At 42.2% G+C, this 72,089-nt stretch overlaps 1 long non-coding RNA gene across 2 annotated transcripts; it reads right to left on the reverse strand.

Annotated features, from left to right (window-relative positions):
- Positions 1-28,725: 28,725 nt before the first annotated feature.
- Positions 28,726-48,775, reverse strand: LOC131186282 (uncharacterized). Of its 2 annotated transcripts, XR_009152331.1 has the most exons (6): positions 48,632-48,775; positions 44,730-44,794; positions 41,647-41,806; positions 38,559-38,724; positions 34,165-34,452; positions 28,726-29,040 (listed from the first exon to the last, which is right to left on the reverse strand). It is a non-coding gene; the product is annotated as an uncharacterized LOC131186282 (long non-coding RNA). The 2 variants fall into 2 exon arrangements; XR_009152332.1 differs by lacking the exons at positions 28,726-29,040; positions 34,165-34,452 and adding an exon at positions 34,528-35,589.
- Between the last annotated feature and the right edge of the window lie 23,314 nt (positions 48,776-72,089).

A 72,089-nucleotide genomic window follows, 5' to 3' on the forward strand; every position in this document is an offset into this window, starting at 1 on the left:
AAGATAGAGAAAGGAAGAAAGGAAGAAAAGAAAAGAAAGGTACTGTGAGAGAAAGAAAGCTAGAGAAAGGAAGATAGCAAAGAGAAGAAAGAAAAGAAAAGAAAGCAGAAAGATGAAGGAAGAGAGACTAAGAAAGAGAAAGAGAGAGAAGATAGTGAGAGAGAAGGAAAAAGGAAGGAAGGTAAGAAAGAAAGAAGGAGAGAAAACACAGAGAGAATGAAAGTGTGAGAGAAAGAAAGCTAGAGAAAGGAAGATAACCAGTGAGAAAAAGAAATGAAGAAAAAGGAAGAAGGAAGGAAGAAAGAAAAGAAAAGAAAAGAAAGAAGAGAGAAAGAAAAGAAAGAAGAAAGAAGAAAGAAAGAAAAGAGAAAGAAAGAGAGCAACAAAGGAAGTGAGCAAGAGAGAAGAAAGAGAAGGGGGGAAGGATCCACTCTAGTTGGACCTTCAGATGTTGTTACATGAATGTCTCCTTCACTTTCCATCCTTAATTAGTGCTGATGGAAACTGGACTTCAGTAACCTCTGGAGGACCATGGGCTGGTCTGTATGGGCTGGTGGTATCCTCTAAAATTTCCAAATGCCCAAGATTCAATCTTGGGCATTCTGAATACAAAGCAAACCTCCACTCCTTGAGAAGGTCCATCCTTCTCTAAACTATCTGAGATACTTCTGGGCCAATTGTACAGATAAATTTTGGGGGCAACCACTGTATTTTGGATGATAAAAAAAGCAGGGAGAAGATCAATACAAGAACTTCTCATTCTTTCCTACCAGAAAGTTAAGAGTTCTCCAACTCTCTTCTAATTTTTTTTTAAATAATTTTTCAAAGGTTATCTCCCCAAATTAATCGCACTCTTCAGAAAGCCCTTTTTTTTCTCAAGCAAGGGAGAAAACGGAATCCGCAGTTCATAAATCAGAATATAATATAATATAATATAATATAATATAATATAATATAATATAATATAATATAATATAATACAATACAATACAATACAATACAATACAATACAATACAATACAATACAATACAATATAATATAACAACAGAGTTGGAAGGGACCTTGGAGGTCTTCTAGTCCAACCCCCTGCCAAGCAGGAAACCCTACACCACTTCAGACAAATGTTTATCAAACATCTTAAAAACTTCCAGTGTTGGAGCATTCACAACTTCTGGAGGCAAGTCATTCCACTTATTAATTGTTCTAACTGTCAGGAAATGTCTCCTTAGTTCTAAATTGCTTCTCTCCTTGATTAGTTTCCACCCATTGCTTCTTGTTCTACTCTCAGATGCTTTGGAGAACAGCCCGACTCCCTCTTCTTTGTGGCAACCCCTGAGATATTGGAACACTGCTATCATGTCTCCCCTAGTCCTTCTTTTCATTAAACTAGACATACGCAGTTCCTGCAACCGTTCTTCATATGTTTTAGCCTTCAGTCTCCTAATCATCTTTGTTGCTCTTCTCTGCACTCTTTCTAGAGTCTCAGTATCTTTTTTACATTGCGGCGACCAAAACTGAATGCAATATTGCAAGTGTGGCCTTACCAAGGCATTATAAAGTGGCACTAACACTTCACGTGATCTTGATTCTATCCCTCTGTTTATGCAGCCCAGAACTGTATAAACAGAGGGATAGAATCAAGAAATACAACTCTGGTTGGTTGGTTGATTTTTTTCAGCATTTCTTTTCCTAATTTGTAAAAAAGCAGAAAATAGCAAAAAAAAAAAAAGAGTCTTCTTTTGCGCAATTTCGTTTGGATGGAAACCAAGAGTGCTTCTGCCCGTAGAAAAGTTCAGAATGGTGACAGATCCATAATTCACAAGAAAGGCTACCAAGAATTCAAGAACTGGCAGCTTTCACTTGTCGGTCCTGATTGACACGGGCGTGGCTGGAAATGTTTGAAAAGAAGGATTTGTGGACACTTCGATTTGCTGACAATTTAAAGAGGGATTGGGAATCACTTCTAATACCTAGCGTACAATTTAAACGCTGAATACGTTCTGGTGCGCAGGACTAGAAACAATTCTGTGTACTGGAGAAAATAGTCTTCTTCTCCTTCTTCTCTTCTCCTCCTCCTCCTTTCTTCTTCTTCTTCTTCTCCTCCTCCTCCTCCTCCTTTCTTCTTCTTCTTCTTCTTCTTCTTCTTCTTCTTCTTCTTCTTCTTCTTCTTCTTCTTCTTCTTCTTCTTCTTCTTCTTCTTCTTCTTCTTCTTCTTCTCCTCCTCCTCCTCCTCCTCCTTTCTTCTTCTTCTTCTTCTTCTTCTTCTTCTTCTTCTTCTTCTTCTTCTTCTTCTTCTTCTTCTTCTTCTTCTTCTTCTTATTCTTCTTCTTCTTCTTCTTCTTCTTCTCCTTCTCCTTCTTCTCCTCCTCCTCTCCTCCTCCTCCTTCTTCTCCTCCTTCTCCTCCTCCTCCCTCTTCCTTCTCTTCTTCTCCTTTTCTCCCTCCTTCTTCCTCCTCCTTCTTCTCCTTATTTCCTCCTCCTGCTCCCTCCTTCTCCTTCTCCTTCTCCCTCCTCTTCCTCTTCCTCTTCCTCTTCCTCCTGCTCCTCCTCCTCCTTCCTCCTCCTCCTCCTCCTCCTCCTTCTTCTTCTCCCTCCCTCTTCCTCCTGCTGTTCCTCCTCTCATTCTCCTCCCTCCTCCTCCTCCTCCTTCCTCCTCCTCCTTCCTCTTCTTCCTCCTCCTCCTCCTCCTGCTCCCCCCCCAAACACAATATTGGAATGGATCTTTAGTTATGCTCTGGTTCTATCTTACCTTGTGGCTATTTTTAATCCTTCCATGTTTGTCTGTTGCGCCTTTGACTCTTTCATGGTAGCATTTGCTGTGCTATATTGTTGACCCTGGACTCTTCCATCCTTATTCTTTTGCTGATTGTTTTGTTGATTATTTTTGTACTGCTGTCCTGCTAATTCCTGACTTTTTCACTGCCTGGGGCGTTAATTAATTGGGTCAGTCTACACATATTGAAAAATGAACCATTGCATGTTATACATCGCTAGTAATGCTGTGCAGTTCTAATGCACATGGAATTGTCACCCATTCTTATCCATTTGTGTTGAATATTTTTATACAGGTAGCCCTACATGTATGACCACAACGGAGCCCAAAATTTACGTTGCTAAATGAAACATGTGACGTTTTGATTACTTGTAGTGTGTGGGTTGAAAACAGGTGTGTAGAAGAGAAGACTAAATCCATACGCCTTCTCATTCCAGTCTTGGGAGAACGTTTAAGGGGAAACGGTCTTGTGTTGTCATTCTCCTTTTGTGAACTCAGCCGCTGTTTTGGTATTCCATCCTCTGAAACCGAAGACGACGTAGACCTAAAATTAAACTGGCCAGAAGCAATTCTAGGAATTGTGAAGCCAAGCAAGGTCTTTTTAACAAAATTTTAAAGAAAGTTTTCTTCCAGCCAAAGTTGCCTTACACAATGTAAGCCGCCCTGAGTCTTCGGAGAAGGGCGGGATATAAATTAAAATAAAAAAAAAAAAGTTCCATTTTTCAGGTGCATTTTAAACCGGCTTTCTTTTGAGCAGAAATAATGAAGGTGTTGCTATTACAGAGGCCCATCCTGCTTTTTTCTTTCCTTCCTTCCTTCCTTCCTTCCTTCCTTCCTTCCTTCCTTCCTTCCTTCCTTCCTTCCTTCCTCTGAGCTTGTCTGCTTGCTTGCAGATATTTATATTTAATCAACTAGATAGTATCATCAGTGATCCTTCCTTCCTTCCTTCCTTCCTTCCTTCCTTCCTTCCTTCCTTCCTTCCCATTCCTATCCTTTCCTCATTCCTATCCCTCCCTCTCTCCCTCCCTTCTCATTCCTATCCCTTCCTTCCTTCCCATTCCTATCTCTTTCTTTCTTCCTTCCTTCCTTCCTTCTCATTCCTATCCCTCCCTTCCCCTTCCTTCCTTCCTTCCTTCCTTCCTTCCTTCCTTCCTTCCTTCCTTCCTTCCTTCCTTCCTTCCCATTCCTATCCCTTCCTCATTCCTATCCCTCCCTCTCTCCCTCCCTTCTCATTCCTATCCCTTCCTTCCCATTCCTATCCCTCCCTCCCTCCCTTCCCATTCCTATCCCTTCCTTTCTTCCCATTCCTATCCCTCCCTCCCTCCCTTCCCATTCCTATCCCTTCCTTTCTTCCCATTCCTATCCCTCCCTCCCTTCCCATTCCTATCCCGTCCTTCCTTACTCCCTCCCTCCCTGCCTCCAAAGATATTTCTTTTTTCCATGTTCATATAGTGAAGACCTGCACGCTACATTGTTGATTATTGCTTTTAGCTTCTTCATGCCCTTCAGAGGAGGCAGCTATGCAACTGATTAATGATTTCCAGATTATAGCCTCGGTTTGAGTTACTTGGACTTGTAGGCTCACTCTGGATCATCATTTTGAAAAAAGGACCATTATCTATGGTGGATTGAACAGACCCGATTATTATTTTTTTAATCTGTGCGATACGTTTAACTTGTCTGAAGGTTGCACCTCCTTTATAATTCTCTTATTCCGGCAGCTGTTTTCTGTGGGAGACTGCGGTTTCATGAGTCACTAGAAAACAAGGAATTCCGTTCACATCCCAAAGGGTTATTCTAGTCATCTGAATCAGGTTTCCCAGCATAGTGTTAGTGTGTGGTTTTGTGTGTGTGTGTGTGTGTGTGTGTGTTTTACAGGGTTCTCTTGCTATGACATAATTTGGAATCCTCTTGATTGTTGAAGTAGAACCTTTTGGATTATGGCCCTTTATGTGTCTTGCTTCTTCAGAAAGTGAACAAAATAAAATTGCAAAATAAAACCGGCACAGAAATGGATCGGAGTGTTGGCATTTGGAGGGCGGGGGGAGGGGGGAACAGAACAATGGAATAATAGAGTTGGAAGGGACCTTGGAGGTCTTCTAGTCTAGCCCCTTGCTCAAACAGGAGACCCTATACCGTTTCAGACAAATGGGTTGCCCACTCTCTTCTTAAAAACCTCCAGTGTTAGAGCATTCAGAATCTCTGAAGACAAGCCATTCCACTGGTGAATTGTCCTCACTGTTAGGAAGTTTCTCCTTAATTCCAGGTTGCTTCTCTCCTGGATTAGTTTCCATCTGTTACCTCTTGTCCTGCCTTCAGGTCAGGGGTGGGCTCCTGGGGGTTCGGCAGAGTTCAGGCGATCCTCTAGCCAAGGTTCGCCAGGGTTCGGCAAATCCCCAAACGCCACTCCTGGCTGGCCACGCCTACCTCGCTCTGCCCCTCCAAGGAGTCTCCCCATGGCCCATTCATCATTCTGGGTAAGTGCAGGGGCCGTGCGGAGGGTCAAAAAACAGGCCTACCGGACCGGAGGTTCTAGAAGTCTGGAAATGGGCCTGTTTTTGGCCTCTGGACCCTGGGGGAAGCAGTTTTTGCCCTCCCGGAGGCTCTAAGGAAGCCTCCAGAGCCTGGAGAAGGTGAAAAACGTCCACCACCACCCCGCCATGATGCAGGCAGTCAACCAGGCCACGCCCACCCAGCAACGGGGCAGCGAACCCATTGCTAAAAGATCTGAAGCCCACTCCTGCTTCAGGTGTTTAGGAGCAGCGGTCACCAACTGGTGGTCCATGGATTACCAGTGGTCCATAAGAAAATTTTGGTGGTCCACAGAAAAATTATTTGCATGTTTTATATTGCACTAAATCAGGGGTCCACAAACTAGGGCCCCCTGGGCTGGATATCTGCAATGAACATTTGTGTTACTGCAGAGAGTCTCTCCCTTCGGGGTCTTTATGTTTGGGTCGGGGGGGGAGAAATTCTGACTTGGGGTCTGCTTCAGCCTCCTGGTGAGGGGCTTTGGGCGAAGGCTGGAGGGAAGGGCTGCTGGTGGCGAAGATCTGGAGGGCCTTGTTCCAGTGGGATTGCATCATGGCCTGGAACTGGCTGACCATCTCAGTCCGCTGAGCCTCCAGGTGCTGGTACCTGGCCTTGCACTCCTGCAGGTCTTCCCTCTGCTTGGAAAGCCTATGCTCCTAGTCCTCAGTGAGGTGCTTCTGCTGAGCCTCCTTCTCGGTCAGATCCAATTTGAACTGAGCTGTTTTTCTAACTCTTTTTCATGTGGCTGCTTAGCTCCAACAACTGCTTCCTGTCGGGGCCCTAAGGAGCCCAGGTGGGGAGGCGAGTAGAGGCTGGTGAGGCGCCCCTTGACATGAGTGACACCGAGTTGGCCACTCCCACTCAGTCACATGACCACCTAGCCACACCCACCCGGTCATTAGGCAGATCATATTAGCGGTCCGCGGGATTTAAAATTATGAATTTAGTGGTCCCTGAGATCCAAAAGGTTGTTGACCCCTGCTTTGGAGAATAGGTTGACCACCCTGTCTTCTTTGCTGCAGTCCCTGAGATATTGGAAGACTGCTATCATGTCTCCCCTGGTCCTTCTTTTCATTAAACTAGACATGCCCACTTCCTGCAACCGTGCTTCATATGTTTTAGGACTTGCCAAAGTGAAATTCATCCCAAAGGGTTCATCCATCCCTCCCTGAAACCAGAGCGGTCTTGTTCAAACCCCAAAACCACTTCAGCGTTTAACTGGGGTTTGTGCTCCTCCCTCCTTAATCACAGGTTAACAACTAGAAGTTAGAAGGACTTGGCTTCCTTTTTTACAGGAGTCAACAGATTCTGAAGGATGACTGACGCAACTTCGGCAAAAGAGACATTTGCGCGCTGGCGTTGGCCACAGGCTAGAAATGAAACTTGAAATATCTATCGGTTTATTGGTGGACATGTCAAAAAGCGGAAAAATTATCGGACAAAAATACATTTAAGAGTTTAAAGAGTTTAAAGTTTAAGGCTTTAAGAGTTGTAAACCTAATCTTACGTAGCTTCTTCTCCAGAAACACTACACTACTTACTAGAGCTTATAAAACATTTGCTAGACCAATTCTTGTCTATCTGGAACCCATACCACATTTCAGACATCAATACAATTGAACGTGTCCAGAAATATTTTACAAGAAGAGTTCTCCACTCCTCTGAATACAACAAAATACCTTATGCCACCAGACTTGAAATTTTGGGTTTAGAAAACTTAGAACTCTGCTGCCTTCGACAAGACCTGTGTTTAACTCATAGAATCATCTATTGCAATGTCCTTCCTGTTAAAGACTACTTCAGCTTCAATCACAACAATACAAGAGCAAACAATAGATTTAAACTTAATGTTAACCGCTTCAATCTTCATTGCAGAAAATATGACTTCTGTAACAGAGTTGTTAATGCTTGGAACACACTACCTGACTCTGTGGTCTCTTCTCAAAATCCCCAAAGCTTTAACCAAAAACTGTCTACTATTGACCTCACCCCATTCCTAAGAGGTCTGTAAGGGGCGTGCATAAGAGCACCAACGTGCCTACCGTTCCTGTCCTATTGTTTTCTTTCATTATATCCAATCAATATAGTTATTACATACTCATGCTTATATATATATGCTTATATATTATATAGTTACTTTTATGCTTATGCTTATATATACTGTTGTGACAAAATAAATAAATAAATAAATAAATAAATAAATAAATAAATAAATAAATAATAAATAAATAAATAAATAAATAAACATACATGGCTGGGGAAAAAATGGTAAAACAGCATATTGATTTGAAACCAGGCACATTTTTGTTGGGCATTTTACCAGATATATACAATAAAGAGAATGTCTCTTTGATTTTGCATGTACTGACTGTAGCTAGGATAGTATTTACACAACAGTGGAAAAGTGAAGAGATCCCCACAGATGAAAATGTGATCAAGAAAAAATATGAATGTGCAGAAATGGATAAGCTAACCCTTGCAATTAAGAAAAAGAAAGAAACTGAATATTTTTTGACTTGGGACTTATTTTATCAATGGTTAGCTGACAAAAACAGAAGTCAGAAACAGGGAAATATATAGAAGGATCAGTGATAGAAGGAAGGTATGTTAAATTGGTTAAACAAATATTATGGTTATTATGATTATTTACTTTAGTCAATAAACATGAAAGTCAACTGAATATTCAAAAATGCATCACAAATACCCTTGACTGATTACAAAGCTAGACACGACCGAGTTGCTAAATTCGAGCTGCTAACCGACAGTTTAGCTCCATCACGCATGCCTCCCGCCGGCCAGCTGGTCATTGGATCTCTCTTGTGCAGGGGGCATGCGCATACAAGGTGTGTGCGCATGCAGGAGCTTGTGCATGTGGGGGGGGTGCGCTTGTGCAGGGGCCGCGCGCGCATTGCATTTTGGGGATTCGGGCGTGCGCTTTGGGCACTCAGTCCGTAAAAGGTTAGCCATCGCTGGGTTAGGACCTTACGTGGAGTCGCTGCACAGAAGATCGATTCAAACCTAGACAGGAGAACCAGCTCGCCGTCCATACTAAATTAGCACGAGATAAGGATCAACGGATTCAAGAGGGCTTGGAGTTGGAAGATTTGTGCCAATGTAAGGATTCTAAAGGGATGACCTATTTGACTCCACCCCTTTAGTCCCCCCCACTAGTTCTGCCTGCTCTTCTCCTCCTACAGCTACGTCCTCCTCGGAACAGTTCGGCCACATCAATTCAACAGCACATTTCCAAACCTGAAGCAAGGATGCTTCCACGCCCTCTTTCCTCTTCATCCCCGGCCAGAAAAGATGTTCCTGGTCAAATATATATATATATATATATTTCTTCTTAATTCTTACGTTGGAGCCCTGGGAATACACAAAATTTCTTGGGGTTTAACATTTCCTCATTCAGAAGCCCTCTTTTTTGGACCTCACGGAGATCTGACTGACTCCTCTCCTTTAGAAAGAAAAGGTCATGCAGACCATTAACCAAAATCTAAGGAAAACTTCCCGGCTGCCAAAGAACAGCCAGAATGCAAAAAGGCCAACAAGGAACTTTGCGATGCCTCTAGCTGTTTTTTTTTTTGGTTTGGTCTTGAGAAAGATTTCTCCGGGGGTGGCAAAGAAAGAAGAATTTGCAAAGGTTGCAGATTTCTCCCGTTAAAACAATCCTGGGAAATGACCTCGTAGGCTGCGGATTTTAATGGGATTCCGGGTCTTTTGCAAGGGTTCGGGAGAGGGGTGGGGGAAGGCAAAGGAGGGTTTCCCCGCTTCTTCGACATCTGAAAAGCATTTTTTAAAAAAATAAAATAAAATGCCAGGTTTTGTTTTGGTTTTTTTGCCGTTTCAACATCTTTTTCTCCAAAGGTTCTTTTGGCATCCGAACAGGAAATGAAACCCAACCGCATAATGATCTCCTTTTGCTGCATTGTGGCTTGTCCGTTTTTGAAAACTTAGACTCTGGGTATTTTAATATATACATATATATATAAAAGTTGCTTGCGGTTAAGAAACAGCATGCAGCCTTCTTGCTAGGACAAAGGACTCCACAATCGGTGAAAAGAGAGGCGTATCAAGCTGGGGCCGAGGCAGGAAAGGGAATGCAAGCTGCCTTGGAAATTACAATCTGGAGAAGCCGGACTGTTGATGGGAATATAGCTGTGGAGATGATGTCATGTTTTAGCACTTGGCATAAATCTGGGGTGAACCTAGGAGCTGGAGAACCAAAGACGCTGAGCTAGGGTTAAGGGGTGAAGCAATGTGCTCAATCAACAAGCCATTCACGCCCTCCCTCCTCATGCCATCACTCTGCTAAACACCTAAATTCCCACAGCACTGTCTTATGCCTAAGGATATTTACCCGTGTAGGAGGCTGTATCACTATTATCCTTCTAATCTTTCTCACTTTCTCGTCTTTCTCACCGTCTCTCTTTCCTACTACCTGCTCTTATTATGATGATTTATGATCTACGATCTATTACTTGCTGTTTATATGCATACTGTGAGTTTAGGCATGGGAGACAAATTCCTTGTGTAGATCCAATCATACTTGGCCCATAAAGATTTCTATTCTATTCTATTCTATTCTATTCTATTCTATTCTATTCTATTCTATTCTATTCTATTCTATTCTATTCCATTCCACTCCAGTCCAGTCCAGTCCAGTCCAGTCCAGTCCAGTCCAGTCCAGTCCACTCCACTCCTTTCCTTTCCTTTCCTTTCCTATCCTTTCCTTTCCTTTCCTTTCCTTTCCTTTCCTTTCCTTCCTTCCCTAACCTTCCTTTCCTTTCCTTTCCTTTCCTTTCCTTTCCTTTCCTTTCCTTTCCTTTCCTTTCCTTTCCTTTCCTTTCCATTCCACTCCACTCCACTCCACTCCACTCCACTCCTTTCCATTCCATTCCATTCCACTCCACTCCACTTTTCTTTTTCCTTTTCCTTTTCCTTCATTGGGGTATGAATCTGATTTCTTTGGGGTAATAGGATTGCTTTCTCACATTTACTCATGTTTTAAAGTCCATTAGTAGTTGATGGGGCAACTTTTGGGAGAGATTTAGGGAAGAAGATCTAATTTTACCTGTAAAGGAGAACAATAGCAATAGCACTTAGGCTTATATACCGCTTCACATTGGTTTGCAGCCCTCTCTAAGCCGTTTACAGAGTCAGCCTCTTGCCCCCAACAATCTGGGTCCTCCTTTGACCCACCTCGGAAGGATGGAAGGCTGAGTCAACCTTGAGCCAGTCGGGATTGAACTCATGGCAGTCGGCAGAGTTATTCTGCAATACTGCATTCTAATCACTGCGCCACCATGGCTGATAGATGATTGATTGATTGATAGATAGATAGATAGATAGATAGATAGATAGATAGATAGATAGATAGATAGATAGATAGATAGATGGATGATAAGTAGATAGATAGTAGCACTTAGATTTATATACCACTTCAAAGTGCTTTACAGCCTTCTCTAAGCAGTCAGCCTATTGTACCCCAAAAAATTTGGGTCCTCATTTTACCCACCTTGGAAGGACGGAAGGCTGAGTCAACCTTGAGCCTGGTGAGATTCGAACTGCCGAATTGCAGTCAGCGGGCAGTCAGCAGAAGTCGCCTATAGTACTGTACTCTAACCACTGTGCCACCACATCTCATGGTTCAGGGTTGAAAGAGAGCTCCTTGGTGCTATCTGAGCTCGGTAGTTTCCTTGCAGATGATTCGTGACCCGACTAGCTACATTACCCGATTTCGTTACCCATCGGTTTTACACTGATGATGTTGCCTAGTTTGGTCATGAAACGTCTGCCAGGACACCACCAAGCTCGAGAGAACATCAAAGATCTCACAGATATAATGTTCCCGGAGGTCACTTCCGGGGCTCTGAAGTACAGAACATTTCAGCTCTTGTACTTCTTTTATAAAAGCTACCTTAGGTGTTGTTATCCTACCTTCAAGCTGAAAAGGCAGCATATAAATAAATTATCTTGGAAGCATCCCAAGGGGAAATTAAAGGTCTGAGTGTCTTCAAGGAAGAATGGAAGTCAAAGCAAAAAGAAAGGAGGTGGGAAAAAGACCACCCAGCTGTTGATACGGCAAGCTATAATCAGGGACCCATTGTTAACACTCCCCATTTGTTCTTCGGGAATATCGCAATCTTGATGAAATTGCAGGCCCGGTGCCTAAAAATACATTCTTCCCATAGTAGTATGTCTGATATTGAATAAGCAATTGGAGCCGACTCTTTGGAGTCGCTGAGAAAGTGCCAAAGCATATTGTTCCAATAATACCTTCCATAATTAGATCATTTCCAGGCTATTATAGGCACCCTATCACAGTGTGTGTAGGCTAGCCGATATTTAACTCATCAGATGCAATTGTGTTTGAGCTGTATCACTTTGACGGCTCGCATAACGTCATCTGGTTGGGAAATTTCTCAACTCTTGTGTCAAAAGACTTGAAATCCTCACTATCGGTCCAGTTTCTTCCGGTAGGAAGCAAACTCAATTAACTCCGGAATCCTTTGTTGTTACAACAGACCAACTTAATGCAATTCCCATTGATATACCCATCTGCAATGTCTTCCTTGCTGGTGAGAACCAAAATCTTTAGTTCGCTCTGAGTTCTTTTAGGCCTGTAGACAGGGCTTCAAACATTTTAGCAAGGGGTTCTCTGCCTGGTTGGTGGGTGGGCGTGGCCATGGTGGGTGTGGCCTAGTCAGCCTCCTGAACCACGACAAGAATGGTGGTATGTTTTTGCCTTCCCCAGGCTCCAGAGGCTTTCTTTGAGGGCAAAAACGGCCTCCACAGGCTCTGGAGGCCCTTTGGAGGCTGGAAACAGGCCTGTTTCTAACCCTCCCTGAGCCTCTGTGCGCGCCCCGCACTTACCTGCATCCAAAACGGGCCACGTGAAGACTCCTGGGAGGGGCGGGGTAGGGTGGACAGGGCCAGCCAGGAGTGGGATTTGGGGGTTCTCTGAACTGCACAGAATCTTAGCTAGAGGTTCTCCTGAACCCCTGTGAACCCCCAGCAGCCCTTGCCTATAGGAGAAGAGCAGACAGAGCTGGAGGGCAGAGCTAAGCATATCATCAGCTTAGAATCGTTACGTTGCCACAAGCGGTCCAAGTCTGAGCTCTCTTGAATTCTGTTGACTCTCATAGGGCACCAACTTAGGGTTGAACTGACATGGCTATATTCTTGTGTATAGGCTTGAATGAGTCTGCTGTGCTACAGTCTAACAAGTGGTCCTGATTCTGCAGGAGTCAAAAAGAGTGAAAATATTTACAGACCCCTCACATCCTGGACATAAACTGTTTCAACTCCTACCCTCAAAACGACGCTATAGAGCACTGTACACCAGAACAACTAGATACAAGAGCAGTTTTTTCCCACATGCCACCACTCTGCTAAACAAGTAATTCCCTCAACACTATCAAACTATTCACTAAATCTGCATTACTATTACTATTAATCTTCTCATCGTTTCTATCACCCATCTCAACGGAACTACATCCACATGGAGGGAGGTATGTGCAGTGGAGTACCCCAAGGCTCTGTTTTAGGCCCAGTACTCTTCAACATCTTCATCAATGACTTGGACGAGGGGATAGATGGGGAACTCATCAAATTTGCAGATGACACCAAGCTGGCAGGAATAGCCAACACTCCAGAAGATAGGCTCAAGTTACAGAAAGATCTTGACAGACTTGATCATTGGGCGCTATCTAACAAAATGAAATTCAACAGTGAAAAAAGTAAGGTTCTACATTTAGGCAAAAAAACCCAAAATGCACCGGTACCGTATATGTGGTACCTTGCTCAATAGTAGTATCTGTGAGAGGGATCTTGGAGTCCTAGTGGATAACCATTTAGATATGGCTGCTAAAAGAGCCAACACAGTTCTGGGCTGCATAAACAGAGGGGTAGAATCAAGATCACATGAAGTGTTAGTGCCACTTTATAATGCCTTGGTAAGGCCACACTTGGAATATTGCATTCAGTTTTGGTCGCCACGATGTAAAAAAGATGTTGAGACTCTAGAAAGAGTGCAGAGAAGAGCAACAAAGATGATTAGGGGACTGGAGGCTAAAACATATGAAGAACGGTTGCAGGAACTGGGTATGTCTAGTTTAATAAAAAGAAGGACTAGGGGAGACATGATAGTCAACTGAATATTCAAAAATGCATCACAAATACCCTTGACTGATTACAAAGCTAGACACGACCGAGTTGCTAAATTCGAGCTGCTAACCGACAGTTTAGCTCCATCACGCATGCCTCCCGCCGGCCAGCTGGTCATTGGATCTCTCTTGTGCAGGGGGCATGCGCATACAAGGTGTGTGCGCATGCAGGAGCTTGTGCATGTGGGGGGTGTGCGCTTGTGCAGGGGCTGCGCGCGCATTGCATTTTGGGGATTCGGGCGTGCGCTTTGGGCACTCAGTCCGTAAAAGGTTAGCCATCGCTGGGTTAGGACCTTACGTGGAGTCGCTGCACAGAAGATCGATTCAAACCTAGACAGGAGAACCAGCTCGCCGTCCGTACTAAATTAGCACGAGATAAGGATCAACGGATTCAAGAGGGCTTGGAGTTGGAAGATTTGTGCCAATGTAAGGATTCTAAAGGGATGACCTATTTGACTCCACCCCTTTAGTCCCCCCCACTAGTTCTGCCTGCTCTTCTCCTCCTACAGCTACGTCCTCCTCGGAACAGTTCGGCCACATCAATTCAACGGCACATTTCCAAACCTGAAGCAAGGATGCTTCCACGCCCTCTTTCCTCTTCATCCCCGGCCAGAAAAGATGTTCCTGGTCAAATATATATATATATATATATATATATATATATATATATATATATATATATATATATATATATATATATATATATATATATATATTTCTTCTTAGTTCTTACGTTGGAGCCCTGGGAATACACAAAATTTCTTGGGGTTTAACATTTCCTCATTCAGAAGCCCTCTTTTTTGGACCTCACGGAGATCTGACTGACTCCTCTCCTTTAGAAAGAAAAGGTCATGCAGACCATTAACCAAAATCTAAGGAAAACTTCCCGGCTGCCAAAGAACAGCCAAAATGCAAAAAGGCCAAGAAGGAACTTTGCGATGCCTCTAGCTGGTGGTTTTTTTTTGGGGTTTGGTCTTGAGAAAGATTTCTCCGGGGGTGGCAAAGAAAGAAGAATTTGCAAAGGTTGCAGATTTCTCCCGTTAAAACAATCCTGGGAAATGACCTCGTAGGCTGCGGATTTTAATGGGATTCCGGGTCTTTTGCAAGGGTTCGGGAGAGGGGTGGGAGAAGGCAAAGGAGGGTTTCCCCGCTTCTTCGACATCTGAAAAGCATTTTTAAAAAAAAAAAAAAATGCCAGGTTTTGTTTTAGTTTTTTTGCCGTTTCAACATCTTTTTCTCCAAAGGTTCTTTTGGCATCCGAACAGGAAATGAAACCCAACCGCATAATGATCTCCTTTTGCTGCATTGTGGCTTGTCCGTTTTTGAAAACTTAGACTCTGGGTATTTTAATATATACATATATATATATATAAAAGTTGCTTGCGGTTAAGAAACAGCATGCAGCCTTCTTGCTAGGACAAAGGACTCCACAATCGGTGAAAAGGGAGGCGTATCAAACTGGGGCCGAGGCAGGAAAGGGAATACAAGCTGCCGTGGAAATTACAATCTGGAGAAGCTGGACTGTTGATGGGAATATAGCTGTGAGATGATGTCATGTTTTAGCACTTGGCATAAATCTGGGGTGAACTTAGGAGCTGGAGAACCAAAGACGCTGAGCAAGGGTTAAGGGGTGAAGCAACATGCTCAATCAGCAAGCCATTCACGCCCTCCCTCCTCATGCCATCACTCTGCTAAACACCTAAATTCCCATAAGCACTGTCTTATGCCTAAGGATATTTACCCGTGAAGGAGGCTGTATCACTATTATCCTTCTAATCTTTCTCACTTTCTCGTCTTTCTCACCGTCTCTCTTTCCTACTACCTGCTCTTATTATGATGATTTATGATCTACGATCTATTACTTGCTGTTTATATGCATACTGTGAGTTTAGGCACGAGAGACAAATTCCTTGTGTAGGTCCAATCATACTTGGCCCATAAAGATTTCTATTCTATTCTATTCTATTCTATTCTATTCTATTCTATTCTATTCTATTCTATTCTATTCCATTCCATTCCATTCCATTCCACTCCACTCCAGTCCACTCCACTCCTTTCCTTTCCTTTCCTTTCCTTTCCTTTCCTTTCCTTTCCTTTCCTTTCCTTTCCTTTCCTTTCCTTTCCTTTCCTTACCATTCCACTCCACTCCACTCCTTTCCATTCCATTCCATTCCATTCCACTCCACTCCACTTTTCCTTTTCCTTCATTGGGGTATGAATCTGATTTCTTTGGGGTAATAGGATTGCTTTCTCACATTTACTCATGTTTTAAAGTCCATTAGTAGTTGATGGGGCAACTTTTGGGAGAGATTTAGGGAAGAAGATCTAATTTTACCTGTAAAGGAGAACAATAGCAATAGCACTTAGGCTTATATACCGCTTCACATTGGTTTGCAGCCCTCTCTAAGCCGTTTACAGAGTCAGCCTCTTGCCCCCAACAATCTGGGTCCTCCTTTGACCCACCTCGGAAGGATGGAAGGCTGAGTCAACCTTGAGCCGGTCGGGATTGAACTCATGGCAGTCGGCAGAGTTATTCTGCAATACTGCATTCTAATCACTGCGCCACCATGGCTGATAGATGATTGATTGATAGATAGATAGATAGATAGATAGATAGATAGATAGATAGATAGATAGATAGATAGATGGATGATAAGTAGATAGATAGTAGCACTTAGATTTATATACCACTTCAAAGTGCTTTACAGCCTTCTCTAAGCAGTCAGCCTATTGTCCTCCCAAAAATTTGGGTCCTCATTTTACCCACCTCGGAAGGACGGAAGGCTGAGTCAACCTTGAGCCTGGTGAGATTCGAACTGCCGAATTGCAGTCAGCGGGCAGTCAGCAGAAGTCGCCTGTAGTACTGCACTCTAACCACTGCGCCACCACATCTCATGGTTCAGGGTTGAAAGAGAGCTCCTTGGTGCTATCTGAGCTCGGTAGTTTCCTTGCAGATGATTCGTGACCCGACTAGCTACATTACCCGATTTCGTTACCCATCGGTTTTACACTGATGATGTTGCCTAGTTTGGTCATGAAACGTCTGCCAGGACACCACCAAGCTCGAGAGAACATCAAAGATCTCACAGATATAATGTTCCCGGAGGTCACTTCCGGGGCTCTGACGTACAGAACATTTCAGCTCTTGTACTTCTTTTATAAAAGCTACCTTAGGTGTTGTTATCCTACCTTCAAGATGAAAAGGCAGCATATAAATAAATTATCTTGGAAGCATCCCAAGGCGAAATTAAAGGTCTGAGTGTCTTCAAGGAAGAATGGAAGTCAAAGCAAAAAGAAAGGCGGTGGGAAAAAGACCACCCAGCTGTTGATACGGCAAGCTATAATCAGGGACCCATTGTTAACACTCCCCATTTGTTCTTCGGGAATATCGCAATCTTGATGAAATTGCAGGCCCGGTGCCTAAAAATACATTCTTCCCATAGTAGTATGTCTGATATTGAATAAGCAATTGGAGCCGACTCTTTGGAGTCGCTGAGAAAGTGCCAAAGCATATTGTTCCAATAATACCTTCCATAATTAGATCATTTCCAGGCTATTATAGGCACCCTATCACAGTGTGTGTAGGCTAGCCGATATTTAACTCATCAGATGCAATTGTGTTTGAGCTGTATCACTTTGACGGCTCGCATAACGTCATCTGGTTGGGAAATTTCTCAACTCTTGTGTCAAAAGACTTGAAATCCTCGCTGTCGGTCCAGTTTCTTCCGGTAGGAAGCAAACTCAATTAACTCCGGAATCCTTTGTTGTTACAACAGACCAACTTAATGCAATTCCCATTGATATACCCATCTGCAATGTCTTCCTTGCTGGTGAGAACCAAAATCTTTAGTTCGCTCTGAGTTCTTTTAGGCCTGTAGACAGGGCTTCAAACATTTTAGCAAGGGGTTCTCTGCCTGGTTGGTGGGTGGGCGTGGCCATGGTGGGTGTGGCCTAGTCAGCCTCCTGAACCACGACAAGAATGGTGGTATGTTTTTGCCTTCCCCAGGCTCCAGAGGCTTTCTTTGAGGGCAAAAACGGCCTCCACAGGCTCTGGAGGCCCTTTGGAGGCTGGAAACAGGCCTGTTTCTAACCCTCCCTGAGCCTCTGTGCGCGCCCCGCACTTACCTGCATCCAAAACGGGCCACGTGAAGACTCCTGGGAGGGGCGGGGTAGGATGGACAGGGCCAGCCAGGAGTGGGATTTGGGGGTTCTCTGAACTGCACAGAATCTTAGCTAGAGGTTCTCCTGAACCCTGTGAACCCCCAGCAGCCCTTGCCTATACGAGAAGAGCAGACAGAGCTGGAGGGCAGAGCTAAGCATGTCATCAGCTTAGAATCGTTACGTTGCCACAAGCGGTCCAAGTCTGAGCTCTCTTGAATTCTGTTGACTCTCATAGGGCACCAACTTAGGGTTGAACTGACGTGGCTATATTCTTGTGTATAGGCTTGAATGAGTCTTCTGTGCTACAGTCTAACAAGTGGTCCTGATTCTGCAGGAGTCAAAAAGAGGGCTGTGAAAATATTTACAGATCCCTCACATCCTGGACATAAACTGTTTCAACTCCTACCCTCAAAATGATGCTATAGAGCACTGCACACCAGAACAACTAGATACAAGAACAGTTTTTCCCCACATGCCACCACTCTGCTAAACAAGTAATTCCCTCAACACTATCAAACTATTCACTAAATCTGCATTACTATTACTATTAATCTTCTCATCGTTCCTATCACCCATCTCAACGGAACTACATCCACATGGAGGGAGGTATGTGCAGTGGAGTACCCCAAGGCTCTGTTTTAGGCCCAGTACTCTTCAACATCTTCATCAATCACTTGGACGAGGGGATAGATGGAGAACTCATCAAATTTGCAGATGACACCAAGCTGGCAGGAATAGCCAACATTCCAGAAGATAGGCTCAAGTTACAGAAAGATCTTGACAGACCTGAACATTGGGCGCTATCTAACAAAATGAAATTCAACAGTGAAAAAAGTAAGGTTCTACATTTAGGCAAAAAAACCCAAAATGCACAGGTACCGTATATATGGTACCTTGCTCAATAGTAGTACCTGTGAGAGGGATCTTGGAGTCCTAGTGGATAACCATTTAGATATGAGCCAGCAGCTGCTAAAAAAGCCAACACAGTTCTGGGCTGCATAAATAGAGGGATAGAATCAAGATCACGTGAAGTGTTAGTGCCACTTTATGATGCCTTGGTAAGGCCACACTTGGAATATTGCATCCAGTTTTGGTCGCCACGATGTAAAAAAGATGCTGAGATTCTAGAAAGAGTGCAGAGAAGAGCAACAAAGATGATTAGGGGACTGGAGGCTAAAACATATGAAGAATGGTTGCAGGAACTCGGTATGTCTAGTTTAATAAAAAGAAGGACTAGGGGAGACATGATAGCAGTGTTCCAATATCTCAGGGGCTGCCACAAAGAAGAGGGAGTCGTGCTGTTCTCCAAAGCACCTGAGGGTAGAACAAGAAGCAATGGGTGGAAACTGATCAAGGAAAGAAACAACTTAGAACTAAGGAGAAATTTCCTGACAGTGAGAACAATTAACCAGTGGAACAACTTGCCTGCAGAAGTTGTGAATGCTCCAACGCTGGAAACTTTTAAGAAAATGTTGGATAACCATCTGACTGAGATGGTGTAGGGTTTCCTGCCTGGGCAGGGGGTTGGACTAGAAGGCCTCCAAGGTCCCTTCCAACTCTGTTGTTATATTATATTATATTATATCTCCTCCCACTTATAACTGTATGACTGTAACCTTGTTGCTGGTATCCTTAAGGTTTATATTGACTGTTTCCTAATAAGATTTGATTACTTATTTGTACCCTATGAATATCATGAAGTATTGTACCTTACGATTCTTGATGAATATATCTTTTCTTTTATGCACCAAAGACAAATTCCTTGTGTGTCCATCACACTTGGCCAATAAAGAATTCTATTCTATTCTTTTTTTATTCTGTTCTGTTCTGTTCTTTGTGCCTCCTCAAGGAACAAACTCTTCAGTTAGGCTCTTAAAAGTTGGGTGGGGAGTCTTCTAAGTGAGAGAGGAGTAGGTGGAATGGAGAAAGTCTCTTGGATCCAGATGGATAAAATGATCTTTTGCCTACAGTCAAGGTCTTGGCAGAAGAGGGGAAAAATAGAAGCTCTTTTGAGGAAAACATTATCTCCTGTTAACAGAATTGGAAGGGACCTTGGAGGTCTTCTAGTTGTATGATTTGCTCGTGTATTGTTGAAGCTGAAGTAGTCATTGACAGGTAGGACATTGTGGCAAATGATTTTATGTACTATGCTTACGTCAGACTGAAGTCGGCGTAGTTCTCAGTTGTCTAAGCCCAAAATTTGCAGTCTGATGGCATAAGGGATTCTATTGCGGATAGAGGAATGGAGGACTCTTCGCGTGAAATATCTCTGGACTCTCTTGATTGTATTTATGCAGTGCTGGTTCCAGACAGATGAGCTGTATTCAAGAATTGGTCTAGCAAATGTTTTTTTTTTTTTTTTTTTTTTTTTTTTATTGAAAGAGTTTTAAAAAAAACAAAAACATTTTCCCCCTTTTTTCCCCCTCCCTCCCAAAAAAAAAAAAAAAACAAAACATCCCCTCCTCCCCACCCGGCTTCCCGGTCAATCACAAGGTAAAGTCCAATCCAAATAACCACATCCAAAGCTTTTCGTCTCCCAACCCCTCCCATTACATAAAATAACTTTCTAATTATTCAAAGGCAATCTGATATTTCTTAATCTGATATCTGTTTTGTAGATAATCAATCCATTTTTCCATTCAATTAAATATCTTTCCTGCGTATTGTCTTTTAAAACGCTGAGATTTTAGCCATCTCAGCCAAATTAATAACTTTCAATATCCATTCTTCTATTGTAGGTATCTCTTCTTTCTTCCAGTATTGTCCAATCAACAGTCTTGCTGCTGTTATTAAGTTCAAAATCAATTTAGTCTCAATCCCTGTACAATCCATTATAATTCCCAAAAGGAAAAATTGTGGCAGGAACTTTATCTTCTTCTTCAGTACATTTTGAATAATCCACCAAATTCTTATCCAAAAGACCTTAATTTTCTTGCAAGTCCACCAAATATGAAAATATGTAGCATCATCACAATCACACCTCCAACATTTCGCTTGGATATTAGGATACATACATGATAATTTTTTGGGATCTAAATGCCATCTATAAAACATCTTATAAAAATTTTCCTTAAATTCTGTGCTTGTGTAAACTTAACATTTCTAACCCAAATTTTCTCCCATGTTTCCAACATTATTGGTTCCTGAATATTCTGTGCCCATTTTATCATACAATCCTTTACCAAATCCTTTTCCGAATCTATTTCAAGCAACACATTATACAATCTCTTTATATGCTCCTGGGACTGATTTCTAATTTGCTTTATTAAATTTTCCTCCTTTGCATTATACCAATTTTTGATCTTCTTTCCATCTAGCACTTATTTGCCCATATTGAAACCAAGTATAATTCCTCCTTCTTCATTTAATACCTGTAATGATTTTAATTGCAATCTACCTCCTTCAGCATACAAAAGTTCTTTATATGTAATCCTTTCCTGTTTCTGTTCTATATTTATATTCTCTATTGCATGTCTAGGGCTCGCCCATATAGGAATCTTATAATCTAATTTATAGGAATATTTATTCCAGACCAAAAGAGCACTTCTCAACACATGATTCTTAAAAGCCCTATCCACTTTTTTCCATAAAATAAGTACGCATGCCATCCATATAACAAGTCATAACCTTCTATATTCAAAATTCTTTCCTCTGTTAAGTTAAACCAGTCACTTATTACTGAAAGGGTTACTGCTTCATAATATAGTTTAAAATTAGGCATTCTTAAACCACCTCTTTCCCGTGAATCCTGTATTATTTTCATTTTAACCTCGCCTTTTTACCCTGCCATATAAATTTATTAATCCCACTCTGCCAATCTTCCAAATTTTTATCCTTTTTAATTATAGGTATCATCTGGAACAGAAACAAAATCTAGGTAACACATTCATTTTAATAGCCGCAATCCTTCCCAATAGGGATAACTGCAATTTCTTCCAGCCATTCATATCATTCTGAACTTTTGCCATAGCAAGTCATAATTATTCTTATAAAGTTTCTTGTTCGATGAGCTAATATAGACCCTAAATATTTAACCTTTTTACTACCTCAAATCCTGTCATTTCCTCTAGTTTTTGTTTCTGTTGTATAGACATATTTTTAATTATCACTTTTGTTTTATTCTGATTTATTTTAAATCCTGATACCTTTCCATATTTATCAATTACTTCCAACAAAATCTACTTGAATTTATAGGATTCATTAACGTAACCACTACATCATCTGCAAAAGCTCTAACTTTGTACTCATATTGTCTAATCTTAATTCCTCTATTTTCATTAATTCTCGTATTTTATCTAATAATGGTTCCAGAGTCAAAACAAACAATAATGGTGATAAGGGACATCCCTGTCTTGTTCCTTTCGCAATCTTAATAACTTCTGTCAAACTACCATTTACTATAATCTGTGCTGTTTGCTCTCCATAAATCGCTTTAATTATTCTAATAAAACAGTCTCCAAATTGCATTTTCTCTATTAATTTAAATAAAAAATCCCAATGCAATCGATCAAAGGCTTTCTCTGCATCCAAAAAATAAGTGCTGAAGTATTCTTCTTTTCCAAATATTCCAATATATTAATAATCTGTCTAACATTATTCCTCATCTGCCTCCCTTTTATAAAACCAGATTGATCAGTATGAATTCTTTGTTGTAAAACTAACATTAATCTATTTGCTATTATTTTTACAAAAATCTTATAATCATTATTTAAAAGTGAAATCGGCCTATAGTTACCAGGTTTAGAGCAGTCTTGCTCCTCTTTGGTATCAGTGAAATAAAAGATGTTTTCCATGACGGGGTATTCCCACCCTAATTGTATCTGATTAAATAATTCTTTAAGTGGGCCTAATATTTCATCCTGTGTTTTTATAATAAGTTGCTGTAAGACCATCTGTACCAGGGTTTTCCCATTTTAATTGTTTAATTGCCTCCACTATTTCTCCAGTAGCTATCGGCGGTTCAGCTCCTCCTCTGTTCTAATGTTAGAATATTCACCTTATAATCTTTCAAATAATCATAAATGTCCCTATCAATATTTTGTCTTTTGCATATAGTGCAGTATAAAATTCTGAGAATGCCTTTTAATTTTATCCTGTTGATATATCTCTTTACCTTTATATTCTATTTTTGTATGACACGTGCTTTCTGTTTCTTCCTTAAATTATATGCCAACCATCTCCCAGGTTTATTTGCATTACAAAAGGTATTATGTTTAGCATATTGTATATTCGTTGCCACCTGGTCTGCCATTAACATATTAAATTGACTCTGTAATATTTTTATAGCCTCTTTAAGTTTATGATCTTGTGGGTTTTGAATTAATAACTGTTGCTTCCTTTGAATTTCTTCTTCCAAATATCTACGCTGCTTTTGTTTATTATTCCTTTGCATGTTGTCCAAATAAAATCAATATCCTCTAATAAACGCTTTGCTCGCTTCCCACACAGTTCCTATAGGTGTCCCTTTGTACATATTAAAATCAAAAAATTCTTTTAACTGTTTCTTACAATAAGTTACATTATCCTCATATCTAAACAGATTTTCATTCAACCTCCATGTTCTACCACCTTTTTTCCCTTGTAATAATTCCATCCATACTGGGCTATGGTCAGTTAAACACCTCGAGAATATCTTCGTTTTCTTCACCCTAGAAAGCAAGTCATTAGAAATTAAAATAAAATCAATGCGTGAAAAGATTGATGCCTATCAGAAAAAAGTAAAATCTCTCTCATCTGGATTCCGTAACCTCCATATATCTCTAAACTCAAAGTCTTCCATCATTTCAAAAAAAGATTTTGGTAATTTTGCATGTATAGGTATCTTCTTGGAGGAAGTTCTCTTATCCCTTCTTGTATCAATTACTCCATTCCAGTCTCCTAATAAAATAAACGAACTATAATCCCAGAGGGTCAACCTCTCATGTAACATTTTGTAAAACTTTTCTTGTTGCTGATTAGGTGCGTAAATACCTATCAACAAAGTCTTTTTTGCATCTATCACCAGTTCAATAGCAATAAATCTTCCTTGAATATCTGCCTCAATTAGCTTAGCTGGTATATCCTTCCTGATATATACAACAATTCCATGCTTCTTTTCCAAAGCTGATGCAACAAAATGGTTACCCAATTTTGAATTGGTCTAGCAAATGTTTTGTATGCTCTAGTTAGCAGTACAATATTACCAGAGAAGAAGCTATGCGAAATTAGGTTAACAACTCTTAATGCCTTTTTGGCAATGCTGTTACAGTGAGCTCTGGCACTTAGAACTTTAGAAATGAGTACAAAACTCATTTTTTGTGACCAGATCACAAAGAAACCTTTAAAAAAAAGAGAACACGTGGCTCAAGCGAAGGATTTTTATTTTAGGCCATAAAAATTTAGGGACTTGGCAAGAATAGAGACCATTTGGGATGAAAAGAAAAGTTTGAGCTAAGAACATCCCAAAATTAGTCCACGAGGTACGATAGCAACGATGTCTTTATTCGATGAACAATAGCGGGCCTCTTTCCGTGGAAGAGAGACGGTCCCTTTCTTGTGTGTTACTGGAAGCCACAAGATTTTTGTACAGGAAATTTGGTGATCCAAAACATTTGGCAGCTGACGGGATGCGATTTATGCATGCCAAAGATCAGACCATGTTTCCTGATCACATTCTCGCACTTCTGTTAACGTCAACGTTGCACAAAAAGATTTCAGTCAAGCAGGATGATATATATATATATCTTTAAAAAATGCTTTTTCTTTGGAGCAAGCCAAGCGGAGGTGCCAATAATTTTTCGCAATAATCCAAAGAAGAGAAAGGAAGTTTGACAAAGGCCTCTTTTTGAGTCAAGTGATATCCAGATGTGTTGGGTTATCCCCAGGATGATTCAGGATGATGGAAGTTGTAGTCCGAGACTCTGGAGTACTCAACATTGGGAAATGTCATTGTCCTTTGAAGTTCATCTCCGTAATGATCAACTACGTTTGAATAGAGTCTTCTGCGAAACGACGGGTTGGATCTGAGGCGTGGCGCCTCTTATTGCCAACAGCTATAAGTGGAATTTCAGTTGGGAAGATTATGCTCCAATTATCACTTTGTGGTAAGAAAGGATAATAGGTCTGGAACGAATAGAATTCTTTATTGGCCAAGTGTGATTGGACACACAAGGAATGAATGAATGATGGAGGAATGAGTTGGCCAGCTATAAACTGACTTAATTGCAAAACCAGTGGCATTATGTTGTTTTAAGAATTTTTAAAAAAGCAAACAAACAAACCAAACAGAACTTCAGGGATATATCTCAGTTCTGAATGGCATTATACCAGGATTTGATGGGCTGATATGGAGCAGGGGGTTGGACTAAAAGACCTCCAAGCGCCCTCCTAACTATGTTATTCTGTAATCCTCCATCACTGGTCATTTGTTGGCAATTTGAAGCTGTCTTGGGATGGTGGACATCTGAGGCCACAGCCTGAAGAATGAGTCTTAGATGTATTCTTATTGGAACCGAATACCCCTTTAATTTTAAACAAAGAATGTTCTTTCTGCGCCAACTCAGAAAGCTCAAACTACCCAAGGAGCTGCTGATCCAGTTCTACAGGGGAATTATTGAGTCTGTCATTTGCACCTCTATAACTGTCTGGTTTGGTTCTGCAACCCAACAAGACAGACACAGACTTCAGAGGATAGTTAGAACTGCAGAAAAAAACAATGGCTACCAACCTGCCTTCCATTGAGGACCTGTATGCTGCACAAGTTAAAAAGAGGGCTGTGAAAATATTTACAGACCCCTCGCATCCTGGACATACACTGTTCCAATCTTGATTGCAGAAAATATGACTTCAGTAACAGAGTTGTTAATACTTGGAACACACTACCTGACTTTGTGGTCTCTTCCCAAAATCCCCAAAACTTTAACCAAAAACTGTCTACTATTGACCTCACCCCATTCCTAAGAGGTCTATAAGGGGTGTGCATAAGAACACAAGAGTGCCTACCGTTCCTGTCCTATTGTTGCCTTTCATTATATCCAATTAATATAGTTATTACATACTTATGCTTATATATATGCTTATATATTGTATAGTTATTTCATACTTATGCTTATATATACTGTAGTGACAAAATAACTAAATGAAAAAAATCAAATAAATGAACTCCTACCCTCAAAACGACGCTATAGAGCACTGCACACCAGAACAACTAGACACATGACCGTTTTTTCTCGAATGCCATCACTCTGCTAAACAAATAATTCCCTCAACGTGACAAACTATTTACTAAGTCTGCATTACTATTAATCTTCTCATTGTTCCCACCACCCATCTCCTTCCACTTATGACTGTATGACTGTAACCTTGTTGCTGGTATCCTTACGATTTATATTGATATTGTTTCCTGATTGCTTATTTGTACCATATGATTATCATGAAGTGTTGTCCCTTATGATTCTTGATGAAGGTATCTTTTCTTTTATGTACCCTGAGAGCCTATGCACCAAAGACAAATTGCTTTTGTGTCCAATCACACTTGGCCAATAAAGAATTCTATTCTATTCTATTCTATTCTATTCTATTCTATTCTATTCTATTCTATTCTATTCTATTCTATTCTATTCTATTCTTCTAATCTCCAATGGATCCTACCAACATATCCTTGCTGGTTGTCAAATTGGAATCCCAGGGTTGTGCTTTTGAAAGAGTGTATGGAAAGCTCACCCTTTTGAAAGTTGGCAGATTCTGACCTTCCTGGCCTCTGAAATGATCACGAGATCTGAACTTCGCAGTTGAGGGAACGGGAGATGGCTGCAACAAATTTTCTTAATAAGCGTTGGGAGAAACCACTAAGCAACTGTCCAATTAGGCCGCAGTGTAAGGAAGGAACATGGTTACGGAACATCAGCAAGGGGAATTTTGTGGTTTGATTATAGTCCCTTAGGAGGACAAGGAAGAAAGGATATGCAAAGCGGAAAGATGAACATCGTGTTATTATTATTGTTTGTTTGGGGTTTTTTTTTGCATTATTTCTGCGCAGAGAAATAAGAGGAATTTTCCCGATGAAGCGTTTTCCTTGGGAAATTCTATAATAGATTTTCATGGATATCCAGGGAAATCTCATGAGAGAGGAGAAGCAGGAGAGGGAGGGAGGGAGGGAGGGAGGAGGAGGAGGAGGAGAAGTTGTTATTGCGGAAGGAGAAAAGCCTAACCATGAATAACCTTATAATCATGATAATCAAAAATGCACAGGAACCGTATATGTGGTACCTTGCTCAATAGTAGTACCTGTGAGAGGGATCTTTGCATCCTAGTGGATAACCATTTAAATACGAGCCAGCAGTTTGCAGCAGCTGCTAAAAAAGCCAACACAGTTCTGGGCTGCATAAACAGAGGGATAGAACGCTGTCTATCCCTTCCCTTAACACGTGAAGTGTTAATACCACTTTATAATGCCTTGGTAAGGCCACACTTGGAATACTGTGTCCAGTTTTGGTCGCCACGATGTAAAAAAGATGTTGAGACTCTAGAAAGAATGCAGAGAAGAGCAACAAAGATGATTAAGGGACTGGAGGCTAAAACATATGAAGAACGGTTGCAGGAACTGGACATGACTAGTCTAGTGAAGAGAAGGACTAGGGGAGACATGATAGCAGTCTTCCAATATCTCAGGGGTTGCCACAAAGAAGAGGGAGTCGGGCTGTTCTCCAAAGCACCTGAGGGTAGAACAAGAAGCAATGGGTGGAAACTGATCAAGGAAAGAAGCAACTTAGAACTAAGGAAAAATTTCCTGTCAGTTAGAACAATTAATAAGTGGAACGACTTGCCTGCAGAAGTTGTGAATGCTCCAACACTGGAAATTTTTAAGAAAATGTTGGATAACCATCTGTCTGAGATGATGTAGAGTTTCCTGCCTGGGCAGGGGGTTGGACTAGAAGGCCTCCAAGGTCCCTTCCAACTCTGTTGTTGTTGTTGTTGTTGTTGTTGTTATGATGATGATGATGATTTATAGGATTCCAAAGTAATTGCCAGAAGGTTGGGATTAATAGATCAGAAAGATGCAAAAGGCCCCATTGTTCTTCCTTGTTTTTGGACTTAGATCTCCTCCTCCTCTTCTTCTTCTTCTCCTCCTCCTCACATCCTCCTCCCTTTCTTGCACTGATGATGTTACCTAGTTGGATCATAAAACAACCCAGCTCAGACAGCACCAAGAACCACACAGTCCTTTTCCTTCTCAGCTCAACTACGGGGTAATTCCTTCTCCTTCTCCTTCTCCTTCTCCTTCTCCTTCCCCTCTCCTCCTCCTCCTCCTCCTTCTCTTTCTTCACTGAGCTCTGATTCATGCCACAAATCCCCACAATCTTTGCTAAGTGATCCCCCACCAGGGACCAACTGCCTGCCGCTATTTCCTATTTTGTCTCTCCTTCTGCAGAAGACAAAATTATATCCCTGGTTTGTCCGGAAGGGTCCAATATTGCTTCCCCAGAGCCAACTTGATCCATCACTGAGGCTGCAGAATGGCAAGCAGCTGTAGGGCTGCTGTGTGTGTGTGTCTAGGGGGGGAATTGGAGAGAGAGGGCCTCTGTGGCTCAGACTGCTAAGTCTGTCTGTTATTAACAGCAGCTGCTTGCAATTACTGCAGGTTCAAGCCCCACCAGGCCCAAGGTTGACTCAGCCTTCCATCCTTTATAAGGTAGGTCAAATGAGGACCCAGATTGTTGGGGGCAATAAAAGCTGACTTTGTATATAATATACAAATGGATGACAACTATTGCTTAACACAGTGTAAGCCTCCCTGAGTCTTCGGAGAAAGGCGGGATATAAATGCAAATAAAAAAAAAAAGAGAGAGAAAAAGAACATTACAATGAGCCATTGAGTCATCCAAGTTCACCGCCAGTGAAGCAACATTCCAGGTCAATTCTTTTTTTTTTTTAATTTGAAAAGTTTTACAAAAAGAAATAAGTTTTTCGGCCCCCCTCCCCCCTCCCTCCCCCCTCCCTCAAACCCCACCCTCCCCCCCAGACTTCCCGGAGCAAACACAAGGTATAGTTCAAAAAACTAACATTCATACATTAAATTTTTAAAGTCTAACACAATTATAATCCTTCTCTTTCACATAATCTGACTTCCTCCTTTAAAGTAAAAAATTACGTCCTTCATTCAAAGGCAGTCTGATATCTCTTAGTCTGATATCTATTTTGAACATAGTCAATCCATTTCTTCCATTTGTTTAAATATTTTTCTTGAGTATTGTCTTTCAAAAAGGCTGAGATTTTGGCCATCTCCGCCAAATTAGAAACTTTCAATATCCATTCTTCTATTGTGGGTAGTTCTTTTTCCTTCCAGTACTGTCCAATCAGTAATCTTGCTGCTGTTATCAAGTTCAATATCCATTTAGTATCAGTTACTGTATAGTCCATCGTAATCCCTAAAAGGAAAAATTGTGGTTGAAACTTAATCTTCTTCTTCAAAATATTCTGCATAATCCACCAAATTTTTATCCAGAAAGACTTAATTTTCTTACAAGTCCACCATACATGAAAATATGTAGCATCATCACAATTGCATCTCCAACATTTCGCTTGCATATCTGGATACATACGGAATAGTTTTCTTAGGATCTAAATGCCATCTATAAAACATCTTATAAAAGTTTTCCCTTAAATTCTGCGTCCCAGGTCAATTCTTCATCTTAGCAAAAAGAATTAGAAGGAAGGAGGGGAAAAAGGCGCTGGTGGAAAATGGTTTTCTATAGAGTCTGAACTGGAATGGGAAATGGACCTTTTGAAAGACTGAGATAGAATAAGTCCGGGGGGTGGGGGGGGATCTTGGATAGATTTGCAGATCCCTCGCATCCTGGACATAAACTGTTTCAACTCCTACCCTCAAAACGACGCTATAGAGCACTGCACACCAGAACAACTAGACACAAGAACAGTTTTTTCCCGAAGGCCATCACTCTGCTAAACAAATAATTCCCTCAACACTGTCAGACTATTTACTGAATCTGCACTACTATTAGTCTTCTCATCGTTCCCATCACCAATCTCTTTCCACTTATGACTGTATGACTATAACTTGTTGCTGGCAATCCTTATGATTTATATTGATATATTGACCATCATTTGTGTTGTAAATGTTGTACCTTGATGAACGTATCTTTTCTTTTATGTACACTGAGAGCATATGCACCAAGACAAATTCCTTGTGTGTCCAATCACACTTGGCCAATAAAAAAAAAAAATTCTATTCTATTCTTACCCGCAGACATTAAAGTGAATTTGTTAGTCCTGTCTAAGCCTAGCTCGCTTTCTCTTCAGAGGGTAGAAGGTTGCTTTCGAAACATTTTTTTTACCCTTTCTGTTTTCTGTTCAAAGATGCAAACAAACACAACTGTTGAAGACGCAACATGAGGCTGGTAGCAAAAGCTGTTCGATGTCAACAGCCACCAGGCTGTAAGACAACTTGACGGCGTTGCATAGTTCGGTGAAGAAACACCTAGAGGAGAAAACCGAAGTTCTCGGAGAAGGCCAACGAGCGCAGCGGTTTATTCCTTTCTGTCTATTTGCTTTACTCATTTGAAACAGTTCTCCTGTGGCCTGCCGTTGAAACAAAACGTTTTAAAATTAGAGCGGAACTTGGAAATAATAAGGTCAAGCCATTAATAACTTTGTGGAAAATATTGCACAAGGTATAAATGAATACAATTGGCATTCAAGTAGAAAGTTAAAAGGGATCCGGTGGCTCGGTGGCTAAGACGCCGAGCTTGTCGATCGAAAGGTCGGCAGTTCGGCGGCTCGAATCCCTAGCGCCGCGTGACAGGGTGAGCTCCCGTGACTTGTCCCAGCTCCTGCCAACCTAGCAGTTTGAAAGCAGGTAAAAAAGTGCAAGTAGAAAAACAGGGACCACCTTTGGTGGGAAGGGAACAGCGTTCCGTGCGCCTTTGGCATTGAGTCATGCCGGCCACGTGACCACGGAGATGTCTTCGGACAGCGCTGGCTCTTCGGCTTTGAAACAGAGATGAGCACCACCCCCTAGAGTCGGGAATGACTAGCATGTATGTGCGAGGGGAACCTTTACCTTTACCTTAGGAAGTTAAAAGGAGCTATATTAATAGGAAATGAGTGTGTTGAAAGACCAGTTTGATACAGAAGTTGTAACTATGCAAGGGACTCCAACATTTTAACTCCCCTTGAAATCCTCTGGAATATACATTCGGTTCCCACTTAGCTGCCTCAGATGTAGCTTTTGCTGAAAGCAGGGAATGGTTACTCAATCTTTAATGAAGGGCAGAATATTAATGGAAAATGGATCCGTCGGCCAATCTGGAGGAGAGTGTATAACAAAACAATAACAACAAAGAGCCACTAATTCAAAATGTTCATTATGCAAGAAGCATCTCCCGTAACCAAGTTCAAAGCCATTCATGGTTTGAAAAAGGAGAAGGAGGCAAAGAAGAAGAAGAAGAAGGGGGGGGGGAACCAGGAAGAGAAAGTTGCAATAATTTGCAATTTGCTCATTTGCAAAACCTTCGGCATTCCACCCCCATCTGTGACAACAAAGGGCTGTTTTATTATCAAACAGCAGGTTTGCAGAATCTGATCTCCATATGAGAGGACAATCGCCAGTCTATAGAACTGCGGAGTAAGCCTTCCTTGGCACGATCCAACTCTTACCCTTGTGTTTGGAATTTGCAATAGGCTGCCTGGAGTTGCTGGAAAAAAAAGAATCTATTTTCAATTCTGAGTGATGTGGGTAGTGATACATTCTCCTGTAGTGAAGGGGGAAAAATCCCAGCTGAATTGTCTGTGGAGATTCTCAGTCATCCAGGTCACAGTTATCTCAGAGCGATGACTACTCAGGTGACCCCGAGGACACAGATAATCCTCCAAGTAGCCTCAAGGACTCTCTAGGTAAAGGTTCCCCTTGCACATATGTAATAGTCGTTTCCAACTCTAGGGGGTGGTGCTCATCTCCGTTTCAAAGCTGAAGAGCCAGCGCTGTCCGAAGACGTCTCCGTGGTCATGTGGCCAGCATGACTCAATGCTAAAGGCTCACGGAACGCTGTTCCCTTCCCACCAAAGGTGGTCCCTTTTTTTCTACTTGCATTTTTTACATACTTTCGAACTGCTAGGTTGGCAGAAGCTGGGACAAGTAACAGAAGCTCACCCCATTCCGCGGCACTAGGGATTCGAACCGCTGAACTGTCGACCTTTCGATCGACAAGCTCAGCATCTTAGCCACTGAGCCGCCACGTCCCTTAAGGACTCTCTAAAAGGATGCAAATGACCAGCTTCTGCAAGGAATAATAATACCTTTGTCAGAGTATACTCATAAACTGGAATAGGGCATAGCAACAGGTCAGCCAATGAGGGCTGTTTGGTAACTGAAACATAATATTTGTTGTATGGGATCATAAGAGACCATTTGGTGCTTAGGCGTGGCTTAACTGTTCTGTATATAAGCTTGAGGGCACTAGCTTCTCTCTCCTCCATTTTGCCTTCTCCATTTTGTGCTGTGTTTGTACTTGCTATTTCTCTTCTCTACAACGTGGAAAAACCTACAATGGTATTGTATAATAAAGACATTTTCTTATGCAGTTGAATCCTGCAGAATTATTTAATTGTGTCTGATTGTGTGTGCTGCAACAAACTCTGACATCCTTCCATTCCCCACCACCATCCAGTCAGAGCTGAAGAAGCTTCTTGGATGAGAAGCGAAACGTCTTCAAAGAAAAAACAAGAAAGTCCAGTTTCCTCTGGAAAAAAGCACCTTTGGGATGAGTTGCTTAAAAAGGCAACTGGACTGGGGTTTTTTTTTCTTGATGAAGAAGACTTTTTGCTTCTCATCCAAGAAGCTTCATCAGCTCTGACTGGATGGTGGTGGCTATGGAGGGTTTAGTTCTGATGGGGAGGGTTGGAAGGATCATATTTCTTGGAAGTCATCTGGTTGTTAGCAATCTCCCTGAGAGCTCTTGAGGTTACCGTATTTTTTGGAGTATAAGACACACCTTAGTTTTTAGGGGGGGAAATGTGTGGGGGTGGAATCTGCGTACCATTCATCTGGCTAGCATTCTTAGCCTGGTTGGCTCTAGCGTGTTAGTTTGCTGGCTTTGAATGCGCGCGTGGTTGAGGCTGAAAAAAAGCTTCTAAAACACAGCTGATCATTGGAGGGAGCAGCAATATGAAAAGCCGGCATAGTGCGGAGGATAGCTTCACTCACAAGCGCCTCATTGAGGCTGGAAAACAGCTTCAAAAGTACAGCTGATCATTGGAGGGAGCAGCAATATGAAAAGCCGGCATAGTGCGGAGGATAGCTTCACTCACAAGCGCCTCATTGAGGCTGGAAAACAGCTTCAAAAGTACAGCTGATCATTGGAGGGAGCAGCAATATGAAAAGCCGGCATAGTGCAGAGGATAGCTTCACTCACAAGCGCCTCATTGGGGTTGGAAAACAGCTTCAAAAGTACAGCTGATCGTTGGAGGGAGCAGCAATATGAAAAGCCGGCACAGTGCGGAGGATAGCTTCACTCACAAGTGCCTCATTGAGGCTGGAAAACAGCTTCAAAAGTACAGCTGATCATTGGAGGGAGCAGCAATATGAAAAGCCGGCGTAGTGCAGAGGATAGCTTCACTCACAAGCGCCTCATTGGGGTTGGAAAACAGCTTCAAAAGTACAGCTGATCGTTGGAGGGAGCAGCAATATGAAAAGCCGGCGTACTGCAGAGGATAGCTTCACTCACAAGCGCCTCACTGGGGCTGGAAAAAGGCTTCAAAAGTACAGCTGATCATTGGAGGGAGCAGCAATATGAAAAGCCGGCGTACTGCAGAGGATAGCTTCACTCACAAGCACCTCACTGGGGCTGGAAAAAGGCTTCAAAAGTACAGCTGACTGTTGGAGGGAGCTCTAGTGACTAAAACAGGTGAAGCACGGGAATGACTAGCACATATGTGCGAGGGGAACCTTTACCTTCAAAACAATGGTCCTCTCTACCAGAATGTGGCCATTGCTCAGCTGAATTCTGAACCACGGTTGTAGTGAGGCTGGTTAAACTTCCCCAGGTCCCTGGTTATTTGAACTGTGCATTGTTTCTTGTGGTTTCGTGGGATGACACAACTTTTCGATGCTGGTGTGCAGCAAGGCTGAGAGGGAGGCGATGATAAAGGCTTTTGACACGTGCCTTCCCAAAACAGAAACTGCTAACCTCAAACACGGGCTCTGTTTTCTGTCATATTCAAGCACTGATAGGAATATTTCATCAAATTTCTAACAGGGTCGCTGTTCAACCGAATGGTGCTGAAAGCATGGGTCAGTAGAGAGGAAAACAAAAGGTTCATATGATGGTTGTTCAAAATACATAAAAAGAAAGGGCTAGCAGGTGAAACTTAAGTAGCATCTTATTTTACATCTGTTGGCATGGGGTGAATGACTCTGTCTTCCAGTGTAACATTTGAGTTTTTATATCCCGGCCATCGTTTTCTGATATTGTATGAATTGTTGTGCGTCTCAGAAATTAGATCTCCCAGAATTTCTTGATATATATCATACTTACCTGCGCAGATCATCTTTTCCTATTTTGGGAGGCCATTTTAATTACTTTCCACTTTTCTCCTCCATTTGTCTTGACGTGAATTCAGCAGGGAGGTTACGATTCTAGCTAGTGAAATATTTTTTTTCTTCCTTTCATCTTTCACCTGGTGCTGAAATAATGGTAGAGAATATCAGGTAGGGCCACGTCGCAGTCTCCGGATCACAACGTGATTACAATGAATTTTTTTTTCCTCGTAAAAATTCCCACATCCCATTATCGTATGTGGTGGACATGTCCAGAAGCCGAAAACTATTGGGAGAAAATAAAGACATGGTTAGAAGAAATGACCCAACAACATATTGATTTAAAACCGGAGTTGTTTTTATTGGGGTTCCTACCAGAGAAAATTAGTAAAGAAAATATTTATTTGATTATACGTTACAGCGGCAAGAATTGTTTTTGCGCAAAATTGGAAAGCAGAGAAAATACTCCTGGAAGGAGAAATTATTAGAAAAATTTTAGATTGTGCAGAAATGAACAGATTATCTTTGATGATTAAAGAAAGAGATTATTCAGAATATTTTAAGATATGGGATAAATTTTACCATCAGTTAGAAGAAAGGTACAGATAAGCAATGGGTAATTATGTAAAAAAAAAAAGAATAGTGTATTTGTGGAAAAATACACAATATATAGGGCCGCGGTGTGGCTCAGGCTGTAAGAAGCCTGTTATTAAAACACAGCTGCCTGCAATTACTGCAGGTTCTAGTCCCACCAGGTCCAAGGTTGACTCAGCCTTCCATCCTTTATAAGGTAGGTAAAATGAGGACCCAGATTGTTGGGGGGGCAATAAATTGACTTTGTAAATATACAAATAGAATGAGACTATTGCCTTACACACTGTAAGCCACCCTGAGTCTTCGGAGAAGGGCGGGATATAAATGTAAACAAAAAAAAAATGGTGATAGTTTAAATTGGAGTGAAGAAAGAAGAAACAACAAAATGACGGAGCCAAGAAGAAAACACCAACATGTCACACAGAAGGAATTGCTGATGTTTTAAATGTATGTTTGTCTATAAAATACAAAACTGTTTTTTAAAAAATCCCCACATCCCACTAGGAAAAGTCCTACAGAAAGCAGTCTCAGCTGTTAATTTTAGACCTGAGGTAAATACGGACCCAGATAAATTTTCAGAAAATACCATCCAAATATAGAAGAATAGGCTTTCTTTCTCTGAAAGTCGTGGAGGTGAAAAGGAAAATTAAGATTTTTGAGATGTGGTCGTGAAGAGAGGTACAGATAAGACCATAATGGGAATATTTAACAAACAAGATCCGTTACAGAAAGAGATCGGTGATCAAAGTGGCCTTTCATGTAGCACGGATAGACAGGAATTCATGCGATACGTTAAGAGTTCACTATTCTATGCTGTTAAATGCATCACCTGGTAAAGACAAAAATGAAGAATATCTATTTAACAAGTTTACAAATCAGAAGGAATGGTACACTTTACAGAGGTGAATGTTTATTCCAGCGGTGAAATCCAATTTTTTTTTATTACCGGTTCTATGGGTGTGGCTTGTGGGCATGGTGTGGCTTGGTGGTCGTGGCAGGGGAAGGATACTGCAAAATCCCCATTCCCTCCCCACGCCTGGGGGAAGAATATTGCAAAATCTCCATTCCCACCCCACTCGGGGGCCAGCCAGAGGTGGTATTTGCCGGTTCTCCGAACTACTCAAAATTTCCACTACCGGTTCCCTGAACTGCTCAAAATGTCTGCTACCGGTTCTCCAGAACCTGTCAGAACCTGCTGGATTTCACCCCGGTTTATTCGTCATACAAAACCCACAATGGTTAAAAAATCATTGTGTTTGAAACTGGTTACTCAGGCATGGTTTGATATGATGTTGATGCTGTTTGATTTTTTGGGTGGGATTTCCATACAAGAGGCTATATGTTAGGGAATATTGCAAGAATATGGGCCTCTGGTGGCTCAGACTGCTAAGACAGTCTGTTATTAACACAGCTGCTTGCAATTACTGCAGGTTCAAGTCCCACCAGGCCCAAGGTTGACTCAACCTTCCATCCTTTATAAGGTAGGTAAAATGAGGACCCAGATTGTTGGGGGCAATAAGTTGACTTTGTATATAATATACAAATGGATGAAGACTATTGCTTAACACAGTGTAAGCCGCCCTGAGTCTTCAGAGAAAGGCGGGATATAAATGCAAAAAAAAAAAAAAGAAAGAAAGAAAGAATGAATAAATAAGATCTTAGCAAGTTGGCCATCCAAACCCCGCCCCCCAACAGAGACAAAAAGACATTAGATTTTTAAAGATGAGATACATTTTAAAGAACTGTGCTGTAAAATAATAAAGTAATAAATATTAGCAAAATATTAGCAAGTACAGAGAAGAAAGGTTATAATTATCTATAACCCATTGGTCAAGGGGGGAGGGGAGGGGAACTATTATTTGAGACATATTTCTCAACATTCAACTAGGGTGAACAATATAAGTTTAATAATGGCTCTAAATATGTTGTGCACACTTTCTATGGTGTGTGTGTGTGTGTGTGTGTGTTTGCCTTTCTGTTTTTGCAGGGGTTTTTAGTGTTATCTTTGCAATAAATAAAATTTAAAGAGCGGGAGGGAGGGAGGGAGACAGAGAGAGAGAGAGACAGACAGACAGACAGAGACAGAGAGAGAAAGTAAAAAAAATAAGAAAGGAGGGAAGGAAGGAGGGAGGGAGGGAGAAAGGAAAGAAAGAAGAAAAAGAAAGAAAGAAGAAAAAGAAAGAAAGAAAGAAAGAAGAGGGAGGGAGGGAGGAAGGAAGGAAGAAAGGAAGGAGGGAGGAGGGTGGGAGAAAGAGAGAGAGAGAAAGTGGGAGGAGGAGGACAAAGGAAGGAAGGAAGAAGAAGGCATGCAGGTGGGCAGGTGGGAGGAGAAAGAAAGAAAGAAAGAAAGAAAGAAAGAAAGAAAGAAAGAAAGGAAGAAAGAAAGATGGATGGAGGGAGGAGGAGGGACAGAGCTTCCTCTCTGGAAGGAGGAAGGAAGAAGAAGGGAGGCAAGTGGGAAGGAGAGAGAGAAAGAAAGAAAGAAAGAAAGAAAGAAAGAAGGAAGAAAGAAAGAAAGAAAGATGGATGGAGGGAGGAGGGACAGAGGAAGGAAGAAGAAGAAGAAGAAGAGGAGGAGGAGGGAGAGAGAGAGAAAGAAAGAAAGAAAGAAAGAAAGAAGAAGAAAGAAAGATGGAGGGAGGAGAAAGAAAGAAGAGGAGGGAGGAGGAGGGAGGAAGGAAGGAAGAAAGGAAGGAGGGAGGGAGGGTGGGAGAAAGAGAGAGAGAGAGAGAAAGTGGGAGGGAGGGAGGGACAAAGGAAGGAAGGAAGAAGAAGGCATGCAGGTGGGCAGGTGGGAGGAAGGGAGAAAGAAAGAAAGAAAGAAAGAAAGAAAGAAAGAAAGAAAGAAAGAAAGAAAGAAAGAAAGAAAGAAAGATGGATGGAGGGAGGGAGGGAGGGACAGAGCTTCCCTCTCTGGAAGGGAGGAAGGAAGAAGAAGGGAGGCAGTGGGAAGGAGAGAGAGAAAGAAAGAAAGAAAGAAAGAAAGAAAGAAGGAAAGAAAGATGGAGGGAGGGAGGGAGGGACAGAGGAAGGAAGGAAGAAGAAGGGAGGCAGGTGGGAGGGAGAGAGAGAAAGAAAAAGAAAGAAAGAAAGAAAGATAGAAAGAAAGAAAGAAAGAAAGAAAGATAGATAGATAGATAGATAGATAGATAGATAGATAGATAGATAGATAGATAGATAGATAGATAGATTCAGGTTTGATGTCCCTGGCTACAGTAAAGCAGAATGATTAGGGACATGGCCCCCTTCTCTCTCTACCGTCTGTCCACATCATTTCATTAAATTTTTGCCTGCAGGGCTTTCCGCCCTGTGACCACCCAGGCGGCTGCCCAAACGGATCAGTCACGTAAACAGCCTGAAGCCGAACAAGGAATGGCTCTCTTTCCCCCTTTCCTCCTTGGGTAAAGTGAGGAAGAGAGAGAGAGAGAGAGAGTGTTTACGATGACTTCATTAAGCACAACCCCCCCTCCTTTCATCCCGGATTTAACAAAACGAGGCCTAATTTTAGTTCTCCTCTAATGGTCCTCCTCTCCTTCTCGCTCCCTTCGCTGGCGCCGCTTCAACGAAAGCGTTAGCAGGACAAGGTTTTCAGCCGGAAGAAGGAACGGGGCCTTTTGTTTTAGCTCTCCAGAAGCTCAGGCCATTCAGAGGAAGAAACCCGTCTGGGACTTCATAATAGTTAGACTATTCTCCCTGAAATGAAAGGCGCTTAATTGCCTAGAGGCAGGATTTTCTTCCTGGCTTGGAAAAGAAGGACTCGCTCCGAATAAATTGCAGGGTTTGCGACAGGGTCCTTACCTTTGCTGAAATCAGCTGCGATCGCTTTGCCGCCGTTCTCTGGATAGCCAAACACTGTGCAAGCTGCTCTTCCGGGTGCAAATGGACTCCAGAGGATGGTAGAGGACAGGAAGGCCTGGAGGAACATTGTCCATGGGGTCCCGATGGGTGGGAGACGACTTCCCAACTAAGAACAGCAAATGGTGCAGCGGTAGAAGGTCACCAGCAGTTTTTCATTCAGTTGTTGGTTTTCCCGAGAAGTCTTAATAGCAGCTTGAAGGGAAATATATATATGGTCTTGGCGTATTCGGGTCTTTTCCCGTGTAAGGTTGAAAGTATCGAGGCGACGTTTGGACGAGGTCCCACTCGTCATCTTCAGGCTGGTGTTTTCGGCTTCATGCTTGTGCGAGCAAAGCGTGGTCGGAGCTTCCGTCTCTCTATAAATACTGGTGGGGAGCCGAAAACACCATCCTGAAGATGACGAGTGGGACCTCGTTGAAACGTCGCCTCGATACTTTCAACCTTACACGGGAAAAGACCTGTATACGCCAAGACCTACACACACACACACACACACACACACACACACACACACATACACACACAGGCATCTTTTTTTGGACTGCTATGCATGGATGTCTCTCATTCTCGCTCTCTTAATTAGCCACAGAAAATTGATTGGTCACTTCCATCAATACTCTACCCTGACAATCTTTTGGGGTGGCTTCTAAGGTTTGGAGAGGAGCAAAAGAAAGAACTCTTTTTTTTTAGGGGGGGGAGACCATGTCAGGGATGCCATCGTAGTAGACGTTGGTGGGAAGCCTTCCAATTCCTCCCTCCCTTCCTTTCTCTCTCTCTTTTTTGTCATTTGGCTTGCAGTCGCAGCCAAGGCGAGTCAGTTTCACACTCGCTTTCAATCGCTTGGCATGTGCAACGCTATGGCATCTCCGTCCCATCTCTTCCCCCACTCCGAGCTCCCCTCAGAAGGAGAAAGCAATTAAAGCAAAATTTAAGGTAGAAACCATACCCTTCTCCCAGCAAATCCATGGGGCTTGCCCCCCGATCTGTGCCTCTATAGCCATTTTTTTTTCCTCCCTAAAAAGGGAGATATGGCATGCATTGGATGGGAAAAACGTCAGCTTCAAGGATTTACCTAATTATCTAGCTTTTATCCCAAAAGCAAGGCCATTATACATTGTTTTTCCTTTATTTTTCAGGCATGAAGCCGTAGCTAAGAGAGATGGGATTTGTCGTGTCCCACTCCTCCGCTGATGGCTGGGTCCGGGAAATCCGAATCAGGCTTGCCTCTGCAGCTCTGCCCAAAGTCCTAGCAAAGTCCTCAGAGCAGGCAGGAGACCAGTAAGTGACTTCAGCAAGATAAGTTTGACTTTTGCCTGACTCAGAGACTGCCAGAAAGTAGATCCTTTATATAGGCCATGGGGTGTGGCTCCATGACTCAGCACTCATTAAGGCCTGCCCTCCTTCCTCTGCAGCCTCCGCCTCTCCAATCTTCTGATGCGAGGGTCACACCAATCAGCTGTTGGTAATAAACCCTCCTCAGGCTCACCTGCTGTGGAGGAGGGGGAGGGGTCTAGCTGCTCCGTTTGCCTGGGCATGGAGTCAGGGCTGGGGCAGGGAGATTCTCCTTCTGCAGTTTGTGTGGGCATGGAGCCAGGACTGGGACCGGGAGGCATACATTCCTCAGTGTGCGGGAGCAGGTAAGAAGGCCCCGGCTGCTCTGAGGGCGGGCAAGACACAACAGGATTTAAGCAGTTTTCCAAAGGTTTATTCGGCTGAAGCTTTAATGACATTTTATTTTTGTTTTTTTGTTTTTTGTGCAGGGAAAACTTAATACGTAGAGCATGGCCATCAGATTTATTTTTTCCTACATTCATATCTCTATCTCTATCTCTCTCATCTCCCCCTCTCTCTCACTTTTATATTTATCTCTATCTCTCATCTCCCCCCTCTCTTTTATATCTATATGGTGTAGGGTTTTATGCCTGGGCAGGGGGTTGGACTAGAAGACCTCCAAGGTCCCTTCCAAATCTGTTGTTGTTGTTGTTGTTGTTGTTGTTGTTGTTGTTGCTGTTGCTGTTGCTGTTGTTGCTGTTGTTGTTGTTATTATTATATTTATATCTATATCTCATCTCCTTATATCTCTCTCTTTCTCTCTCTCTCTTTATATCTATCTCTATCTATTTATCATCTCCCTTTCTCTCTCTCTCTATTTATATCTATATCTATCTATCTGTCTGTCTGTCTGTCTGTCTGTCTGTCTGTCTGTCTGTCTGTCTGTCTGTCTGTCTATCTATCTATCTATCTATCTATCTATCTATCTATCTATCTATCTATCTATCTCTATTTATATCATCTGTCTGTCTGTCGGTTATCTATCATCATCTATCTATTTAACTATCTAGTTTATATCTATCTCTATCTCTCTATCTATTTATATCTATCTATCATCATTATCTATACATTTATCTATTTATATCAATCTCTAGATCTATCTATCTAATCTATCTCTATCTATCTATCTATCTATCTATCTATCTATCTATCTATCTATCTATCTAATCTATCTCTATCTCTATCTCTCTATCTATTTATATCTATCATCATTATCTATACATTTATCTATTTATATCTAGATCTATCTATCATTCATCATCATCTATCTATAGTTAACTTCTATTTATCTCTCTCTCTCTCTCTCTCTCTCTCTATCTATCTATCTATCTATCTATCTATCTATCCTGAAGTTAAATTTGTCCCATATAACGCATAACATATAATATGAAGCAATTTCTTTTTTTTTTCAAGACCTTGAAAAAGCTTCTCATCTTTTTAGATATATAGTTTTATTAGTTTATAATGTAACACACAAAGAAAATAGAAACACAAATATTAGGGAAATTTGGGAAGGAAAAGGGGAAGCGAATAGTGGGGGGAAGAGAGGGAAAAAGTGACTTATGACTCCTTTGGCGCAGTTGAATGAGGCATTGAGAGCTACATTCAACTTTTTGCTTTTTCATAATAATAGAAACGAGCCATTTCTGTAAGAACAAATTTATCTAATCGGTAAAACCCAAGATCAAACTTTCACCTTTTTCCACCTCCAGCACAAAGTCCAGAAGTGGTTTCCAAGATGAAGTAAAGGTGCTTATGTTTTGTTTCTTTAACCAGAGCCGTCGATTTAGCCATCTCTGCTAACTCCATCAGGGTTTTTTTTGCAGCTGTTCATCCATTGTGGGAGTCGAGGTGACCTGAAAAAGATTCTCAGAAGCAAATCCATAAAGCAGGCAGCTTGGGATGGATATCCAAGGCTTCCAAAGTTGGCTTTTAAAGCAAAATTTCATTTTTTTAAAAAAAATCATTGTTTCTTTAACAACAACATAGACAAAGTTTTTCCATTCAACTAAAATTGGCCGATTTGGGAAGATTCTGATTAAAAAAACAAAAGACATTATCTCTTGTCTTGCAGGAAACAGTTCCTAGGGCCTATTTTCCCCATTTCTAAATTTCAGCTCAATTTCAATTTGATTTCAGTCCAATGTTAGAAGAAACTTCCTTACGATGTAAGATAAGGATGGTTGAAGAGAGTCCGTAAAGCAGTTGTGAGCTTCTTCAGCTCAGCATGAAGGAGATTTCACTTCTACTTTCTGTTGAGAGATAATGGAAGGTACCATGGTGGTCTTCTCCTCCTTGATGGCCTTCTGCTTCTCACCCAAAGGTGAGAAAAAGCACCTTTGGGATAAGTCAACTTTTTGAAAAAGCACCTTTGGGATAAGTCAACTTATCCCAAAAGTGCTTTTAAAGTTAAAGCAAACCTCTTCAACACATTCTTTGGCACATTCTTTGTTAACAGTAATGACTTATACCCGACATTCCCCAATCGTACCAACAATGAGTGCAATGACCTAACACACATAGATTTCACAGAAGATAATGTTGAAAAAGCTGTTCGCAAACTGAAACCATCCCTATCTATTGGACCAGATGGACTATGTGCATACTTCTTAAAAAAGATTTCCACTAATATAGCAGAACCCCTAAGCATAATTTTTGAAAAAGCTTTCACGACCAGTTGTCTTCCCAAACTTTGGTCACTTTGGTCATCCCTATCTTCAGAAAAGGAGACCCCAGCCTAGTTGAAAATTACAGACCTATCTCTCTTTGTTGTGTCTCCTGCAAAGTAACGGAATCTATCATCAACCAATCCATTACCCTCCATCTAGAAACAAACAACCTACTCACTAATAAACAATTTGGTTTCAGAAAAAATGTATCATGTAATTTACAACTTCTTCACTGCAAAAACATATGGACTACAAATCTTGATCAGGGCAAAGCAATAGACGCAATCTACATAGACTTCTATAAAGCCTTCTACTCAGTAGTACATGATAAACTTCTCCTAAAACTAAAATCCTACGGCATCTCAGGACCCCTCCACAATTGGATAACAGCTTTTCTATCAAACAGACAAGTGGTCAAAATTGGCAATGCTCTATCAAACCCTGTTCCTGTTAAAAGTGGCGTTCCCCAAGGCAGCGTTCTTGGACTAACACTCTTCATATTGTACATTAATGATCTCTGTGACCATATTACAAGTAATTGGGTTCTCTTTGCTGATGATGTCAAACTATTTAACACCACCAACAATACAGCTATTCTCCAAAAAAGACCTGGACTTCTTATCTGAATGGTCTAAAACTTGGCAACTCCAAATCTCAACCAGCAAATTCTCAGTCTTACATATTGGAAAAACAAACCTAAATCCTAAGTACAAGCTTGATGGACATTACCTTACAGATGACCCCCACCCTGTTAAAGATCTTGGAGTTTTCATATCAAATGATCTAAGTGAAGCCCACTGTAACTACATCACAAAAAAGGCTTTAAAAGCTGTAAACCTAATCTTGCGTAGCTTCTTCTCCAAAAACACTACACTACTAACCAGAGCATATAAAACATTTGCTAGACCAATTCTTGAATACAGCTCGACTGTCTGGAACCCATACCACATTTCTGACATCAATACGATTGAACGTATCCAGAAATATTTTACAAGAAGAGTCCTCCACTCCTCTGAATACAACAAAATACCTTATGCCATCAGACTTGAAATCCTGGGTTTAGAAATTTAGAACTATGCCGCCTTCAACATGACCTGAGTTTAACTCATAGAATCATCTATTACAATGTCCTTCCTGTCAAAGACTACTTCAGCTTCAATTGCAACAATACACAAGCACACATTAGATTTAAGCTTAATGTGAACTGCTCCAATCTTGCTTGCAGAAAATATGACTTCTGTAACAGTCTCTTCCTAAAATCCCAAAAGCTTCAACCAAAAACTATCTACCATTGACCTCACCCCATTCCTAAGAGGTCTGTAAAGGGCATGTATAAGAGCACAAACGTGCCTACCATTCCTGTCCTATTGTTTTCCTTCGTTAGGTAAAGGTAAAGATTCCCCTCGCACATACGTGCTAGTCGTTGCCGACTCTAGGGAGCGGTGCTCATCTCCGTTTCAAAGCTGAAGAGCCAGCGCTGTCCGAAGATATCTCCGTGGTCATGTGGCCGGCATGACTCAACGCCAAAGGCACACGGAACACTGTTACCTTCCCACCAAAGGTGGTCCCTATTTTTTCTACTTGCATTTTTACATGCTTTCGAAAGTGCTAGGTTGGCAGAAGCTGGGACAAGTAACGGGAGCTCACCCCGTTACACGACAGCACAAAGGGTTCGAACCGCTGAGCTGCCGACCTTTCGATCAACAAGCTCAACATCCTAGCCTCTGAGCCACCGTGTCCTTTTCCTTCGTTATATCCACTTAATATAGTTATTACATACTCATACTCATATATATGCTTATATATTGTATGATTATTTCATGCTTACGCTTATATATACTGTGTGACAAAAATAAATAAATAATAAATAAATAAATAAAATAAATAAATAAAAACTTTTCTTCTCTCTGAGAGCCCCTCAAGCATTGGAAGACTGCTATTAAATCACTCCTAATCTTTGCTTAGTTCATTTAACTAACATCCGTGGCCTTCAATCCTTCAAATTTAAAAACAAAACAAAAAGGAAAGTCAATTTACATTAGGAGAGATTCTGATTAGTCTTTTTATGAGTTGCTTTTTTTAAAAAAACAAAAACAAGAACAAAACCAACCCACACAGCTTGGATTGCCGAGCCACCTCCTCGTTTTCTATTGTTTCTCCTTGCACCTCTTGGTACTGTGGGGGGAAAAAGAAAGAGAGCAGATAAAATGGTTTTTAAAATAAATAAATAAATAAATCCTCGAGCATGATTAAACATTGTTCTATTTTCCAGATGGCTTCATCCAGAGCACATCCCCCCCTCTCGTATGTTCCTAATTAGATTTTAACTGATTGGCATGGCTTTTCTGATGCACTAGAGTAATTAAGGAAGGACTATCAGGATGTGCTCTTAGTGTTGCGGTCTGCCAACAGCCTGCAGAGCTGGCAGTGGAGTCCTACAGTGAGGAGCTGTGGAAGACCATGGGCCAGTCCTGGAATCTGGGGAAGGCCCAGACGAGGGCTCTGAGTCGGAGGCAGAGATGGGGCAGGGCCACCTGGTAGCGATGTGGGGACTTTGGAGCCTCCAGAGGTGGACAGCAGAGAGGCAGAGGAAAAGGAGGAGCCTGTTCCTAGTGCACACATGCAAAGAGTTGCCAGAAGGCAAGCAAAAGGGACGACTTGGGAGTAAGGCCAGGAGATGATTGGCCCCTCCCATAAGGCTTAAAAGAGCAGCAATGGCTCTTGGGCTCTTTGTAGGAAAGCAACGTTACTGCAGTTGTTTCTTATCTCCTGTTTCTGAACTTTGTAGGGTTCTTGCCAAGAAAAGCCTTTGACAGGGTGCCAAAGAAGACAAAGGTTTGTGATAAGGCCGAAGGACTGTTTATGAAGGATTTGTTTTGGACTTAATTTGGACTAAGCTGAGAATGACGTAATTCTCAGCTGTTCTAATAAAATAGGTTTGTTTAGGACTGATTGGGTCTGGTAATAATTACTTGGGCCTAGGTCACAACATTCGGTAACTTTGTCTTTCTCTTTTTTTCCCCTTCCAGCCAACGTTTCTGTGGCTACACCTGCATGGTGTTGCCTTAGGTGTATGTCCACATTGATCTCAATGGGATTGTCCCCTGGGGGGGGAGGGAAACCCCAAATATAATATGTTACATAGACAAAACGGCTAGCTGTCCATGGAGAGTCTCGGCCATCCAGATCAGGGTTATCCCAAAAGTGCTTTTTTTTCCCCCAAAAGGCAACTGGGCTTTGTTTTTCCTTGAAGAGGTTTTGCTTCTCATCCAAGAAGCTTCTTCGGTTCTTCAGAAGGCAATTGGGCTTTGTTTTTCCTTGAAGAGGTTTCGCTTCACATCCAAGAAGCTTCTTCAGTTCTTCAGAAGGCAACTGGGCTTTGTTTTTCCTTGAAGAGGTTTCGCTTCTCATCCAAGAAGCTTCTTCGGTTCTTCAGAAGGCAACTGGGCTTTGTTTTTCCTTGAAGAGGTTTCGCTTCACATCCAAGAAGCTTCTTCAGTTCTTCAGAAGGCAACTGGGCTTTGTTTTTCCTTGAAGAGGTTTCGCTTCTCATCCAAGAAGCTTCTTCAGTTCTTCAGAAGGCAACTGGACTTTGTTTTTCCTTGGGAATGGATCCGGCTGGATTTCACCGCTGGTGTTTTCCCTTGAAATGTTGGAGGCGGGGAAAGTAACTAAGTAAGAGCTACCACCAAAAATGCTCGAACGCTTTAGATGAAAGAATTGCGGAGGATAATTATTGGTATTTCTCTAATATCTGAGTCGGCTTCCTTCTTTTTCCTCCAGAACACAAAATAAATTCATCTTTTATTTATTTATTTAAAGAAATACTTGGCTTGCAGTTTCTGTCCAGGATAAGACACAACAGAGAGCTGTGAAGCAAGAGTGGATCGATTCATCAACTGCGGCGGACAGGGATGGTTTTAAATTAAAACTCGGCCTTGACACTCTGAGGCTAACCATAGCGTGATCTTGCTGCCAAAAGAGCTGTTAAAAGAAAAGGAGGAGAGGGAAACCAGAAATGACCCCGGTCTAAGATGCTCAGCTGGCCCATAAATGGGGAAAAGATCTCAATCAGTAACAGAGTCAGAAGGGACCTTGGAGGTTGTCTAGTCCAACCCACCTGCTCATGCAGGAGACCTGTGCTAGGGATTCGAATCGCTGAACTGCAGACCCTTTCTGATCGACAAGCTCGGCGTCTTAGCCACTGAGCCACCTAGTCAGGGGGGAGCCTGGTCCGTTTTCTGAGAAAGCTTCAAGTGGGCCTGTAGAATGAAGCCCTATTAGAGCTAGGCTCACGACTCAGCCATTGGAGGACTGTTGGTTACACAGATGGAAAGATGGAAAGATGGAAACACAGTTGGTTACACTGATGGGAAGAATCCTTTCGCTGGTCTTTCTCCGAGAGGAAGAGATGTTTTCCAAGAATTTCCAGGCAAATGCTACAGCAAAGCTCTTTCGTTTCTTCCCACCCCAGATTTAGTTGTGCAGTTGTGTTGGCCATCTGTCCCCAATTTGTATTCTTCATAAGGTGGTCTCCTCCTCCTCCTCCTCCTCCTCCTTTCTTCTCACTCCCCCTTCTCCTCCTCCTCTTTCTTTTCTTCTTCCCCACTCTTCCTTCTTCTTCTTCTCCCTCCTCCTCCTCCTTTCGTCTTCTCCCTCCCCTCCTCCTTCTTCCTCTCCCTCCCCTCCTCCTTCTTCCCCCTCCCCTCCCCTTCCTCCTCCTTCTTCTCCTCTTCCTCCTCTTTCTTCTTCTTCTTCTTCTTCTTCTTCTTCTTCTTCTTCTTCTTCTTCTTCTTCTTCTTCTCTCCTCCTCTTCTTCTTCTTCTTCTCCTCCTCCTCCTCCTCCTCCTCCTCCTCCTCCTCCTCCTCCTCCTCCTCCTCCTCTGCCTCCTCCTTTTTCTTCATCTTCTTTCCCACTTTTCCTTCTTCTTCCCCTCCTTCCTCCTCCTCCTTTCTTCTTCTCCCTCTCTCTCCTCCTCCTTAATAATAATAACAGAATTGGAAGGGACCTTGGAGGTCTTCTAATCCAACCTCCTGCCCAGGCAAGAAACCCTACACCATTTCAGACAAATGCTTATCCAGCATTTCCTTCTTCTTTCCTCCTTCTTTCCTCCTCCTCCTCTTCTTCTTCCCTCTTCCTCCTCCTCCTCCTTCTCCCTCCTCTTCCTCTTTCTCCTTCCTCTTCCTCCTCCTCCTCCAGAAGACAATATTGGAACGGTAGAAGAACATATTCGGAATAAAGACATATCAAACCAGGCTCCCCAGGACACGGACAAACAAAGGGAAAGAATCCAGATCTAAGGCTTTCCTATGGGACCAACTGAACTGAGCGAGCATCCACGGAAGGAACATTGGAGGTCTTTATTAAGGAATGTCTGACAACGTCTGCATTGTGAAGGGCTGAATCTCTTCCTTGGGATGACCTAATCTTGCCTTTCTCCGATATGGATGGTTTTGTTTGTAGGCGAACTGCACCGCGGCTAGCGGATACCGACTCCACGTCATCCCGATTTTTCAGCTATTAGCTCAGCGGCACCTAAGCCCCTTGCTTAAGTATTTCTTTCCCCTCACCATCACTGCCTGAAATACATCTGAGCAGAAAGTTTTGCAACAATCCAGATGCACTCAAGCCGTCTCAGGGAGACATCAAAAAAACCCCCCACTTTGTTAGGACTTTGTGTTTATCAGTTTCCTTGGAAATAGCCACACGGAGTTAAGAAGGAGGGGGAATAGCATCAGATGGAAAAGATTTACGAAATTGGGGAGAAGGAAAAGTGAGAACAGCTGCTCTCGGCTTCAGCCCGAATCTCTTCCAGAAACACTTCCCTCCATGTGTGAACAAACCATATTATACAGATGGCACCGTGCACTTGGGGAAGGCGCCCGGGCGGAGGGAGAGAAGCGTTTGGACAGGCAGGGAATTGCCTTAGGTGGCCAGAAGAGACTCAAAGGAAGGATTGGACAGTTTACGTCCATCAAGGAGACGGGAGGTCTAGGATCATCATCACTCACATCATTGGGTACAATGAGCCGGTCGTCGTCTCATTCGCCTCGCAAATGCGGGCAGGTTGGCAGCGAAGTTTTGGAAGCTGTGTATCTCACCTCCCAAGTTAGCCTTGCTCCTGTGCTCAGAAGCAGAGGAAAAATTCCTCTGGAATTGTTGGGATTGTTGGAAAGAAAAGAGAGAGAGGGAAGGGGGAGAGAGAGGGGGGAGGGAGGGAGGGAGGAGGGAGGGAGAGAGAGAAAGAAAGAGAGGAAGGAAGGAAGGAAGGAAGGAAGGAAGGAAGGAAGGAAGGAAGAAATAGAAAGGAAGGTGGGAAGGAAAGAAAGGAAGGAAGGAAAGGTGGAGGAGGAGGAGGAGGGAGGGAGGGAGGGAGGAGTGAAGGAAGGAGAAGGGAGGCAGGCAGGCAAGAATGAGTGAAAGAAAGAAAGAAAGAAAGAAAGAAAGAAAGAGAGGAGGAAGGGAGAGAGAGAGAGAGAGGGAGGGAGGAGAGAGAGAGTGAAAGAAAAGAGGAAGGAAGGAAGGAAGGAAGGAAGGAAGGAAGGAAGGAAGGAAGGAAGGAAGAAAGAAAGAAATAGAAAGGAAGGAAGGAAGGAAGGAAGGAAGGAAGGTGGAGGAGGAGGGAGGAGGAGGAAGGAAGGAAGGAGAAGGGAGGCAGGCAGGCAAGAATGAGTGAAAAAAGAAAGAAAGAAAGAGAAAGAAAGAGAGGAGGAAGGGGAGAGAGAGAGAGGGGGAGGGAGGAGAGAGAGAGAGAAAGAAAGAAGAGAGAGGGAAGGAAGGAAGGAAGGAAGGAAGGAAGGAAGGAAGGAAGGAAGGAAGAAAAGAAAGAAATAGAAAGGAAGTTGGGAAGGAAGGAAGGGAAGGAAGGAAAGGTGGAGGAGGAGGGAGGGAGGGAGGAGCGAAGGAAGGAAGGAAGGAGAAGGGAGGCAGGCAGGCAAGAATGAGTGAGGGAGAAAGAAAGAAAGAAAGAAAGAAAGAAAGAAAGAAAGAAAGAAAGAAAGAAAGAAAGAAAGAAAAAGAGACAGAGAGAGAGAAAGGAAGGGAGAGAGAGAGAGAGAGAGAGAGAGGAAGGAAGGAAGGAAGGAAGGAAGGAAGGAAGGAAGGAAGGAAGGAAGGAAGGCTGGAAGGAAGGTTGGCAAAAAGGAAGGGAAGAAAGGGAGGGAAGAAAGGAAGGAAGGTAGGTAGGTGGTGTGATAGAGAGAGGAAGGAAGGGAGGGAGGGAGGCTGTATTAATATTATATATTATAATACAGGTATCATAGGTAATATATGTATGATGTAGTAGACCACCTCCAAAGGAACAACGCAGCACAGTTTTTCCATGCCTGTTTTCCAGGAATCTCTTGAGCAAAAACTTTGACATTCCATCTTTGTTCAACTTGTGGGAATCAGTCAATTTTTCTCAGCAGATTGCTTTTCTTTCCTGCATATCACTTTCCTTTCCAACCAGAGTTGCTGGGATTTTCTGCAGCCAATCAATCAATCAATCAATCAATCCTAACGATAATAGCATTCACGATCAAGCTGGCTTCTTCCAAACTTGCAGGACGCTGTCAAGCAACCGAGCAGAAAGATGTTTGGAAAACGGAAGCCTGTTTCTTCGGGAGAAGAACAGTTCTGAGAAACCACAGAGGGAATGTTCGCCTGGCGCTGACTTGAAACCTCTGGAAAATTCATGGCAGGGCCATTTTCTCTCCTGGAAGTGTTCCCTAGTCATGCTTTCCAAAGAAATAAGAAACAGAGGGCCTTTCTGAAAATAGTCACACGCCCTGAAATTTGGTTCAGCCTGAACAAGCAGGACCTGGAATGCTCAAGGGGGTTTGAAATAGAATAAGGAATAAGAATAGAGAATAGGGAAGAGAAGAGAAGAGAAGAGAAGAGAAGAGAAGAGAAGAGAAGAGAAGAGAAGAATGGAATGGAATGGAATGGAATGGAATGGAATAGAATAGAATAGAATAGAATAGAATAGAATAGAATAGAATAGAATAGAATAGAAAAGAAAGTGGAAGGGAAGGGAAGGGAAGGGAAGGGAGGGGAAGGGAAGAATAGAATAGAATAGAATAGAATAGAATAGAATAGAATAGAATAGAATAGAATAGAATAGAATAGAATAGAATAGAATAGAATAGAAAAGAAAATAGAGTAGGATAGAATGGAATGGAATGGAATGGAATGGGATAGAATAGAATAGAATAGAATAGAATAGAATAGAATAGAATAGAATAGAATAGAATAGAATAGAATAGAATAGAAAGTAGAAGAGAAGGGAAGGGAAGGGTAGAGTAGAATAGAATAGAATAGAATAGAATAGAATAGAATAGAATAGAATAGAATAGAATAGAATAGAATTCATTAAAATGAAATTCTCTTACATTCAGCCTTCAAAACATAACCATTATGCATATACCCAGGGTGGGGCTGCTGGGGGTTCGCAGGGGTTCGGGAGAACCTCTAGCTAAGATTCTGTGCAGTTTGGAGAATCCCCAAATCCCACTCCTGGCTGGCCCCGCCCACCCCACCCCTCCACTCCCAGGAGTCCCCACACAGCCTATTATGGATGCAGGTAAGCGCAGGGCGAGCGTGGAGGCTTGGGGAGGACGAAAACAGACCTACCGGAAGTTCAGGAAGGCCTGTTTCCGGTCTCCAGAGGGCCTCTGGAGCCTGGGGAGGCTGTTTTTGTCTTTCCAGAGGCTTGAAGAAAGCCTCCGGAGCCCGGGGAGGGCAAAAACGCCTCCCCCCCACCATGGTGCAGGAGGCTGACTAGGCCAAACCCACCATGGCCATGCCCAACACAGTAACCGGGCAGAGAACCCCTTGCTAAAACTTTTGAAACCCACCAAAATTATTTGTTTGTTTGTACATTTGTTTTGGCCGGGATGGTCTTCGGATGAGAATTTAAAAAAAAAATAAATTAGAAAAGAGCCAAATGGAACCTGCCATTTAACAGTACTGAGCAGAGTCAGCAATTTAATAATTTCTTGTTTGCTGCCGAAGAAAATTCCTTTGGCGCAGGGATGAAAAACTCATGCATGTGTTCTGGCTATTTTCCCCCACTAGCTCATACAGGCACCAAATCTTTTCCAGAAGGACCAGAAAAAAAAATTGGACAACCATTTGTTCCGAAATGATATAGGTAAGGTCTCTTGATCAGGGGGGTTGGTCTAGACCAGGGATCTCCAACCTTGGCAACTTTAAGCCTGGAGGATTTCAACTCCTAGAATTCTCCAGCCAGCTTCTGGGAGTTGAAGTCCTCCAGGCTTAAAGTTGCCAAGGTTGGAGACCTCTGGTCTAGAAGACCTCCAAGGTCCCTCCCACCTCTCTCATTCTGTCAGTCTGCACCTCCTCGCTCCTTGCATTTAAAGATGCACACCTAATAAAATGAAAAGCACCACCTTGTTTGGTTTTTCCTCTTGAGCCCAAAGGTGGGCTGCTTGGAGAACATCTCGTCTTATTGATGTTGATGATGATGTTGATGATGATATTGATCATCAATTGTGTTGTAAATGTTGTACCTTGATGAACGTATCTTTTCTTTTATGTACACTGAGAGCTTATGCACCAAGACAAATTCCTTGTGTGTCCAATCACACTTGGCCAATAAAAATCTATTCTATTCTATTCTATTGTCTTAGGCCTTTCACTCACATTTGCTTGCAGCTGGATTTGCTTTCGACGTTTTAATAATTCCCTCTGCGATGACCCACTTAGCTGGTTCTCTGCTTTCTGCTTACACACCAAACTTTACCAATTAGCCGATAAATCACCCTCTTTGTCTCCTCCTTGCTCTGTGGCACCGTGTACTGGAAAAGGACGAGTCTGAAAAGCAAAACTATCTGGTCGCAGAACTATCCATCAAAGAGTTATGAAAGAGGAGGAGGACGAGAGGGGGGAGGAGGAGTAAGGGGTCCTTAGTGCTCTCTGAGCTTGGTTGTCTTCTTGCAAACACTTCATTACCCAACTCGGTAACGTCATCAGTGCTAGAAGGGAGTGGGGTTTGGAGAGAGGAGGAAGACATGGAGGAGGAAGAGGAAGAGGAGAAGGAGTGTGGGGACCTAAGTGCCAAAGCCCACTGCAACTACATAGCAAAAAAAGCTCTAAGAGTTGTAAACCTAATTTTGCGCAGCTTCTTTTCCAAAAACACCACACTACTAACCAGAGCATATAAAACATTTGCTAGACCAATTCTAGAATACAGCTCACCTGTTTGGAACCCTCACCACATCTCTGACATCAATACAATTGAACGTGTCCAGAAATATTTTACAAGAAGAGTTCTCCATTCCTCTGAAAACAACAAAATACCTTATCCCACCAGACTTGAAATCCTAGGCTTAGAAAACTTGGAACTCCGTCGCCTTCGACAAGACCTAAGTTTAACTCACAGAATCATCTATTGTAATGTCCTTCCTGTCAAAGACTACTTCAGCTTTAATTGCAATAATACAAGGGCAACCAATAGATTTAAACTTAATGTAAACCGCTTTAATCTAGATTGCAGAAAATATGACTTCTGCAACAGAATCATCAGTGCTTGGAATACTTTACCTGACTCTGTGGTCTCTTCCCATAATCCTAAAAGCTTTAACCAAAAACTTTCTACTATTGACCTCACCCCATTCCTAAGAGGACCATAAGGGGCGTGCATAAGCGCACAAACGTGCCTACCGTTCCTGTCCTATTGTTTTTCTTTTCTTCTTCCTATATATGTTTATATGTGTATATACTATATAATCTTTTTGTATGATGTTGTGACAAAAAAAAAAAAAAAAAAAAATAAAGACCTTGGTACTCTATGAGCTTAGTGGTTTTCTTGCAGACGTTTCATTACCTAACTAGGTAACATCATCAGTGCTAGAAGGGAGTGGGGTTTGAGAGGGGAAGGGGAAACAGGAGGAGGAGGAGGAAGAGGAGGAGGAGGAGGAGGAGAAGGACTAAGTGGTATTCTATGAGCTTAGTGGCTTTCTTGCAGATTTTTCATTACCCAACTAGATAAGATCATCAGTGCTAGAAGGGAGTGTGGTTTACAGAGAGGAGAAAAACAAGGAGGAGGAGGAGGAGGAGGAGGAGGAGGAGGAGGAGGAGGAGGACAATGAGTACAGGGTCCTTAGTGCTCTCTGAGCTTGGCGGTTTGCTTGCAAACGTTTCATTAACCAGCTAGGTAGTATCTTCAGTGCTAGAAGGGAGTGGGGTTTTCAAAGAGGAGGGGGAGGAAGAGAGGAATAATGAAATTCCTTTTGAATAGGAGAAATGCAATGAATTATTTCTTGTAGGAAACAGACTAACACCTCCTCCGTGGTTTCCCTGGATTAAGAACATCGGGATGTTTCAAGCTCTTCGGCTCAAAATTCCTCAAATAATGCTTCCCCCAGATATTAATTCGCAAAAATCTGGCCTGACCAATCTTAATGGGAACAACAGCTCCTCAACGCTGGCTACTGAGGAAATATATATATATATGTATATATATTAGCAGTATCCTTTTGCTTGACTGCTGAACACAGAGACATTCTGTTCCTCTCCTCTCTTTTTTTTTTTCTTTTTCTTTTTTTCAGTCCCAAGATCCCTGCCACTGCCATGGCCGAGACAATAAATTAAGTGGAAGAGAGATCCAAGGAATGTCAACTGCTGAACATCCAGGAGAGGAAATTATAAACTATTGTCAAAGAGGTAGGAGAGGCAGTTTCTCTGGTGCATGCATACATCTTAGATAAAAGTGGTGCAGGGTATTAATAAAATCGCGAAAATTAAGATTGGGATCTGAGAGCTCTGTGCATCCAATTCATCGCTCCGGATAGAAACTAGGTTCTCTCCTTGATCAATTTCCACCCATTGCTTCTTGTCCTGCCCTCAGGTGCTTTGGAGAATAGCTGGACTCCCTCTTCTTTGGGGCAACTCCTGAGATATTGGAAGACTGCTGTCCTGTCTCCCCTAGTTCTTCCTTTCATTAAAATAGACATACCCAGTTCCTGCAACCATTCTTCATATGTTTTAGCCTCCAGTCCCCTAATCATCTTTCTTGCTCTTCTCTGCATTTTTTCTAAGAGTTTCCACATCTTTTTGGTATTCATGGAGACCAAAAAGTGATGCAGTATTCCAGGTGCAGCCTTATCAAAACTACTTTGAAGGGTTCAAGGGCATCTTTCTCTTTTTAAACATGGTTGCAGGAGACAATGTCTTCTCTCTGAAAACAGTTGGGTAAGCGTTGGGGTTTTCCTATGTTTTTAAAATATATATAACTTAAATACAAAGATAAAAGATAAACAAATAGAGAGGGGAATGTTGTGAGCTAGGCCCAAGTAGTTATTACCAGACAGAATCAGTCCTAAACAAACATATTTTATTAGAACAGCTGAGAATTACTTCATTCTCAGCTTAGTCCAAATTAAGTCCAAAACAAATCCTTCAGAAAAAGTCCTTTGGCCTTATCACAAACCTTTGTCTTCTTTGGCACCCTGCCAAAGGCTTTTCTTGGCAAGAACCCCACGAAGTTCAGAAACAGGAGATAAGAAACAATTGCAGCAACTTTGCTTTCCTACAAAGAACCCAAGAGCCGTTGCTGCTCTTTTAAGCCTTATGGGAGGGGCTAATAATTTCCTGGCCTTACTCCTGAGTCGTTCCTTTTGCTTTAGTTGTTCTTGCCTTTTGGCAGTTCCTCGCAGGTGTGCACTAGGAACAGGCTCCTCCTGTTCCTCTGCCTCTATGCTGTCCGCCTCTGGAGACTCCAGAATCTGCACATCGCTCACCAGATGGCCATGGCCCCATCTCTGCCTCCGACGCAGAGCCCTCATCCGGGCCTTCCCCTGACTCCAGGACTGACCCATTGTCCTCCCCAGCCTCCTCACTGTCCAACTCCGCTGCCGGCTCCGCAGGCTGCTGGTGAACCACAACAAGGAAAGAGGTTTTTTTAACAGATACAAAAAAAAAAGATGTTGAGATTCTGGAAAGAATACAGAGAAAAACAAAAAAGATGATTAAGGGGCTGGTGGCTAAATCATATAAAGAATGGTTTGGGTTTAAAAAAAAGAGAGAGAGAGGGAGGGAGAGAGAGGTAAAAGCCCAGGAAAGAATAAAAGAGAAAGAAAGGATGAAAAATAGAAAAGGAATGACTCTCAATTTTTTTCAGTACAGATATAAATAAATATATATATCAAACCCCAGATTAACATAAACAGATTAACATTTGTCTATTGTCTATTAACATTATTTCTATAATCTGTTCTAAATCTAATTTTCAAATCCCTAAGTCGGCTTTTAATTTTTTTCCCTGTTTCTTGCAAAAAGTCCCGAAATGAGTAAGCATTGGCTTTTTCCATAGCACAGGAAACCCACATCCAAAGGCAACCTTGGCCTGCAAAATACAGCATTCATAAGACGGTGGGCACATCTAAAAGTCTAATCTTAGATCCTGGGTTTCATATTTCCATATCACATTGCATATACTCTGACCACCATTTTCCCTGTCTGGACAAAGATGGCCCCACACATTCAGACTGACTAGTCCAGGGGTGTCCAAACTTGGCAACTTTAAGACTTGTGGACTTCAATTCCCAGAATTCCCCAGCCAGCTTTCGGCACCTGATAGCAAAAGGGTTAGCCATCACTGAACATCATCAGTTCTCCACTCCTCTGAATACAACAAAATACCTTATGCCACCAGACTTGAATCCAGGGTTTAGATAACTTAGAACTCCGCCGCCTTCGACAGGACCTGTGCTTAACTCATAGAATCATCTATTGCAATGTCCTTCCTGTTAAAGACTACTTCAGCTTCAATCACAACAATACAAGAGCAAACAATAGATTTAAACTTAATGTTAACCGCTTCAATCTTGATTGCAGAAAATATGACTTCTGTAACAGAGTTGTTAATGCTTGGAACACACTACCTGACTCTGTGGTCTCTTCTCAAAATCCCCAAAGCTTTAACCAAAAACTGTCTACTATTGACCTCACCCCATTCCTAAGAGGTCCGTAAGGGGCGTGCATAAGAGCACAAACGTGCCTACCGTTCCTGTCCTATTGTTTTCTTTCATTATATCCAATCAATATAGTTATTGCATACTTATGCTTATATATATATAAGCATATATATATATATATATATATATATATTATATAGTTACTTTCATGCTTATATATACTGTTGTGACAAAATAAATAAATAAAATAAAATAAAATAAATAAAATAACATTATAGTAAGTTCCCTGTAGTGATTCACAGGACCGGGGGGAAAGAATTATGGGTTTTCCACCCAGTGAGAAAAGGTTCTTGAGTTTGTGGTGAGGATGTTCCTGCTATTTTGAGTTTCTGCTAGAGTAGGACAGTTGGGATGAGAAATGCCATCCAGAAGATCTGAACGGTCAGCATTTTCCCACTGTTATTATGACTGGCTATCCACACGATGACTTTCTACTTTAGCCGAAAAGTATCATAAGGGGTTGAAGAGCAGAACATTTGGTGGAGAAGACCACAATGACCAACCTGTTCTCCACCCAGATGAAGAAGGAGAAGAAGAAAAAAAGAAAGAAACCCAAATAACTTTGATATGGCATCTAATGAAACCTTAGGTTTTCTTGAGGGAGAATTAAACTTGGCTATCCCAATGGAAAATATTTAAACCATATGGAAAGAAAAACACAGCAATGTGCCTTAGTAGAGGGGGGGGAAAATATAATGCCTGAAGGGTGGGGGGGAAGCCAGCATTTTTCTCCAAGGAAACGAACTGGAAAGCACCCTACATTGATCAAAGTTTAATTACAGTTCAAAGATGAGTCTTGAAGCCATAATTCATAAGCCTCTGAGAAGACATCAACTCTGCTACCCCACATGCTGTAAGATAAACAGTGTTGAAGTTGTCTAGTTGGGTCTGGTATGTCTATTCTAACAAAGAGAAGGACTAAGGGTGACATGATCGCAGTCTTCCAGTATTTGAGGGGCTGCCAGAAAGAATGGGAGGTCACAACCTATTCTCCAAAGCACCCGAAGGCAGAACAAGAAGCAACGGATGGAAACTAATCAAGGAGAGAATCAACCTGGAACTAAGGAGAAATTTTCTGACAGAATAGCATAGAATGGAATAGAATAGAATAGAATAGAATAGAATAGAATAGAATAGAATAGAATAGAATAGAATTTTTTTATTGGCCAAGCGTGATTGGACACACAAGAAATTTGTCTTGGTGCATATACTCTTAGTGTACATAAAAGAAAAGATATATTCATCAAGAATTCTAAGATACAACACTTAATGATAGTCATAGGGTACAAATAAGCAATCAGGAAACAATCAATATCAATATAAATTGTAAGGATACAAGCAACAGAGTTACAGTTATAAGTGGAAGGAGATGGGTGATGGGAACGATGACAAGATTAATAGTAGTGCAGATTTAGTGAATAGTTTGACAGTGTTGAGGGAATTATTTGTTTAGCAGAGTGATGGCATTTGGGGGAAAAACTGCTCTTGTGTCTAGTTGTTCTGATGTGCAGTGCTCTATGGCGTCGTTGTGAGGTAGGAGTTGAAACAGTTTATGTCCAGGATGTGAGGGGTCTGTAAATATTTTCACGGCCCTCTTTTCGACTCGTGCAGTATACAAGTCCTCCATGGAAGGCAGGTTGGCAGCGAGGACAATTAACCAGTGGAACAGCTTGCCTCCAGAAATTGTGGATGCTCCATCACTAAAGGTTTTCAAGAAGAGATAAGACAGCCATTTGCCCAGAATGGGATAGGGCAGTGATGGGGAATCTTTTCGGCACTGAGTGCCCAAACCGGAACACGCGTGCATGTGTGTGCAAGCGCGCACGCCAGAGCGTCAAAAACCTGAGGACCAGCTGGCTGGTGTGCACATGTCTGTTTTTTGGCCATTTTTTGGCTGTTTTTAATAAACCAGAAAAGCAGCTGGTGACGGTGCGCATGCCCACAGAGAGGGCTCCGCATGCCACCTCTGTGCCACAGGTTCGCCATCATGGCGATAGGGTCTCCTGCTTGAGCAGGGGGCTGGACTAGAAGACCTCCAAGGTCCCTCCCAAGTCTGTTATTCTGTGTTCTGTACTGTATTGTGGATACAAGTTCATCCCTTAGACAATTTCTTCCGTTCCTAAATAAATAGTACATGGTTCTCCCATGTCCATGTGCTATTTATTTATTTAGTACATGGTTTTCCCATTATTATGCTGTTGGTTCTCCAGTTCTTATAGCGCATTTGGACCTGGAATCACAGTGATGGAAGAAGGCAAGACGGACAGCTGGAGGCCAGAGAAAAGGGAAACCTGCCCAATCATCTGTAATGGGACAAACACAGAGAGGAATGTGTATGTGTTTGATTTACAAGTTACCAGCTACCTAATATATCCAAGGATATATTTTTTTTTATGCCTGCAGGGACTCATATTCTAAAACATCTAAACAACCAAGGAACTGGGGAAGCAGGAAAATTGTCTCTGATTCCTGGTTAACAAATGCTTAACTTTACTTCTTGTCCTCACTGAACGTGATATTGGTTGGGTTCCTATTTGATTGGGGTCTTTTTTAAAAAATTGAACTCTTTTTAATTTACACAACTTGAGAGTTGAGCCAGCCAATTGTGGGGTTGTTTTTTTCCAGCACATCATCAGCAAATCACGGTCTGACCTGACGCGTGAATCTAATCATAATGTCGATGCTTTAGATAGGTCAACCAGATCTCCACCTATTTGATGCTTGGTTTGGTCAACAGTATCCTCTCCTACCATTGATGGACAAGAGTTAGGATGATAGGAAAGCTGGATTACAGCCTTTTAAATACCTAGCATTTTACAGAGAGAAATTAAAAGGTGCTTGCTCCTGGGGAGGAAAGCCATGGCAAATCTAGACAGTGTACTAAAAAGCAGAAACATCACCCTGCCAACAAAAGTGTGTATAGTCAAGGCTCTGGTTTTCCCAGTTGCAACGTCTGCCTGTGAAAATTGGACCATAAGAAAGGCCGAGTGCCAAAGAATGGAGGCCTTTGAACTCTGGTGCTGGAGAAGACTCCTGTGAGTCCCTTGGACTGCAAGGTGACCAAACCGGTCAGTCCTAGAGGAGATCAACCCTGACTGCTCTTTAGAAGGCCAGATCCTGAAGAGGAAACTCAAATCCTTTGGCCAGCTAATGAGAAGGAAGGACTCCCTGGAGAAGAGCCTCATGCTGGGAACAATTGAGGGCAAAAGAAGAAGGGGACAGCAGAGAACAAGGTGGCTGGATGGAGTCACTGAAGCAGTAGGCATGAGTTTAAATGGACTCCAGAGGATGGTAGAGGACAGGAAGGCTTGGAAGAACATTGTTCATGGGGTCACGATGGGTCGGACTCTGTAAAACAAGAATTTTACAGAGAGATTTGGGGAAAAAACACACTCTTCCAATAATTGCTAGGTATCCTGGCTGTTTTGACACTGCTTATCTCCAGTGGCTGTTTAAGGACTAACAGTCCATAACTACAGTGCAGGTGGCCAGATTCTGTGCAGCAGAATTGATGATTCATCAGGAACACATGTCTAATCCACCGTAGTTATTTTATACAACAAATGTGGCAAACCCATTGCACTGCTTATTCCTTGCTCTTTGTGTATTAAACTGACAATGGGCCACGCAGTTTATGGATTGTAACTTTAGTATAGTTAGACCATGTATAATTGACCGACTGGGTTTGATCATAGATTTTAGTTGTTATTTATTATTTTATAACCAGAATTTTTAATTGTATATTTACCGAGTGTTTTTATTTGTTCTGATCTATGGAATGCATAAATAGCCCTAAATAAAGGAATACGAAAGGAAGGGATAAATAGGAATAAAGCAATAAATAAAGGAATACAAAATGACAAATACATTAACGTTACAAATTATTGTGTCTCAAATCCTAAACTTGGAATCCAGCTGCCCAGAGTTACAAAAGTGAGGAGGCTTGTTGTATACATTGAATAAATCAGTGAAAATCTTTTTTTAAAAAAGACAAACTACAAGCTAACATAACATAACATAGCATAAGAGCACCAGCGTGCCTACCGTTCCTGTCCTGATGTTCCCTTTGGTTGTATTCATGTTGTGTGTTTATTTCATGCTTACACTTAATATATATTGTTCAGTATGTGTTTGACAAAATAAATAAATAAATAAACAATGTCAGCTGCTTATAAAGAAAATCTATGCAAAATCTGTTTTACAGATGGCATTTGCCACCAGCAAGGTTGGCCAGGATGTTTCCAAATAGGTCCCCGAATTGTTGGAGATGTGGTCACAAACAAGGGAAGTTCTACCACATGTGGTGGACCTGCCCTAAGATTAAGAAATTTTGGGGGAAGATAAAAAAACTTGGCTGGATGAAATAACAGGGCAGAAAATAGAAAAAAACCTGGAACTCTTCCTATTGGGCATTCTGGAAGGGAAAATAGAAAAAAAATATACAATATATCATATTAGAATAGAATAGAATAGAATTTTTTATTGGCCAAGTGTGATTGGACACACAAGGAATTTGTCTTTGGTGCATATGCTCTCAGTGTACATAAAAGAAAAGATACGTTCATCAAGGTACAACATTTACAACACAATTGATGGTCAATATATCAATATAAATCATAAGGATTGCCAGCAACAAAGTTACAGTCATACAGTCATAAGTGGAAAGAGATTGGTGATGGGAACTATGAGAAGATTAATAGTAGTGCAGATTCAGTAAATAGTTTGACAGTGTTGAGGGAATTATTTGTTTAGCAGAGTGATGGCCTTTGGGAAAAACTGTTCTTGTGTCTAGTTGTTCTGTTGTGCAGTGCTCTATAGCGTCGTTTTGAGGGTAGGAGTTGAAACAGTTTATGTCCAGGATGTGAGGGATCTGTAAATATTTTCACGGCCCTCTTCTTGATTCGTGCAGTATACAGGTCCTCAATGGAAGGCAGGTTGGTAGCAATTATTTTTTCTGCAGTTCTAATTATCCTCTGAAGTCTGTGTCTTTCTTGTTGGGTTGCAGAACCGAACCAGACAGTTATAGAGGTGCAAATGACAGACTCAATAATTCCTCTGTAGAACTGAATCAGCAGCTCCTTGGGCAGTTTGAGCTTACTGAGTTGGCGCAGAAAGAACATTCTTTGTTGTCCTTTTTTGATGATGTTTTTGATGTTAGCTGTCCATTTAAGTAAGTAAGTAAGCAAGCAAGCAAGCATAAAACTTAAGGGAGATTTTTGCCATTCTAAATTCTGAATAGAGGTTAAGATAATTCAAATAAGAATGTTAGTTTAAGATAGAGATACTTTGAAGTAGAATCTGTATATAGAGGTTAAATAGGAGAGAGGTACCGATGTAGGAAAAGCTGTTCTGAATAATGTAATGTGGATGCGTTTGTATTTGTTTGTTTTATATTTTTTTTTGTTTTTGTGTATTGTGGTGGTTGTTTTTTTTTGTATTGTGTATTTTAACTTTTGGAAATTTAATAAATATTATTTTTTTTAAAAAAAGAAAAGAAAATCTTTTTAAAAAATCAAAATGCTTGGATCCATACTGGTTAACTGGTGTCAAGCTACTGTTTATGATGGCGGCAAACGATAGGATTAGACGAAAGAATGGATTAAACAAAGAGAGATACCTAGCCAGCCAAGTCCGAGATATGATCAATGGAGCAAAGACAATCTTCAGCAAGGAACTGACTGTTCTTTCAATCTTGTCGTCTTAATTTAGATCTTTCCTCTTTCCCCAAGAAACAGCCCACCTCTCCTTAAACCTTAAATAAGCCTCAAAATCTTTTGAAGTTCGTGTGGTGTTTGGCAAGCTCTGGTGGATCCAAAAAGGCTTTAATGCACTGGGTTTACTTTATGTATTCTTTTCAAGCTTAGTATGTCCAAATGGCTGTGTCCCCCACACCCCGCAGCATCTGTTTTTACTCAGCTGTCTGACTGCTTCTCATTGTCCTGTTTTGCCCATTTCCATAGGATTTTCTTGGACTTGGCTGCCTTCGGAGAAGACCAACTAAGATGATTAAAGGCCCGGAGACCAAAACATACGAAGAACGGCTGCAAGGAATTGGATTTGGCCAGTCCAGAGAAAAGAAGGACTGGGGCGACATGATCGCAATATTCCAAAATTTGAGGGGCTGCCACAAAGAAGAGTGCGGGGGGGAGGGGTGTCAACTTATTTTCCAAAGCACCTGAAGGCAAGGCGAGAAGCAATGGATGGAAATCTAATCAAGGAAGGAAGCAACCTGGAATTAAGAAGAAACTTCCTAACAGTGAGGACAATCAACCAGTGGAACGGAAGTTGCCTACAGAAGTTGTGGGTGCTTCATCACTGGAGGTTTTTAAGAAGAGATTGGACAGTCACTTGTCTGAAATGGTACATGAACTCCTGCTTGAGCAGGGGGCTGGAACAGAAGACCTCCAAGGTCCCATCAAGCTTCTATTCTGTCCTGTCCTGTCCTATCCTTCTATTATTAATTCTATTCTGTTCTGCTCTGTCCTGTCCTGTCCTGTCCTGTCCTGTCCTGTCCTGTCCTGTAATTCTATTTTATTCTGTCTGTCCTGCCCTGTCCTATTCTATTCTATCCTGTCCTATCCTTCTATTATTAATTCTATTCTATCCTGTCCTATCCTATCCTATCCTATCCTATCCTATCCTATCCTATCCTATCCTATCCTATCCTATCCTATCCTATCCTTCTATTATTTATTCTATTCTATTCTGTTCTGTCCTGTCCTGTCCTGTCCTGTCCTGTCCTGTCCTGTCCTGTCCTACCCTTCTATTCTATTCTATTCTATTCTATTCTATTCTATTCTATTCTATTCTGTCTGTCCTGTCCTATCCTTCTATTATTAATTCTATTCTGTCCTGTCCTGTCCTGTAATTCTATTCTATTTTATTCTGTCTGTCCTGCCCTGTCCTATTCTATTCTATCCTGTCCTATCCTTCTATTATTAATTCTATTCTATTCTATTCTGTCCTGTCCTGTTCTGTCCTGTCGTATCCTTCTATTATTTATTCTATTCTATTCTATTCTATTCTATTCTATTCTATTCTATTCTATTCTGTCCTGTCCTGTCCTGTCCTGTCCTGTCCTGTCCTCTCCTACCCTTCTATTCTATTCTATTCTATTCTATTCTATTCTATTCTATTCTATTCTATTCTATTCTATTCTATTCTATTCTGTCCTGTCCTGTCCTACCCTTCTATTCTATTCTATTATGTCCTGCCCTGCCCTGCCCTGCCCTATTCTGTCCCATCCTATCCACAGGCTGTCCTCTCCAAAGCCAAGGGTGATGCTCAGTTCTGCCACCCTAGGCATTTTCCAGGCTGTGGTGCCAGGCAGATGCACCAAGGCGCCTGCTGTGTGCCAAAAGCTCACAAGGGCGCGCGCGCGCGTGTGTATGTGTGGTCGCCAACCGGCGGGGGCGCCGCGGGGCGGGGACGAGGTGGGTGGAATAGTTTCACCTGTGCTACCTAGCTCGCGCGCGCGCGCGTGCGCGGACAAAGCTTCGCGCGCTCATCCTCTGCTTTTTCGGCGCGTGGCTTGGGGACCCCCCTGAGCGCAAGAGGCAGCCTCAGGTGTGTGGCGGGAAGAAAGTCCCCTCCCCTTTTTTGGGGGGGGAGCCCCTTGAGGAGCGTGCCCACCTCCTGCAGTGACCCACCCCGGCCTCCTCTTTCTGCGGGATGCAACCTTATCACATTACCAAGACTTGGGAGGGACCTTGCAGGTCATCTAGTCCAACCCACCCGCTCAAGCAGGAGACCCTGCCCTACACCGTGTCTGACAAACGGCAGCCCCGCCTCTTCTTGGAAGCTTCCAGGGATGAAGAAGCTCCCACAACTTCGAAAGGCAACTTCTGTTCCACGGGTCGGTTGTTCTCACGGTCAGAAAATGTCTCCTTATTTCCAGGTTGAATCTCTCCTTGTTTCGTTTCCATCCATTGTTCCTTGTCTGGCCTTCGGGTGCTTTGGTAAAATAGCTTTTTTCTAAGGTTTCAGCGCTTCTCTGCGGGAGACAGCTGGTTAAAGAGAGAGAGAGATGATAGGTAGATAAAAAGACAGTAGATAGATAGTTCTAGTCATTAGAATGAGAGATGATAGAGACAGATGATAGAGAAAGACAGCAGACAGACAGACAGACAGAGAGACAGACAGATAATTGTGTGTGAGAGAGAGAAAGAGAAGGAGAGAGACAATAGAGAAGAGAGAGATAAAAAGACAGTAGATAGATAGATAGATAGATAGATAGATAGATAGATAGATCGATCTAGACATTAGAATGAGAGATGATAGAGACAGATGATAGAGAAAGACAGCAGACAGACAGATAGATAATTGTATGTGAGAGAGAGGGAGAGACATTAGAGGAGAGAGAAAGAAAGATATAGGTAAAAAGACAGGTAGGTAGGTAGGTAGGTAAGTAGATAGCTAGTGTCTACTTATCAGATAGTGAGTATCTGATAGTTTTAGAATAGAATAGAATAGAATAGAATTTTATTGGCCAAGTGTGATTGGACACACAAGGAATTTGTCTTGGTGCATATGCTCTCAGTGTTATTAGAATTAGAATACATTAGAATGAGAGATGATAGAGAAAGACAGTAGACAGAGAGACAGACAGATAGATAATTGTGTGTGAGAGAGAGAAAGAGGAAGAGAGACATTAGAGAAGAGAGAAATAAATAAAAAGACAGACAGACAGACAGACAGATAGATAGATAGATAGATAGATAGATAGATAGATAGATAGATATAGATAGATCGATCTAGACATTAGAATGAGAGATGATAGAGACAGATGATAGAGAAAGACAGTAGACAGACAAATAGATAATTGTGCGTGTGAGAAAGAGAGGGAGAGAGACATTAGAGGAGAGAGAAAGAAAGATATAGGTAAAAAGGTAGGTAGGTAGGTAGGTAGGTAGATAGATAGATAGATAGAGACATTAGAGGAGAGAGAAAGAAAGATATAGATAAAAAGGTAGGTAGGTAGGTAGATAGGTAGGTAGGTAGGTAGGTAGGTAGGTATAGAGAGAGAGAGAGAGAGAGAGAGAGAGAGAGAGAGAGAGAGAGGCAGGCAGGCTAGTTAGGTAAAGGTAAAGGTTCCCCTCACACATACGTGCTAGTCATCGGTAGGTAGGTAGGTAGATAGATAGATAGATAGGCAGGCTAGTTAGGTAAAGGTAAAAGTTCCCCTCGCATGTATGTGCTAGTCGTTCCTGACTCTAGGGGGCGGTGCTCATCTCCTTTTCAAAACCAAAGAGCCAGCGCTTTCCGAAGACGTCTCCGTGGTCATGTGGCCGGCATGACTCAAGGCTAAAGGCGCATGGAACGCTGTTACCTGTGGTGCCTATTTTTCTACTTGCATTTTTTTTTTACGTCCTTTCGAACTGCTAGGTTGGCAGAAGCTGGGACAAGTCATGGGAACTCATCCCATTACACGGCAGCACTAGGGATTCGAACCGCTGAGCTGCCGACCTTTCGATCGACAAGCTCAATGTCCTAGCCCCTGAGCCACCGCGTCCCATTAGGCTAGTTAGATACAGTATACAGAAGATTATAGAGAGAGATATATAGAAAGAGATAGAAGATTATAGAGAGAGAGCTATAGAAAGATAGAGATGGAAAGATAGATAGATAGATAGATAGATAGATAGATAGATAGATAGATAGATAGATAGATAGATAGATAGATAAATAGAGATAGATAGATAGATATAGCCAGGGATTCTTCAGACCATTGGAGAGTCACTGTACAACGACCGATATTCGTTTCTCTTCCGAGATATAGTTGAAAATTCCACTTCATCCAAAATACCCTAGAGGATAAAACAAATATTCCAACCATTTTGTTCCAGAGGAGGACTTTATATCCATACATACTTCAGAGAATTTACTAGCATGAGTTTTCATAAGCAGGCTTATCTCAATTCCATCTGTCCTGAAGAAGGTTCCAAAAAGAAAGGAGAACAGGAATTTCCAAGGGTTCTTTTTTTGGGCGGGAGAAATATTAAAACACCAACAAAAAAGAAAACAAAACATAAATCACAAAACCCGCAAGTCTCCCCTGGCCCTTGGCTTCTTCTAGCACCTGAAAAAGGAACTGGGAATGGAAACTTGGAGGCAGGGCAGTTGAAACTAAGAAAAAGCCTGTGTTTGTGGCGCAATTCCTATGGAGCATCTTTTCAGGATTATAATTCCCAGATTTCAATCGTAGGAACTGCCTTTGCTCTGTTGTAAGCATAATAAACTCGAGACCCCCTCAGCTAGGGCATTTCACAACAATACCAAAACAAAAGCAGATTACAGATTAACAGAGGTGGAAGGGACCTTGTAGGTCATCTAGTCCAACCCCCTGCCCAAGCAGGAGACCCTATAGCATTTCTGACAGATGGCAGAAATGACAGTCTCTTCTTCTTAAAAGCTTCCAGCAATGAAGTCTCCCACAACTTCTGAAGGCAACTTCTGATCCATGGGTTGATGGCTCTCACTGTCAGAAAATTTCTCCTTATTTCCAGATTGAATCTCTCCTCCTTCAGTTTCCATCCATTGTTCCTTGTCTGGCCTTCGGGTGCTTTGGAAAACAGCTTGACCCCCTTCCTCCTCTCTGTGGCAGCCCCTCAAATATTGGAAGGCTGCTCCGCCCACCCACCCAGACCAGTGGTGGGATTCAGTTATTTTTACTATCGGTTCTGTGGGCGTGGCTTGGTGGGCATGGCAAGAGAAGGATCAGGGGTGAAATCCAGCAGGTTCTGACAGGTTCTGGAGAACCGGTAGTGAAAATTTTGAGAAGTTTGGAGAACCGGCAAATGCTACCTCTGGCTGGCCCCAGAGTGGGGTGGGAATGGAGATTTTGCAACATCCTTCCCCTGGAGTGGGGTGGGAATGGAGATTTTGCAATATCCTTCCCATCCCACACCCGCCAAGCCATGCCTACCAAGCTACACCACACCCACCAAGCCACGCCTGCAGAACCGGTAGTAAAAAAAAAAATTGGATTTCCCCACTGAATTGACCACTAGGAAGGATGCTGTAAAATCTCCATTTCCACCCCACTCCAGGGGAAGGTTACTGCAAAATCCCCATTCCCTCCCCACTCCAGGAGAAGGATACTATAAAATCTCCATTCCCACCCACTCCAGGGGAAGGTTACTGCAAAATCCCCATTCCCTCCCCACTCCAGGAGAAGGATACTGCAAAATCTCCATTCCCTCCTGGGGAAGGATACTGCAAAATCTCCATTCCCACCCACTCCAGGGAAGGGATACTGCAAAATCTCCATTCCCTCCCGATCAACTGGGACTTAGGAGGCAGAGAATAGATGGGGGCTGGGCCAATCAGAGGTGGTATTTACCGGTTCTCCGAACTACTCAAAATTTCCGCTACAGGTTCTCCAGAACTGGTCAGAGCCTGTTGAATATCACCTCTGGCCCGGACGTAATGCGCGACTACTGTGTGTACACAGAAGGGCTGTGCTCGTGCGCAGAGGTTGCACATGCTCACATTTGTGAACCAGTAGGGAAGGTAAGTGAACCCCACCTCTGCCCCTAATCATTTAATCTTAAATCAAACCTCCAGCCCCCTCACCCAATTTAATCTTATTAAAGCAGCAAAGCTTCTTTAAGGATAGCCTGCTTTGCTGATGGAATGCATTACCATTTGGATCCCTTAAAGCCGCCACAGCTTTTTTCATGCTCATCCGAACATAAGGAAAGCCTCGGTGGATCTTAAAGGCTAGTGTTTTGCAACTCAGAATGACAACCAGATGGCCTTTATGCAAGCATCATTTGATTTTTTTTTAAAAAAAAATATATATATATAGTGTGCTGTATTAAACAGCGGGGAAGCTCTGCGCTTGTGCATGTTTTTCAGCCTGATGTTGAAAAACTGGCAAATGAAGACAAAGGAATACAGTAGTGGCCAGAATTGTGGAAACCTTTTGGGGAAAAATATATTTTTGAGGTTTGATGGCTAATAACACTATTTCTTCTTTTTTGGGAGTTTCAAGAGAATCCTATCCCACTGCTGGAATGGCCTGGGAATAGCCCAGACCTTCACCCAACGGAAAATCTATGGAGCAGCCGACTAAAGAAACTTGTTAGTCAGAAGCGACCCAGCAATAAAACCCAGTTAATAGAAGCAATTGTTCAATCTTGGTTTCACATTATGACAGCTGCAGAACTAAAAGACTTGGTTCACTCCATGGGAAGACGTTGTAAGGCCGTAATTCATGATGAAGATTACCCAATGCCCATTCTTTTCATTCTTTTATCCTCTGTTGCACTCTTTCTCCTGATTTCTTATATGGCTCTTTCCATTTGAGCCGTTTGTTTCTTTAGCAATAAACAAACTAACAAGTCCTTGGAGGCAGTGAGTGTCTCCAAGACATCTGGGTGCCATACGAAGGAAGGAAGGAAGGAAGGAAGGAAGGAAAGAAGGAAGGAAGGAAGGAAGGAAGGAAGGAAGGAAGGAAGGAAGGAAGGAAGGAAAGAAAGAAGGAAGGAAAGAAGAAATCAAGGAAGGAAGGAACAAATGAACCAAGGAAGGAACCAAGGAAGGAAGGAACCAATGAAGGATGGAAGGACAGGAAAGAAGGAATGGTATGGGAAGGAAGGAAGGAAGGAAGTAAAGAAGGAATGGTATGGGAAGGTAAGAAGGAAGGAACCAAGGAAGGAAGGAAGGGACAAATGAACAAAGGAAGGAACCAAGGAAGGAAGGAAGGAAGGAAGGAAGGAAGGAAGGAAGGAAGGAAGGAAGGAACAAATGAACCAAGGAAGGAACCAAGGAAAGAAGGATGGAGAGGAAAGAAGGAATGGTATGGGAAAGAAGGAAGGAAGGAAGGAAGGAGAGGAAAGAAGGAATGGTATGGGAAGGTAAGGAAGGAACCAAGGAAGGAAGGAACAAATGAACAAAGGAAGAAAAGAACAAAGGAAGGAAGGAGAGGAAAAAAGGAATGGTATGGGAAGGAAGGAAGGAAGGAAAGAAGGAAGGAAGGAAGGAAGGAAGGAAGGAAGGAAGGAAAGAAGGAATCCTTTGGAACATGTTTCTTAACTGTTCATAGATTTTTTTTTCTCCCCCTCAAAAAACGTTGGGCTGTATTTTTGTCACTAGGGTTGAACTTTGGTGATTGTTCTCCACTAGGAGTTGGAACGCTGGGGAAATTCCAAGAGTACATTTTGTTTCAATGGGTTTCCTTCCAAGTCTAGTGTTTAATTTGTTTGTCCAATCACAAATACATTTTTGTTGTTTTACCTAAGCTCGCTTTCTAGTGAAATTAACATTCTTCAAGAGGAATGATATGCAGATCCACTCTGCTTCCACCTCTCTGTAAAATATTTCTAGATATGCGCTAGGCACGTGCTGAAGTCACACTTAGCAAGCAGTGAAAACCATCATGGATTAGCAGCTGGATGGTACTTTTGTTTTGCAAAACTATTCTCAAGGTCGCTTAGCTTAAACCTCCATCGGTCCAAAGTAACCCCTTCTAATTCTGCCCAGTTCTGTTTCAATTTTCCAGAATTAATGAAACTTGAGAAAAGGCTGGGCCGAAATCTGTAATAAAGCTCTTTATTTACTTTTTTCACTTTTTTACTCCTCCCTCCCTCCCTCCCTTCCTTCCTTCTCTCATCTTGCTATCTCTCTCCTTCCTGCCTCCTTCCCTCCCTCTCTTTATTTATTCTTTTTGCTCTTTTACTCCTTCTTTCCCTCCCTCCCTTCCTTCTCATATCTCTCCATCTCTCTCCTTCCTGCCTTCCTCCCTTCCCTCACTCTCTTTACTTACTTTTCACTTTTACTCCTTCCTCTCTTCCCTCCCTCCCTCCTTCCTTCCTTCTTTACCTCCCTCCCTTCCTTCTCTCATCTCGCCATCTCTTGCCTTCCTGCCTTCCTGCCTTCCCTCACTCTCTTTACTTACTCTTTTCACTTTTACTCCTTCCCTCCCTTTCTTCCCTCCCTCCTTCCTTCCTTCCTTCTTTCTTTCCATCCCTCCTTTCTCTCATCTCTCCATCTCTCTCCTTCCTGCCTTCCTCCCTTCCCTCTCTTTATTTATTCTTTTTGCTCTTTTACTCCTTCCCTCCCTTTCTTCCCTCCCTCCTTCCTTCCTTCTTTCCCTCCCTCCCTTCCTTCTCTCATCTCTCCATCTCTCTCCTTCCTCCCTTCCCTCTCTTTACTTACTCTTTTCACTTTTTTACTTCCTTCCTTCCCTCCCTCCCTCCCTCCCTCCCCCCCCTTCCCTCTAGGGGACACCCGAGAATTTATATCTCTTTTTACTCATAATTTAGGACTGTCTAATGCTATAAATAGTCACACTCTCTCCCCTTTTATAAATGGGAATAAAAGGTCATCCTTGGTTTTCCTCTGTTTCCCAATATTTCTAATTATAAACCCAGTAAACCCTGTCCATTCCTTAAACATAAATACATGCACATTCTTACACAGTTTATCACTGCACATTTCCTCTAATAGATGCACATTAGCACAACATATACCTTAGTTTGTGCCATCTGATTGTCCTCCTAAAACACTTGGGATGGAGAGGAGGCTGGTGCCCCTTCGCCAGTGCGGTTATATTCATTTATTGAACGATTTGTAAAATTTATCGTCTGCCCATCGTACCTCAGGGCAGTTGGCAATCCTAACTATATCCATGTGTTCAGTTGGAGAACTGCAGTTGCAATGTTTAGCGGCCCCTCTGAAGGTTATTATTTAGCATAACCTACATGGACTAGAGGGACATGGTGGCTCAGTGACTAGGATGCTGAGCTTGTCAACTGAAAGATCAGCAGTTCAGCAGTGCAAATCCCTAGTGCTGCGTAACGGGGTGAGCTCCCGTGACTTGTCCCAGCTTCTGCCAGCCTAGCAGTTCGAAAGCACGTAAAAAATGCAAGGAGAAAAATAGGGACCACCTTTGGTGGGAAGGGAAACAGCATTCCGTGTGCCTTTGGTGTTGAGTCATGCCGGCCACATGACCACGGAGATGTCTTCGGACAGCGCTGGCTCTTCGGCTTTGAAACAGAGATGAGCACCGCCCCCTAGAGTCGGGAACGACTAGCAAGTATATGCGAGGGGAACCTTTACCTTTACCTTTATAACCTACATGGACTAGCAATATAAATTAACCTTTCAGCTTTGAAGATTTTGCCCATGCAAAAGTGGGCATATTTGGGTGGAAATGCCAACAAAACTAATCATTCCCACCCCTCTCACAAAGCAGGAGCAAAAACAAATCGAAACGATGTGATTTAAATGTAGGCTTTTTTTCCCCCCCAGGTTACAAAGTGAAGGACACGGACAGAGGAGAAGATAAACCAGGCCAGGTGTTTTCCATTCCATCTTTCAACCGATGAAGCTCCCTGGTGCCTCCTCGCTAGACAACCTCTCCATTTAAATTTAAATTATGGTCACGTAAGTGAAGTATCGATATTTCTGCTTGAAGAGTGGCAGGGATGTGTGGTTTCCTTGTGAGGTAGTGGAAATCCTGACATCATGGTTTAAAGACAAAGGG

The sequence above is a fragment of the Ahaetulla prasina genome, chromosome 16 (assembly GCF_028640845.1).
Source record: "Ahaetulla prasina isolate Xishuangbanna chromosome 16, ASM2864084v1, whole genome shotgun sequence".
NCBI lineage: Eukaryota > Metazoa > Chordata > Lepidosauria > Squamata > Colubridae > Ahaetulla > Ahaetulla prasina.